The sequence below is a fragment of the Psittacula echo genome (genome assembly GCF_963264785.1).
Source record: "Psittacula echo genome assembly, chromosome: 15".
NCBI lineage: Eukaryota > Metazoa > Chordata > Aves > Psittaciformes > Psittacidae > Psittacula > Psittacula echo.
In genome coordinates this window covers 10,273,184-10,328,469 of record NC_137751.1, presented here as the reverse complement: position 1 = coordinate 10,328,469, position 55,286 = coordinate 10,273,184, and the positions used below count along the sequence as shown (strand labels likewise).

The 55,286-nt window shown below is 51.3% G+C and overlaps 1 protein-coding gene across 1 annotated transcript; it reads left to right on the top strand.

The window, feature by feature from the left end:
* Positions 1-10,224: 10,224 nt before the first annotated feature.
* On the top strand, positions 10,225-51,532 carry GTF2IRD1 (GTF2I repeat domain containing 1; the record flags this gene model as incomplete). The annotated part of the gene is made up of 27 exons (XM_080629990.1): positions 10,225-10,347; positions 12,330-12,471; positions 14,937-15,083; positions 18,601-18,784; positions 19,924-20,216; positions 20,621-20,710; positions 21,619-21,702; positions 22,806-22,989; positions 24,219-24,244; positions 26,658-26,778; positions 30,025-30,062; positions 31,070-31,150; positions 32,852-32,989; positions 33,487-33,546; positions 34,005-34,070; positions 34,683-34,866; positions 36,033-36,091; positions 36,268-36,333; positions 37,159-37,242; positions 37,804-37,987; positions 38,501-38,529; positions 43,611-43,658; positions 47,087-47,164; positions 49,124-49,316; positions 49,809-49,846; positions 50,760-50,896; positions 51,458-51,532. The coding sequence occupies 27 exons, from the start codon at positions 10,225-10,227 to the stop codon at positions 51,530-51,532; spliced, it is 2,952 nt and encodes a 983-aa protein (XP_080486116.1).
* Between the last annotated feature and the right edge of the window lie 3,754 nt (positions 51,533-55,286).

Here is a 55,286-nt window from a genome sequence, read left to right as displayed (position 1 = left end):
TGTCACAGCCTGAGTGCTGTCATTTCCCTGGAGGGAGGAGGTGGCAGCAGCCAGGTCACCTTATCCTGGAGTGACTCTGAGTGGAAGCATGTGGGAGAAGACCTGGCAGTGCTTTAGGGCCGGATCCTGGCCAGCCCAGGGCAGTCCTCGCAGCGTTCCCGAGGGCCAGCCTGGCCCCTTTGAGTCACGGCTCAAATTGCCAGCTATCAGAGCTGCTCCCACCACCTCCACCCATGCCTGCCGCCTTCCCCACCGCATCCCAGATCCTGCTGGGGCCTGAGGCTGCACCCAGCAGCATCAGGGACCCCGCTGGGAAGCTGCATTGCCCTTCCCAGGGGAAGGCACCGATGCACACGGGCAGCTCCCTGCAGCCCAGAGGAGCAAAGGCATCCCTGGGGAATCAGCAATTTGGGACCCATGGGTGTGTAATCACTGTCTCTGGGTGTGGGCTTGTCCCTATCCGTCTGTCTGCCTGTCCTTTGCCTGCTGGCTGTTTGCCACCCAGTGCAGGGCTCATGGTGCTCAGGGCACAGCACTGAAAAAGGCTGAGCCTGTATGAATAGAGAGAAGGGGAAATCGTGTGATGAGCACCCAAGCTATATTAGACACCGGTGAATCTCCCTGTGAGGGCTGTAGGGGTGGTCACACTGGTGGGGACAGCTTGGCTGGAGGTGCATGGCTGGGGACTCCCATCAGCTGCAGAGTTGAGGCTCATGGGATGCGGGAGCAGCGCGGCAGGACACGGCATTGCAGCCCCATGGTGATGCCATGGCCCAGGGATGCCAGAGCCATCCTTGGCCGGACGTGGTGGCTCCTGGCATGTCGGCTCCAGGGAGGGTGATGTCTCTGCCTGGCTGGGTGGGGGCCCCACAGCACCCGGGGCTGTTTGTGTCTGGCAGCCGCAGTGATGCCGAGCCCTGATAGCACCGAGGTAATGGCGGGGTTTGCATGAGGAGCAGCAGGTTTTGGGGATGATGCTGCGGCCAGAGGCTGCACGGGAAGGAAATGGGGATCCCAGCAGCCTCCGTCCTCCCCGGCGGCGCTGCCTGGCTCCCTGGGTGGGTCACACCAGGGTGGGTGCATGCTTGGCTGTACCGATGACTCCTCCATTGCCGGTGGCGAGTCACCTGTCCATGTGGGATGCCCAATTCCAGGCATTCAGGTTGCATGTTGCAAGGTGCAGCCGGCACTGGCTCTTGGCACACATGCTTCCCTCTGTGGGGCTGGAGCGGAGGGCAAGCACCAGGCAACCCAGGACATGCTTTGGCCTTTCCGACTCATCCCGTAAGATAAAATAAGGGAGAAGGGCGCAGGCAGGAGGGGGAGATCAGGGCACAGAATGCTCCTGTCTCCGAGCCTCCTTTCATCCCCATAGAGAGCTATTTTACTTTTGTATTGAGTGAGTTTGTGTGGCAGGCAGCCAGGCCTGGGATTAGCAAATAGCCCATCCTGTAACACAGGGAATAGTTGATACTGAGACACCAGTAGCCAGAGAGAAATATTAGAGATGAAATTAAAATGTAATGAGATTAGGTGGTGGCTCTGTCAGAGACCTCCTTACGCAGAGGTAATTACCTGGCAGAGCAGAGAGTGGGTGATGAGCAGTGGTGGCTGTAGGCTGGGGTCAGCAGGGGGGACATGGATGGGGCCACCACAGCCCTTCCTGGTTGCTTGGGGAGGTTGATGCCGTCAACAGAAGACAAAAGCATTGGGGTTGAGTGTGGAGGAGCAAGACGAGGTGCGCACCAGCATCTGCTCCAGGGTGGATCATCCTCTGCTGAGCCCCCATTGCCCCCAGCCGGGGTGCTGTGTCTTAGTGTATTTGTAGTTTGGGCTTTTTTTTGCTAGATAACCCAGAAATAATAATTATTATTATTAAAAATAGATTATTGTTGATGTTATTATTGTTGTTGTTGTTGTTATTGTTGTTGTTATTGTTGTTATTATTATCTGGAGCAGTGCCCAGTTAGACAGACATGATGGGATGCCAACTAAGGTGACAGCCAGGAGGGGGCATGGAGAAAGTAACCCTCCTACTGGAATATGGGGCCAGTGCTGCAGCACTGCTCTGGCAGGGGGATTGGACTAGATGATCTTTTGAGGTCCCTTCCAATCTCTAACATACTGTGATACTGTGAGCCTGTGATACTGTGATACCTGCAGGCGTTGTGCACCTGGGATTTTTCCATCATTTGAGGGGGGGGAGGAAGGGAAAGAAAAGGGAAAACAGCATGTGCTTGTATGATGTAAAATCCAAGTTGGGCTCTCGGTGACTCGGTGGAAAACAACAGGCTTTTTATGTTGGCTCTTGGGGTAGGAGGAGAGCAGGCTAGAATAAAGATTTACAGTGTTTGGGAGATTAAAGGCCCTTGGTACATTGTTCAAATACCACGAGATTAGTTTCCAAGGAGACGGATACCAGTTGCCATAGGCACCGGGGGGCCAGGAATTAGGATTGCGATTTTTTATCCTGATCACGCAACCAGGAGCTGAATGCTGCTAAAACTCGGGCTTTAAATAACCCCGGCGTTAGCTACGCGCCACCGAACCCAAGGCTGGAAACCGAATCTCCCTTCCTTCCCCCACCCAGCACCCGTGTGGGTGTGCAGAATTGGACCCGGGTGTCGATAGAGGGGACACAGGGCTGGGGATCGAGGTCAGTGCAACCCCAAGACCTGCCTTGCAGGTCATCCTGCAGCTCATTTCATCTTGTTTTTCCTCCAGGCAAGGGATTGCCAACATCTTCTTGCAATCGGCAGCAGTCACGGCAGTGCAGGGGCAGGGGATGTACCGAGGGACAGAATTAGTTGCCTGCTAATTTTGGCTTCCCCTTGCCTGCCCGCTTCTGAGAAGTGCAACCAGAGCCCTGGTGCATGGGATGCCGGATCCGTGCCCTCCCTGCCCGCCTCTCCTTCTAGGAACTGCAAAGCACTGGGTCTGTCCGCACTGTGCAGGATGAGGTGCTGAGCTCCCCACTGCTGGCTGGGTGTCCTGCTGGGGATGGCACCCAAGACCCCATGGCTGGGTGACTTTGGTCACCTCCATCCTCACTGCCCCCAACCATCCGTGCGGTGCTGCCGGGGGCAGGATGTGGCTCATCCGCATCCTCTCGCCATGCACAGTGCTCGTAGCATCCTCCCCTGCAATGGTGGGAACACCCTGATCAACACTTACCCTTTTCTTTTCGCCCCCTTTTCTGTAATTTCTTTAATAAATGAAGAGGCAGTTGCTGGAAGCAGGAGCTTCTGCGCCTGCCTGCTGTGAGATTGCGGCGTGCAAACTTGTCTGGAGCTGAACGCTGCGCGAGCTGCGATCCCCCCCAGCAGCCACCGTGACATGGAAGTGTTTATCCTGGGGGAGATGAGATGCAGCTTCTGAAGGGCGCTCGATCCTGCTCCGTCTCTCTGCACTAGACAGAAGCCTACTATAATTTTACTGTATGATATTTGTGTGTGCGTTTAGGCCAGGCTTAAAATCAAGGCGGCAGCAGAATGCAACCCACTGACTGAGGGGGGAAAGAGAAAGTCCTGCGATGGGCATGCCCCCCCGCGGGAGCCCCCGGTTTGCTCTTTGCTTCTTTCATAAGTGGGACTAAACCACAGCAGGCGCCGGATTATCCAGGAATGTGGAGCTGAGGCGGCGATGCCGGTGGATGTTGTGGTGCCAGCGTGTACGTGAGGAGCTTTTCCAGCAGGTGCCCTGGGTTCTGTTGGTAAAATAAAACAGGGGAGGAGGTGTCTGGTGATGGGAGCTGGTGCTGCCTGGGACTACGCAGCTGGAAGGAGCCGGGGGGGAAAATACAGGGTGTTGGGGAGCTGGCACAGTGGGGATGTGGGTATGAGCGATTGGGTGGCTTGGGCTGTGCTGGAGGCTGTTTGCCCCCGGCTCTGTTGCTTTCAGACTTCTGCAAAAAGGCATCAGCTTAAAAAGTAGCAGAAACCAAAAAATACTGAATATGTGGATGTGGGGAGAGACGTGGCAGTGGTTGTGGGACGGCATTGGGACCAGGTTATGGGGCTGCGGGCACACCAGCACCTGTGGAGGATGCAGCTGTGTCCTCAGCAGATGCTTTTCTGCAGCTGGTGCATCGGTCCCCCAAAACCCAGAGCCCCACACCTGCCCTGGGGAGGTTGTGCTGTGGGGGCACCCGCACATGGGGCAAGGATTAGGAATTTGGGGGCTTTGGGGGGTGTTTAGGCTTTTGGAGGTATTTCTGGGCATTTTATGAGTGCCCTGGACCGCAGTGATTTGCTGTACCATTGGCATCAGTGCCAACCGTGCAGGTCACTGCTAGTGAAGCATCATTAGTGAGGCCCCTGCACGAGTTGTGTGGCTTCAGCCCATGCCAGCTTGGCTGGAAATGATGCAGGCACAGGGTCCGGGGGCTGATGCTGGAGTAGGCATAAGGGATTAGAGGTTAGCCAGCCAACACGGGCGGGTTAAAGCCATCATGCTGCAAGCAAGTTGCCGGCATGGAGCAGGGATCTCCAGCGCTGTGGCCAAAACACAAACACCAGTTATTTGGCAGGCTGTGCTGGGGTGCTCTGAAGCCTGAGATAGCTTCAGTCGCATCCACTGGCTCTGCTGATACAGGTGTTTGCTTAAGTGATTAGAAGAAAACCACAAGTTGAAACTCAAGCCTGGTCCCTATGCCTGGCTTTCACCCCACTGTGGTTTATGTGGTTTCCAGGGCTTTTTGTTCAAGCGGCTCCAGCTCGCTGGGCACCTTGCTTCTGAAAGCTCCCTGCTGAAAAAGGGACCTCAAAAGTCCTCGAGATGGAAAGGGACAGATAAATACCTTCCAGGTCTCTGTCACTGCCTCATTGGTGAGAGAACCCTTAGTGTGGGTCCTGCCCCAAAAGGATGTCCCTAGTGGGGACACAGGGAATGGGCCCCTCACTTGGAGAGGGGATGCTATCCTGGCTCTAGCGAGGGACTTACTTTGTCCCTCTGCCTCCTATCAAGACAACTCCTGATGGATGTTTAATGATAAACAGGGCTAATTTCTTCAATGTCTTCCAGGGCTGGTATAATTGTTAAAAATCCCCTTTAAATGTGCCCTGCTGGAATAAAGGTGATTTCAGATGAAATCACTGCTGTCTCGTCATTGCGTTCAGGTCATCATTCTGTTCACATGCTGGGGGTGCCTTCCCAGTGGTCCTGGGAAAATGCAGGCAGCTGAATGTGGCACCCAGCAATGCTCATTGAGCATTTTGGGTGGCCAAGAAGCCCAAATGCCACCTTCAAGAGTTTTCCCACACCCAGCAGTGCTTTCCCCTGCTCTAATGTACCCCCAGGCTGTGCCCCATCTTCCTGGGAGGACAAATGGCCCCTAATCCATCTCAAATGGACCTTTAGTATAATATATATAATGTACACTCTATGCCTATTGATATGTATATACATACATTACTATTTTGCTGGGATTGGGGCTGGCTCACTTGGGCTTCACCGGCACTACTGAAGTAACAGGCAGAGTTTTCCTGGAAAAATGAATGGGAGGATAATTTCCAGCTACTCCTGTGTGGAGCTGCAGCACCAGCACTATGGTCGGTTTTTTCTGCTTCTTTTTCTTCTTTTTTTCTCCCCAATGTGCTGAACAGTCAAAGCTCTCATTGACTTAAATTCTTGTTCAGATCCCTAAGCTGGGAGCCAGCCCACATAGTTGGAAGCTTTATAGACATCCCAACAGCGATGCTGCGATGTCCATAGCTCAAGAAGGCAGCCGTGGTAGCATCTGTTTGGGGTTCTCTGTGCTGCTCCCCTACTTCTGGCCTCTCCCTTGCTGCAGTCCCATCTCAGTGCTGGTGTGCTCCAGTTTGTCCCCCTTGGTTGTAGTTGGTGATTGAAGGGATGAGCTGTTGCACCCACCCAGCACTCATGGGTTTGGGTTGGGGCACCAGCCGTGGATGCTTTGTCTTGGAGTGGTTTTGAGTGGCCTGATGTCCTCGCCAGGTACTTGTTATAGGAGATGCTTCACGTGATGAATATTGGCAAGGTTACATCTTTAAGATACAGTACACCTACAGGGAAAAAACAAATTGGTTTAAACCAGATATTGGTAGAAAACAGTATTGGTAGCAGTCAGTGTAAAAAGAAGCAGATGCAGGGTGTCCTTGGTCCCTCCTGGGCATGTAGCTGTTTCCATCTCACAGCGTCTCCCACTCTGCACTGGGTTTCGCCCTTTGTGATTCCCAGAAAAGGGGTGGACAGGTCGGATAGGGCTTGGAGCGACCTGCTCTAGTGGAAGACGTCCCTGCCCGTGGCAGGGGGTTGGATCTGGATGAGCTTTAAGGTCCCTTCCAACACAAGTCATTCTATGATAAGACAGCAATGGGGGTCCTTCTTCAAGCTTCGCCATGGCAGTGTGGAAACACCAGCTTGGCTTAAGGAATAAGTTGCTTCTGGTTGTGGCATGGGGCTGGAAATCACTGTAAGTCTTGTAAAGATGAGAAAGAAGGACAAAAGCTGTCCCATCCTTAAGTCAGCACCAGGAGCTTACAGCATCCATCTTTGCCGTGAACCAAGCCCCAGCCTGGCGGGCAATGCCGGCACTGCACTGTGCGAGCTGCTGGCTCACAGAAATACACCTCAATTTCTCTTAATTGAACCTGTTTGTAATTTAAGGGAATTAATAACAGTTTTCTGCTTGGACGTTTCCTTTGGGGGTTGTCATCAGGCTGGAAGATGTTAATTTTGGGGAGAGGTGCTGCCCAGCAGCAGCGTCAGGGTGATGCAGAGGGAATGCTCTTGCTGTGGGTACAGGGTTGGGGGTGATGCTGCCGTGTCTGCAGGGGTTCAGGAGCCTCTGCATGTGCCTGTTGTTTCCTTTGCTAAAGCACAGGTGATTCATGAGCGAAACTCCCCCAGGGCTGAATTTCTGATCTTTCCCAGGATTATAAAGTGAGGTGTTGTAAGAGCTGAGAGACGACGGCATCGTGCGCCGGCACCCCTGTCCCCTGCAGGCCTCATTCAAGGGGGGAGAAATAAGTAATAACAAAATGAAATAATGATTTTATAGCCTCTTTTAGTATGAAGACAAGAAGACCAATCTGCAAACATTTGCTTTGGACCCGTGACAGTGGCGTGGCAGTCCCTGAGTCACCCTGCGCCCCTGGGATGGGGACTCAGTGTGCAGAGGTGGGATGGGGCTGGGGCTGAGCCCACACTGTGTGAAATCAGCCCCTTGGTGGCAGTTCAGCAGGGCAGGTGTGTGGAGCCCTCAGAAGGAGGGAGGGATGCTCTCACCCATCCTTCCCCACTTGCTCCCTGCTGCCAGCCCTAACTGCTATAAGAATGGTTTACCCCAGTTTTCCTACAGATTACTTTCACTTTGGTTAGACAAACAACTTCAAGCCGTATGTCTTAATTTGATTTGAATAAGCCTAGTGCTTGCTGCGAAGTTTTTTTCTTCCCTTTTATTAACCCCTCTTCTAAATCTGCTGTCGCCGCTCTTCATGACCACAAATGATTAGAAGCTTTACAGGAATATGGTGTGTGTGTCCATCCCTTAAAGTCCTCTTGTATGACTTGAGTCATGTTTTCATTGTGATTCTTTTTCTTGTTGACTGATTCTCCCTTTTCTTTATTAAACAATCAGCCAGGTGAGAGGGGTTACTTTTGTCCTGGTCTCCTGCAGAGCAAGGAGCAGGTAGGGAGGGAGTGCAGGGACCCTGCCCCACTTCCCACGGATGTTTGCCTTTGTTTCCCCCTCTGGGGCCAGATCTGGTTCACACTTTGCTTTTCGCAGCCAAGGGAGGAGCATCTCTTCCCAGTACGTGCTGCTTCCTGTGGGAAGCCTGGCTGAGCAGGTTGGTGCAGCTTGAGCTCTCCAAGGGGCTGCCACCAGCCCCACTGAGGCAGGGACGAGCTCTCCAGAACACTGCCAAAAGGCAACAAGAACATCCATGTCAGAGCAGTTATATTTGATAATAATTAGGACACTCAGAAACACATACAGGCACCAAAAAAGGCTGTTTTCCAGGTGAGTGCTTGTGGGGGGTTAAGAAGGGAGCGATGCTCCCTGGATGAGTCCTTTCCTGTCGGCGTTCCCCAGGTGTCCCAGTGTTGTGGTTGTTCAGTGTCCAGGAAGCAGCTCAGGGCCAGTATCAACCCCGCAGGCACCTCACTGGTCCCTGCCCACTGCAGCGAGGTACCTCTTGTTAACACAGCATCGATTTAAAGATGGGATGTTGAGTTCCCTGCACACGCAGCTGCTCAGGAGCTCGCACAGGAAGCGGTTCCTTGTCCGTCCATCCGTCTGCCCATCCACGCACTGCAGGGCTGGAGCAGGGCAGACCATTTCCTGGTGTTTCTGCAACCCTTAATGATGGAGGTGCTGACAGAGCCCTGTCGGGGTGACTATGAATCAGTCGCCATCAGCGTGGGGATGTCTGGGGGGCTGTGCTGGAGGGTGGTAGCACTCAGGCTGCAGGACTGTGTGTTCGGTTTTCCAAGCTGATGCCTAGTTTGGGGTGGTTTTTTCCCTCAGCATCATCCTGGGGGAGAAGAGTTGTCTGTCAGCATCATTAATGTCACCTGCGTGTCAGGGGAATTGGGGTGGCTGTCAGTGTGGTACAAGTGCTGGCACAGCTATGGCATTGCCATCCACAAGCAGTGGCGAGGCATAGCACCGCTTGCCTTCTCTCACCAGCTGGTGATGAAGGAGAAACCAGCCTGGAGGTCTCTTCAAGAGCCGTTTCTGAAAGTCAGTCTTTATTGTTTAGCAAGGAATTGTCTCTACCTCGTCTCCTTGTTACATGCTCACATGAGAGTGAGCTTTTGTGGGGTTGAGGGCACATTCATCAGCCCTCACTCTCCATGTGCTAAGGCACCTGCAGAGATGCCAGCATGGGGGAAACTTGTTATTTTTGACCAAAATCCAGCATTTCCTGGGTTGCGTGAGACAGCTGCTTTGTGTGCAGAGTCCTTCTGCTTGGACACAGGTATGAACCGGGGCAGGAAGGTGACTTTGGGGTTTTGCTGTTGACTTTTAACCTTGGTTTTCAGCAGGGCCCAGCAGCCGCGGTTATCGGCTGAGCCGCAAATCAGGTTACATGCAGGCAGCTTCATTCATATTCCCCGGCTCCTGCCCGTCTGGCCTTGTTAGAGATTCTCCAGCCTCTTTTATCTGCTCGCGAGCACATGATTTACGATCCGGTTCGAGTGGCTCCAGCCAATTTGTCACCCTTTATTCGCAGGATTAAAGCCGGGCGGCGTGACGCTGCCCTGTGGATGGAGGGGTGATAGCTGGGAGGGACCGTGTTGGGTGCTGGGTGGGGGGTGATGCTCTGTCAGGTGTGGGTGCCCCAGCGTGGCAGTGGGGTGATTTATGCAGGGTGAGCCCTTGCCCCAGTTTCCCCTCCAGCATCAACATCACCATGGGTCATGTGTGCACCAGGGCACAGAGACCTGGTGGATTTGCTGCATATGTGGCATACTTCCTTCATTTTGCAGTGAGGGATGGAGATCCTGGGGCTGAGGCCCTTCTTGGATGCGGGGTCCCTTTGAACTGCTCAGTCCTGCTCCCACCAACACGATCCCCCAGGAGCTGCAGGGTGGGATGATTTGGTGACCCTCACCATGAGCTGCCTCTCTCCCTTGGGATCAAAGCAGGGCGCCCTGAGTCTTTGGCCCATTTCAAGGACACCTTTGGGTGCCAGGCTCTCTTCTTGCCCATGGTTTAGCGGGGGAAGGACTAGGACAACCAGCATGGTGTCCTTGGGAGGACACATGCGTCGCCCCCTGCTCTCTGCTGTGCTCAGAGCTCAGGCACAGCCTTGGGCACCCTGTGTCCTCTTCAGTACCACATCCTCCAGGTTGGCATGGTCACAGCCTGCTCCTCCGGGGTGTCCCACCATGCAGTCGGTCCAGGGTGCCCTGTGCGGTGGTGGCATCTCCTCAGGGGTGTCCCGAGGGCAGGGGTGACCTGGCCACTAATGAGACACACATCACCAGCTCCTGAGGGCAGAGATGACCTGCCTGGTGCTGGGACACACAGCGTTGGCTCCAGGGCCATTGCTCTGGCTCTGCAATTACCTGCCTTTAGCAAAGGAGATGTGAGGAACATGGGGCTCAGGCTGCTCCCAGCCTTGGTCCCTTGTGTATCTATGCCGTACCCTATGGCACGTGCCAGTAGTAGGGTTGCACTGGTGAAGCTCAGCGTTGGCTCGCTGTTAGTAACAGTGATGCATATCTCATTTGTTTTTCTGTTTTCAGGTGAATATGGCCCTGGCAGGGAAGCCTTTAGATGTGACTCTCAGCACCTCCAGAGCTGGCCAGTGGAATATGGTTTTTCCTCAGAAAGATGAAATCATCACCAGCTTAGTGTCTGCCTTAGACTCCATGGTAAGAGGCCGGTGGCATCCCTATTCCCCTCCCTCCTTTCACCTCTCTTTAGTGGGCTGGCTGGGAGGAAGGCTGAAGCAGAAGGGCTGTCGAGCTCATCCCATTCCCCTGGGAAAGCCCAGGAAGCTCCTGGAGCCAGGAAATAAAAACCTTCTCCCACCTTGACAGCCATAAGGATCATAAAGTCAGCCCAAGTTAATCTCAGAGGTGTATTGTTTTCCCATTAATATTTATGTTGGTATCAACTGAATGTAGGGTGCTTGGGGTTTTTTTTCCTTGATGTTTTACCAATGTTACCAAGAGCTTTTACACAACAGGAGAACAATGGCTTTTATCTCCGAGAACAAAGAAAATAACTTTCATATCTTTTGACGTAGAATTCCCAGTGGAAACCTTGCCTAAGTCAGCCATGCTTACATAAACAAGATAACTGTCTGGATTAAGTCTTGTGGACCAGAGCTAATCATATTTTTAACTGTGAATGTGATCAAGAAGGGAAAGTGGGTGTGTAGTAACAAATGTCTAATGCAATGCGACGTGCTAAAGAGCCTTGCCTTTTTACAGCCAAGTCATATTTAATGTATTTATCTTGGATGCGTCTTCTCTACGCAGGTAGGGGGTTTTTTCCTCACTAATACTAGTTCCCTTCTCTTTGACCATCACACTAAGGAGCAGGTTCCTCAGAGCTGACGCACGCCAAGCAGCTTTGATGATTTATAAACGTGCCATCCCCTACAGCAAATCGTGTTATCGTAGTTTGGCTTCTTAATGAATATACATTATCCTGCAGTCCTTGTGACGTGCTTACACCCAGGCCAGGGGGCCGGGCTGCTTCCGAAATTCAGCCTTTATCCCAGTGCTTCTCCAGTGCCCTCTGTGCTCACCGAAGCCTGGCTGCCTGAGTGTGTGCTAACCCAACCATGAGGCCACGTGCATGTCGCCAAATGGGCTTAGGGTTTGGATTTGGTCTGCTTCCAAATCTCACATCCCGTAGATTTTGTATTTAGTTTTGGAGTGTTGGGCTTTTTGATCAAAATGCTTCCATTTGCTGCTAGGTTTTTGAGAGGTTTCTTCAAAATACCCATTTTGGGGGTTGTGATTCAATACCTCCTTCTTGAAGAAGGTGAGCAGGAGGTAAAATGACCCAATATAGAGACCAGTTTAAGCCCACACAAGCCAAGCTCACTGGAGATAGCTTAGGGTGGGATTGGTCCATGGGCTCTGCTCTGTGTCCTGCTCTCTCCCTGGCTACCAGCATCCCCCAGCCTCTCCATGGTGGCAGGCAATGTGTCTAACAGAGCTGCTTATGAGAACATCCCCATTTCACCCATTTAAACAGGGACCTGGGAATGGCATCTTCATAGTGTCAGTGCTGTAGCAATTGAAATGTAACTCAGGTTACCAGCACTGTGTAACTATTACAATATAAAAAATAATACTTAAAATGCGTCTAGATACGTATTATGTAGAGCAGGAAGTGCACATTACATAAAATGGATTAATGGAGGAAGTCTTTTCCATCTCTTTAATGTTTTGCATAACTGTACAAGAAGAATCGTTCGACTAATCCAGACTTTGACCATATTAGTGTTCTGCAGCTGAAATAAGATTCCCGTGCTCTTTATTTCGTTAGAGCTGGTGGAAAAATACAGATAGTTGCTGGTTGGTTGGTTGGGTTTGGGGTTTTTTTACAGGAATGTTTTCTTTTAAAGAAATGCTATAAAATATTTACTTTTAGGATAGGAAAAAGTGAAGCAAAATGATGGGTAAATAGCTCTTGGTTTTCCAGCAAAGCACCGCTCAGCTGGAGCTGTAAAGTGTTTAGGGGATGTCATAAACCCCATGACATTCTGACCCAAACCAGAGCATTGCTTTTGATGGGGGCATCTTTTGATGGGAAGATCAAACTCCCACTGGAAAATGGCACAGGGATGCCGAGGGGGGATGCTCCCACAGCTGCTCTGACCCACTGCTTCCCACAGTGCTCGGCGCTCTCCAAGCTGAACGCGGAGGTGGCCTGCATCGCTGTCCATGAGGAGAGCGCCTTCGTGGTGGGCACCGAGAAGGGACGGGTCTTCCTCAGCGCCCGCAAGGAGCTGCAGGCCGACTTCCACAAGTTCTGCAGTGAGTATCCCCACCGGAGCGGGCTTCTCCCATGCCGAGGTTGGTGCTCCAGCTGTGACCCGCACTGTGCACAGAGGGGTCGTGGTTTGGGGCTCTGTCTGCCCATAGGGATGAGAGGTGCTTGAAGTGATGGCAGTCCTGCATGTTGTGATGGTGGCACCCAGCTCTCTGCCCGGTTCTGTGCCTACTGGCTCCCCAAAACCAGCCTGGGAGCTGAGGGGGAGGTGGGAGCTATGCTGCAAATCCTAGGATGGTTTGTGTTGGAAGGGACCTTAAAGCTCATCCAGTTCCAACCCCTGCCACAGGCAGGGACCCCTTCCACTGGAGCAGCTTGCTCCAAGCCCCTGTGTCCAACCTGCCCTTGAACACTGCCAGGGATGGGGCAGCCACAGCTTCTCTGGGCACCCTGCTCCTGACTGGAGACATGCATTTCTTGAGCAGCATCATTCCTGGCTTGCCAACTGCTGCTTTCCCCACTCCATGCAGGAGCTGGGATGGGATCTGGCTTTGGTGGTGCTGGGGGCTGTGCGTGCACATGCATGGTGTTGACAGAAGCCGTGCTGGTGCTTAATCCATTGGAGAGATTGCTCGGGAAGGGCTCACTGTAGTGAAAACATCAGCGCTGTCCATCTGCCAGGGCCGCTGTCTGCTCGGGTTACTCACTGCACGTGTGCGGGGTGAGCCAGCACGGCTTTGCAGGAGCAGCAATGCCCCTCTGTTCTGCCCATGTGGGAGAGCTGTTAGTTATCCTGCATCATGTTTTGCAGGACAGGAGGTGTTGCAAGGATGTTTCCTCCATTCACAGGCGACTCTGCCTCCCTTTCCCACCTCCCATCAGAGGCAGGGAGGTACCCGAGAGGTGAACAGCAGCAAGGTGGCCAACGGGAGGAAGCTCCCTCTTGTATATCAAATGCCAACTGTGTCTCCTTATTGCTCACAATATTGATGAGCATCTGTATATCTCACTTTTAGAAATGCATATACATATAGAGTGGCTGGGGACCTACCGCTGTGCTAGGGCAAGGCACCCGACATTAGACCCTGACTCCCCTCCCTTTTGGTTTCATTTACACCTTTGTCAGAATGAAATGGTCACGTCTGGTTGAAAGCACAAAATCTTAACGCTGGGGTTCAGGCGATGAGACTGATGCTGGAGACTGGGTGAAACGTGATAACTCTGTCTTGAATTATAAATGGCCCAGGCTCAACTCTGCTCCATAAAGCTCTTACGACTGGCACGCAGTGGAAAGCATCCCTGGAAGTGCCTCTGATTTATGGTCTAGCTGCCCCCTTAGAAAGGATCTGAATTAATCTAAAGCAGACATCGCTGGGAGATGTAAGAAGCCTCTTATCTCTCTGGGCGCGCAGACCTCGCTTGAACGCTCTCCTTTATCTGAACCTCTGCCTCAGCCTTTCCTGGTGGAAGGGGGAAGTTGACAGTGATCAGGATTAATGTCAATGGAGGAGAGTTAGTGCCCGGCCAAGAGGGAGAGTCAGTTGGAGGAGGATGTGGATGCAGATGCTTTGCACCACCTTGGTAAAACACCCCAAAATAGTTTTCCAGGGCCCGTTTCCCTGTGCTGTGGGAGGCCTGTGGGGCTATCCAGGGGTTGTGTGGTGTTGGGTGGCTGTCCCCTTTCTTATGTCTAGTTCTGGGGTACTCTGGGTGGCTCTCGCACCCATCCCCATGATGCCCCAGCCATGGGCTGTTTCCACAGGAGGGGTCCACAAGCTCCTACTTGCTTGCCAGGCAGCATCCAGGGCTCATCACCAGCAGGAGCCTGTCGAGGATGATGAAGGAATTAGTCCTTCGCCACCGAAAATCCCTTGTGAATTGCTTTGGATAGAACGGCAGTAATGCACTCGTAGTGTTTAATTTTCTGTGCGTTTAGAGATGCAAGGAAGTCATTGCCGAAGATATGCTTTATTTGAGGTTTAATGGGGGAAATTAGCAGGAAATAGCTGGTATTACCAAGCTACGTGATGCTGAAGGGTAAAAAAGCCTCTGAGAAAGGCGGCTTTTCTTTTCCTGAGAGATTGAAGGCTAAGCAGATTGAAACCAGAGAAAAGAAACGTGCTGCCCAATTAATCACAACAGTTTCAGTGCAGCTAAGTGGGTAAAACCATGGAAGGGGGGGCACACATAGGATCACCAACCCTACAATGGGGTGACTACCTATCCCACCACCTTCCCCTGCACGTCTGGGGCTGTCTGGGGTTGTGGCACTCTCCTAGCTGGGGGACTGGGGTGAGTGGGAGACCTGGGACACCCACGTGCCTGGTGCCAATGGGACCCTGTCTTGCCTGGGGTTTGGTGGGCTGGGATGCATCCAGCCCTGGCTAAACGTGATGTAACCTGGCCAGTGGGTTTGGTTACTTCACAGCCACTCAGAAGCATGAGCAGCATCACCCATGAGCCCTCTTCTCATTGCAGCATCTCCTGTTTTCTCTTCTCCCCCCCACAGGAGTCCAGCAGAGGAAGGAGCAGGACGCAGAGGTGCAGAAGAAGGCAAAGGAGTGCGGGCGAAGCGTGCTCAGGGTCTCCCCGGACCAGGGATCAGACGTGTACCTCCTCAGGAAGATGGTAGAGGAAGTGTTTGATGTGCTTTATAGTAAGAACCTTCACGCTTCCATTTGGGGATTTGGATTGCCCCCGGGGCTCTGCCCGGCGCCGCTGTCGGATGCGGCTTTTGGCCCCAGCCTGGCTCCCTGGCAATGGAGCAGGCGCCTGGCAGCGGCAGTGTGGTGGGACGTGCTCCTGCGTAGGGTTAGCACTGTGTTGAGGTGGGATCTGGCCACTGCTTCTTCACTTCCCAGTGCCCCAAACTGGGCAAAACCAGTCCCTGTGCTGGGGGAAGCAATCTCTGCCATAGCTTGAGTGAGATTTTTCAAGCACACCTTTATGCCTGACGCCGTGTCTGCAGCACCTCTTTCACAAGCGCTGCTGGGGCTCTGCACTCTCTCATCCCTTTCCCTGGCAAGTCTATTTAAAAGGAAAAAAGATGATTTCTGTAGCAGGCAGCCCCAGCTCCAAGAGACGAGCTGGTGCCGTTCCAGCACATGCATCATCCCCAGCAATAAAGCTTCTGCAATTAAAATGTAGATGACCATATGGCTGTTGATATGTAACCCAGTGGGTTGCAGAGCTCCCTCCAGGCCCAATCTGCAGAGGCTCGAGCCACAGCAGCTCCTTCTTCTTACTCGGGAGGTCCTCATGGAGTGGCTATGCTCCCAGGTCATCCCCCAGCAGCACCTCTAGGGCTGTGCTGGCCTGAGTAGGAAAAGCAAAGTGGGGTTGTGAAAATGGGCCCCGATATTCCCCCGTAATGCTCAGTGGATTGCATTAGCCCAGCATGATGCTTTGGGGGAGTTCAGGCTGTGTGGCTGGACCAGCTTTCCTGGGTGAAGCTCCCCATCACGGTTTCGGATTTGGGGTGTGCTACTGAGCCTTTCTGGGGCTGTGCGGGTCTCCTTTAGCCTGAAGCCTAGGTGTTGCCCCTATTTGTGTGCAGGGTTTGGGAATGGGCACTTCCTCACGATGGGAGTGGGATAATGAATGCTCCCACCACTGCCCTGTGCTCTCAGGCAAGATTTGCTGCTGCTGGCTGATGCTCAGCGCTTGCTTCACCAGCGCCTGACACGGGCTTCGCAGATAGAAGAGGGAGATGGCATCCCTTCCCCAGGGACAGACAGTCACTGAGGTTTTCTGAAACCACTTAAAGGGCTTGGAAGCAATATTCCTGTTAATGGGGGTTATCACATCCTCTCTCTACCTTCAAAAGATTGGACCCGAGTGGGAAGGAAAGAGCAATGCAGAAGAGCCAAGGGAATGTGGTAGGGAGGCTGTTTCGGAGGTTTTGCAGGCCTCTTGGGAACATGGGAATTATTCATATATGGCATACCATAAATGTATAACTGCATAGAAAAGCTTGTTCAGGGTGCATCTGTGCTGGTGTAGGAGGCAGGCGGGCCATCTGTTGGGATGAGTTTGTGATGTTCGTTACCTTGTCAAGGTGCACGGATGTACGTGGGGACAATCTGGCCTGGTCCCCAACCCAGGGCGGCCAGCACTGCCATAGCAGGAGGAGGTTGGGCATCCCTGGGCCAGTGCTTTTTGGCCTGGTGTTGGGTGTAATTCTGGCACTGGGTGTGATTCTGCCTTTGCTGCTGATTCAGTAGGATCAGCTGTTTCCATCCCTGAGCTGCTCCATGGCAAAACCCACTGGGTGGATGCTCCCCTTCTCGTGTGCCCACTGGGAAAGAGCCTCTCTTGGTTGAGTGCGAAGAAATACCGGAGGAGATAATAGGTGCCCCAGGGCGATTCTGTTTCCAACAGCGAGAGAACTTTCTGAAATTAGGAGTTATCTTTCTTATGCTTTTGGGGGGGGTTTATCCTTTCAGTCACCTCCCATCAACAGGGACTGGAAACAAAAAATCTTAGCAAATGCTCAGTCAAAAAGCTCGTGTGTTCCCTCCAGAGCCGGGTAATCTCCACACCAACAGGATGACTGATTACTGCTGCCTTCTATTAAACAGGCATTAATGATGATTATTGTCTCTCTTTCGCTAAACCGTGAGCCTGTGCACGGCAGCGCGGGCCTTGGTGAAGGTCACTTTGACAGTAACACATTCCCCATAAAAATATGTTCGGGGAGTTATTGAGTGCTGGGTTGATAAAGAGCCACTGTTGGGCATCAGGAGCATTTTCCCATCACAAAGAGAGGTGATGGAGGGAGGTGGGAAGCTGCTAGAGCTGGTGCCTGGGGGCAGGGAAACCGTCAGCTTGTAGAAAGTGTACTCATGGTGTTGTGGTTCAAAGGTTCGTTTGGAAACTTCTGTTATTGGCTTAATTAAAACAGTCTCCATCCCGCCTATAAGGAACCTTGATGGCTCATGGAAGTTGCGCGTTGTTAGTTATCACGCGTTCCTTCAAAGAACATATTGAAGGAATCACTTTTAATAAGGACTTGCTGACAGCAGCACAAGATTTCCAGGGTTTGAGTAAAATCTTTTGGTGTTCGGTTTTTAAAGAAGAGAGAAGAAAGATTTTAAGGAAAATCAACAATATAAAATCCTACTGCTATTTAAATGTTCCATGATCTCCTCTGCCTGCCCCTCAACCTTGGAAGCAAAGGCGCAGATACATTGCCATGTGGCCAGATGTTCTGCATCTGGACGCTGCTTTGCCAGACAGGTTGCATTCCTTCATGGCTGTTGCTTCTTGCTTCGTGCTTTCAGCACCAGGTTTATTGGTTGCAGTGACTTGGGTTGGTTTCCAAAGTAATTTTTCCACAGAGAGCTGCTTTTGCTATGGTGTCTTGCCTGGAGAGCGCTGTAAGCATCCCCAGTTTGGCCATATGTGGGCTCTTTAGCTGGTTTAGAAAATCTCTGTATAGCTGTGATGCTTGCTGGTTCTCTTCTGCCACTAGGGAAGGGGAAATAGCTTGCTCCCAGCTCCTTGGGGAGATTTTGGTGTCAGAGGTACAACAGAACCATGGGGGGACTCTGTGGCCATTCATCAAGGGGAGTGGGTGAGATGTCTGGGCTGCTGGAGGTGATTGTGCCGATGCGCGTTGATATTCCTGCTGCCTGTGAATAGTGGGATGGAGGGAGACTGCTGGGTTGGGTTTCTTTCCCTTGTCTTTCAAAGTGCGCTGACGCTGCCTGACAGCAACAGCAATCGAAGTACTTTCCATTCTTCCAGGGGGTAGAATAAGACAACCAACTGAAAATAAGGTTCCCAGAGTATCTCACTAAACGTGAGATAAAAATCAGTGCGAGCCCTTCAGCCTCCTTTGACAGCTCTCAGCTCCCTCCTGGCGTGCCAGCAGCCACATCCTTCACTGGTACATGGGGTGGGCTTGTGCCAGGTGACCCCAACTGAGGATTTTACCGTGCAACCCGAAAGATGAGACATCCGCTTATTGGTTTTTGCGAGCTTTTTATTAATTACCTCTTTTAGAAAGGGCTTGCAGGGCCTTGCATGATGAGTGCAGAGGTAGGAACAGGTTTTCTTCTCATAACGTATCTGTTGGTATCTCTTGCTCCTGCATTTACTCCTCCAGCCCGGCTCAGCCATGGCTGGGGTCACAGGGTGTCCGTCGGTGTGTAACTCTGTCCCCTCCTCAGGTGAAGCTGTGGGGAAGAGCAGCGTGGTCCCTTTGCCCTACGAGAGGTTCCTGAAAGAGCCGGGCTCGCTGGCGGTGGCTGGTTTGCCTGAGGGGATCAGCTTCAAGAAACCCATGGAGTACGATGTGAAGTCCCTGATGGCCATCCTGGAGCACAGCCACAGCATCCGCTTCAGGCTAAAAAGGTTATTTTGGGCGTCCCCAAGGGGTGGGAGGGCAGCGAGCCCTTGGCATGGCAGAGATTTTGTGTGGAGCGGGCAGGAGGGTCTTTCCCATGTCCCATCTTCTTCCCCCAGACCCAGAAACCTGGGTCCAGCTGTGCCAAACCCGGCCTTGCATAGAGGTTCATCAGTGTCGGGTGGCTCGAGACCATTTCGGACTTGTTCCTATAATAAGAGCACATAAACGTGCCCATTAACCACAGCACTTTATGTGTCTCTGCCAAAATTTCCGCTGCGGTAAGCTAAGTGCTTTTCTGTCTCCAGAGGGGTTTCCAGTGTAAATGCTGCAAGCTTCTTCTCAGGCTGAAATGGGCTTTTTAACACCAGACAAGGAAGGAGGCAGGGGACCACAGTGGGGCCATCTCCCCATTTTGGCCATGTTTTCACAAGGGATTCATCAGTTTTTGGGTGCTTTCCCCCTGCATTTGCCTGGCTGGCAGCACCTTGGATCCATTCAGAGAAATGCTGAGCGCTACCAAATACCTTCTCTGAAGACTGCACTTGTGGAAAATGAGGCTGAGACAGCTAAAAGTAGGACACAGAATCTGAGCCGTCAGTGAGCTCACGGCCGCCTGTCTCATGTGAAGCATGCGAGCTTCCTCAATCCGAAGCTCATCCCTGGGCTGACTGAGGTCCCCTTGAACATACCCCGCGTCCTGGGGGCTGGGACAGGCAATGGAGTCAAGGAGTCATGATCACATCAATCATTTTACTCCTTAAACTCACCGGGCTGCGGGGCTAGGCAGCTTTGCCTTAGGTAATATAAGCCATAAGACCAACCTGCTCCATTTAAAGAAGACAAAAAAGGTCCAGATGCCTGAAGAAGCTCAAAAGGTTGAATGATGGCTGTAATTTCTTAAACAGAGAGCTTGGCTGTGCAGCGTGTTCCACCCTCCTTATCGTAGAATGGTTTGGGTTGGAAAGGACCTTAAGATCAGCCAGTTCCAACCCCCTGCCATGGGACAGGACACCTCACACTAGACCATGTTGCTCAACCTGGCCTTGTCCTTCCCTCTCTGCACCCTTGCTTGTCCATGCTTATCAGTGCCATGAACCCAAAGGAACCTATTTTTCCCCTCCTTTTCTCCCTTCCATCCCCTCAGGCCGATGGATGAGCCCAGCCGAGACCCAAACCCCAGCGTGGAGTTGAGTTGTACCTCCCTCACCCCCAAGGGTGGACGAGACTCTGGTGCCAACGGCCCCATGGCCAAATCCTGCAGCCAGGACACCGTCACCGTCACCAACTTGTTGTACGGCATCTCGCTGCCCACCCCGATGGCTGTAGACCTAAAGCAAGAGGTGTCATCCGGGCCGAGCGCTGCCGGCGAGGCGCTGCTGCCCAGGCCCGCGGGAGAGCTGAAGGTGCCTTCCTCACAGGAGTACAGCGACTGCTGTGGTAATAGCCTGGAGTTTGCTCTCAGACGAGGGCACCCCCCCGGCGCTGACAGGGTGTTTTGGTGGTCCTCGGATGAAAGTCGGTGGCAAAGCTTTGGCCCTTATGGAGATGAGCGGATCCCAGCCCTTCCCCGGGTGCCTGTGAGGTGCCGATGGCATGCACATCCATTCTTGCCCTGGAATGCCGGGTGCTGCGCCATGAGGCTGGAGGGGGAAATGATCATGGTGGGAGTTCAATCTGGCCATGGCCCCACCGGGTTGTCACAAGCCAGGGTGCATGGAGGAGAGCCAGAAGGGTCAAGTCAGCGTCACCAGCGGGGAACAGCCCGCAGGGTGTTGTTCGGGTGCCCAAAGCATCGGTCGGGGTCTCATCAGCCCTTTCTCCTTGTCTCACCTCTTGTCCAGGACAGAAATCGTCGGTCTCTGGAGGTCCCCTCATCCAGAACGTGCATTCATCCAAGCGCATCCTCTTCTCCATCGTCCACGACAAGACAGGTCCGTGTCCCACTCTGATGTTGGAAGTGACCAGCAGCCACCTCTTAGGGATAGGGTTTACCCTGGCCCGGTCGCTCCCCATGCTCTGCAGGGACCTGGCGGTGCTGGAAATGCTGCCATGGGGGATCTTTTCCCTTTACTTGCTGCAGCATCTCAGCCTTGCAGCCAAGACTTTCTTCCTTGCTTGGCTCCATCCCTGCCATCTTCACGGTGCTTGGTCCCCAGGCACTGCTGGCTGGCTGGGAAATCCCATCCCTGCTTCATGCACAGGGAATTGAGGGCACAGCTTTGGGTGAGGCCATTGAGCCTGAGCTGCAAACAGCAAATACCCACTGAAAGCCTGGAGTTAGTTCAAAGTAAGTGACACCCACCCATCCCAGTGTGATTCTGCAGCAGTGCCGGGGGGGGATCAGCAGTGGGGAGCAGACTGTGCCATTCCCCCACCTCCACCCCACTAAAGGGAAATGCAACCTAAAAATGTTGACATTTTTACATCAAAACCCTTGCCTGCCTGCATCAAAAAGAAGAAAAAACATGGGTGGGGAAGCTGGGAAAGAGTAAGAGATGAGAAAAGCTCCTCTGTGAAATGGCCGTGCCTTTGAAAGGTGCATTTCAGGTTGAGTTTGCTCTGTCCCAGAGGGTCTTTCATTTCAGGGTTGAGAAATTTCATGGGGTCATTCCTTAGGAGCCTGCTTTGTACGTGCATGGCTGCAGGGGAGGTTGCTTGGGGCTGGGGAACCCCAGACCTTCTCTGCCAGCCTGGCAAAATCCACTCAGGAAGAGGAAAAGCATTATTTTTGGAGCAGCAAAGTCTTGTTCCTGCTTCCCAGCGCTTCGCGAGAGAAAAGTGCATCTGCTGTGTACAAACCATATGGAAGTTCCTTATTTCTCGTATTTTGTTTTGATAGATAAGTGGGACAGTTTTATAAAAGAAACTGAAGATATCAACACCCTTAGGGAGTGCGTGCAAATTCTGTTTAACAGCAGATATGGTGAGTAGGAGTTAATATCCCATTATGCATCTGCAGCGCTTGTGGTTTGCATATCATTATGTAGCAATCAGTTTTGTTCCCTAACACAGCAGCAGAAGCCATATGCTAGAGCTCCCTTCTCTTCCCAACACATTCAGCTCAGCAGCTCCCAGGCTCTGGGTGTCTGATGAAGGTTATGTCAATATTTCCATTTGGAGCCCCCCCCCACCGTCAAGGAATTTATAGCTGGGCTGTAAAGCAGCCCTGGTTTGAAGTGTGGAAGGCCAGATCAGAGTGCCCGGGCACCATCGGTGCTTGCAGGCAAGAGGGAGCAGTGGGATGCAGCAGGGAAAAAAGAAGGTTATCGTGATTGCAGCTGCTTTTTTCCCACCTGCATGGCTTATGGGTGGCGATGGTGCTCTTCTTGCCTTTTGGATTAGTTCCTGGGTGTTTGGGCAGCTGTAAGCTTGGGAAATTGCTTGGGAATGGGCTGATGGGCTGGAGTTTGTTGCCTGTACTGTCCCCATCAGGCTGTGTAATTCCTGAGTTATTGATGGGTTATAGATGAGCCTTATAACTTAAAACCTGTGTATGTGCTGTGCAACTTATGGGTTATAGATGGGCTATAGATGAGCTCTGTACCTTATAATCTACATATGTGCTATGCAACTTGTGAGCTCAGGAACCTGCTGCAGTCACAGGGAGGTTGGAGTGGGCCATGGGCCACCGCAGCCCTGGTTTGAACAACACTGGGTGCATTTGGAGGTTTTGGAGGACGCTGTTTGCTGCTGCGCTGTCTCCCTGTTGTCCAGTCTCTTTCTCCATTGTCTCCCCTCTGCCTCGTCCAAGGTCAGGTTGGATGGGGCTTTGAGCAACCTGGTCTAGTGGAAGGTGTCCCTGCCCGAGGTAGGGGGTTAGAACTACATAAGCTTTGAGGTTCCTTCCAACACAAACCGTTCTATGATTCATTCTGTGAACTGCTCCTGGGGCTCCTCTTCTGAGACAGGCAAAGAAGAGGGCAGGAGGCACTCACCTTGCTCGAGTTCAAGCCTTTATACCTCCATTTTATCATCTGTAGAAGGAAAAGTGCGCGTTTAAGTGAAAACCATGGGTTCCCCTTTCAGCCGAAGCCTTGGGGTTAGACCACATGGTCCCCGTCCCGTACCGGAAGATCGCCTGTGACCCCGAGGCGGTGGAGATCATCGGCATCCCGGACAAAATACCCTTCAAAAGGCCTTGCACCTACGGCGTCCCCAAACTCAAGCGGATACTGGAGGAGAGGCACAACATCCATTTTGTCATCAAAAGGTGGGTGGCGAGGAAGGCAGGGAAGAGTGCATGGCCTTGAGGGGGTCGGGGATTTAAGCTGTTCTCTCCATCATCACAGGGTTGGTTTTGACACCCAAACCTCATTTTACTCTCTTTTTATGGGAAAGAGCTAGAGTTGTTCAGTTCTTTTTTTCCCAAAAAACTTCTGTTTTCCATCCCTCTTTCCTTGTTTGTGAGGATGTGGCAGGGCCAGCCATACTGCAGTCACCCGCCGAGCCCCATCACCCTGTTGTAAGTCCATACAGGCATTGCCAGTGCCACGCAAGCATTTCAGGTGGTAATGGGACCTCTGATCACGGCACAGTGGCATTTGGTGGATGGGAGTGGTGCCTCCGGGTGGGAGGAGGAACATCCATATTCACAATGCACAGGGATTCTCCTCCACTGTGTTTTGCGGTGACCACTTATAGGCATGCTGTGTGTATGATGATGAGGATGTGTTGCCTACAAGCAGGGTGTTGTGTCTTAGTGTCTGCATTTGCATTGGAGTAGGAGCAGTGGATGTGCTCCTGGTTACCTCTGTGCTGTGCAACCCCTCTTTGCTTCTCTGTCAGGAAAATCTGCTTTATAACATATTAATTCAGCCCCTGCCTTACAGCACTTGTGTTATTCCCCTGCTAGAGGTGTGAATTCATGGTGCAGAAAAACCCCAGCTAAGCCTCCCACGAGGGCTGAAACACTGACATCAACAGGACTCAGGCATCCTACAAGGAATTAGCTTTTCCAATGTCAGCTGCTGGAGGAGCCACTTTGTCCCTCAGCACTTGGGCTGTGCCAGACTGGATCAGGCACCAGGATATGGCCCTGGCACACTTTGCTCCCATGAGCAAAGCTGTGTGTGGCACTAAAATAGGATATTCAGATGGGTGCCATCAAGTCAATGGTCTGCATCCTGAAGTGAAGGTCCAGCAACAGCTACTTCAGTCCTACTGCCTCTTTTGTTAAAGCCAACCTATAGTGCTGCATTAAATTAAGAGAATGACTTAGAAGCAGATTTAAAGGTGCTTTAGTTAAAAAGCATATGCTGCAAGATTGCTTGGTTGCACAACAGGCTGTAAGGCTTTTTTTAGCTGAAAAATTCATTCCCTTTTTTAGAGAATGAATAAAATTACAATTTTGACTTGGTTTAATGTTGTTCATTAATAAAACCTAAATTTCAGCCATTAGAAGCACCTATTTCTAATCCCTTTTTTCCCCTTTCTTCCTAGGATGTTTGACGAGAGAATTTTTACAGGTATGTCCTCCGCATCCTTTGATTTATTGGCCACCAAACTGAAAGAGTATCCAGGGAAGCCGAGTTGAAATAATATCATCTCTGAGCATCAAAAGTGCAGGACACATGCAATTACACTTGATGAGGAGAAGCCTTGTTTGTGCCCTACACCCAGGCATGCTGAGATTGCCCGGGGTCGGTGCGTGCACAGTGCACCCCTTAGGTAGTGTTTTGAGGGTTAAGGCAAGAATTCCCTGGCTCCCTGTGCCAGGCGGAGCTGGCAGCTACAGGCAGCATGCAGCACGTTTCTGTGCTTGCAGGAGGAACTAAAATCACTGCTCACTGGTAAATCATTCTCTATTTTTTTGGCTGGGAAGTGCTAGCATCATCCAGCCACTGACTGTTTCTAACAGAGAAACAACACAAATCCAGTGACAAAACCCCAGGGAGGGAGTTTCTTTGGCTTTCTTTGCCCTGTGTTTTTTGCTCCTTTTGGTTTGTGCTGGAGAAGCCAGGCCAAGTGCTTCTTGGCAAATAAAAAGAGACAGGAACTGATGCCCCCATCCCACCACTTTGATACCTGTCTGAAGCATGGCACTGTACCTGAATTTGTGCCCTCCCAGCCCCGCTCCCAGATTGCCTGGGCTTGGCTGGCAAGTAAAGACGTGTTTTGGGTGGCTGTTTGGGGTTTTTCCCCCAAGCCACCAACCCCACACATTGGCAGCTTTCCAGACACCTCCTCAAATATCTCCACCAGCCACATTAACCTCTGTGGCCCCATGGCTGCCCCAAACCCAAAGATGCTCCTTGGGGATGATGCCCCAGAGCCACCCAAAGGGGACCTCCAGCATCATGCCTCCATAGGGGGGATTTCTTTGTGCCTCCATTCCCATTAATGACTTTTTTTCCTGAAGAAAAGGGTTTCTTTCAGCTCTCCTCCAAGGGATGAAGTGCTGAACTGTGTTTTGGGATGCTTGGGTTTTCCTTGTAAATCCATCATGGTTGCATGGTATCCATGGGCAGGCATCGCATACATCGGTGCTGCAAGCTTGGGGGTTACATGGCAGGGAGGTGCAGATGGAAATGAGGAGATGAGGAAGCAAACCCAGCAGGACTGGGGTGGGTGGTGGTTCCCCCTCCCCTGCATGGTCCCTGCAGGGCTACCAGAAGCAAAACACATTAAACCTGTGTTTTTGTGATTCGTGTCAGCAAATCTGACTGTGCAGGGGGAAAAAAAAGCATCTGCTGAGTCAGGAGGTGCCATTTCTGCAAAGACACTGTTTTCTGAGCAGAGCTGTATTTTAAGTTGCCAACTGCAAAGTATCCCAAAGCTTCCCTGTACAGTTTTGCTCACCCTTTAATTAAAATACCCACCACTGCTAGGAAACCTATTTTTGCTACTCCCCTGGGTAGCAGCTTCAGGCAGGCTGCGCTGCTGCAAGAACAAGATTTGGTCCATAGAAAGCACAAATTAAAAGGAGTCTTTTGGACTTTTGGTAGATAAATAGTGTCTTTAAGACTCTATATTGGTGCTGCTCCCCTTGCCAGAGCCCTGCCCTTCCTTGCAGGCTGGAGCTGAAAGGAAAAAGGCTTCATGTTCCCATGGATGGGATGTTTTCTAGGAGGGTGGGGATATCACGATGGCGCTTTGAGACCAGTGAAGGGCCTTTGGCAGCAGCTATTTTAACAAGACACCGATGTGGTTTCTGCAGCCTCGTGGTGTAATTTCATTCCCTCCTTCCTCCAGCACTAATCCTTCAGCTCTTTGCTCACCTTCCCTGCCCGATTTTATTTCCTACCCTGCCTTCAGATCACTCTTTTCATCTCCAAGGTCATTACTGAGGCTGCATTTCGGCTCCTTTCAGGCTGCTGAGGAACAGGGAAGGGAGAGGGGCTGTTTTTCATGGTGACAGGATGCTTTTGTCCCTCTCTGTGTTGCTCCAGCAGAGATTCCTCCCACTGCATGTGGGTTGGGGGTACAGAACAAGGCTGCTTGTGTCACCACTGCTCTGGGCTTTGCCGAGTTCCTGCCAGTACTGCACATCCCCTCCCTTGGGACAGGGCTCTCCCCACTCTGGGGCTTGCTCCTGCACCACTGGTCCATGACCCTCGGCCCTGCCTGGGTTTCCCAGCCTCAACGCATCCTGTTCTGGCAGCCACCCCTTTCCAGAGATGCTCCATCCCTAGCAGGGCTTCCCAGCATGCCCTGACATATACAGAGGTTTAAACAAGCATTTTGCTATTATTATAATGTGTAAACCCAGTGAAAGCTGCACCCTTCTCTTTGCAAGCAGATGAAAACCTGTCCCCCACCCTGACCTCAGCTCTGGGCTTGGGAGGGGGAAACAAGCGGAGGTGGAAAAGCTGCATCGTTTGCATCTCTGGTTGCTAATTCTGGGTCTTGCTTTTCCTTCCAACCCGCACCCGGCACCAGGAAGCAAATTTACCAAAGATCCAACCAAGCAGGAGCCCTCCAGCCCCCCCGGGGAGATCTCCCCTGAGCCGCACCGTGGGGCTGTGCTGGACCTGGTGGGGACCTCCCAGGCCAACAGCAGGTAAGAGACGCTCCCTCCCCAGCCACTGCAAAGTGACATCCCCCGAAGGGTTGTTTTGGTGCCATTAATGCACACAGGAGGTTATTGCTTTGTGCATTGGTTGGGGAGGGTGTGATGGGTGCAATTCAGTAAGCTGCAGTCAGGGAGGTGGTGTAGGTGGGTGGGTAAAAGGGGATTTGCTTTCCTGCCTCTTTAAAACCCCACTGTGGTGGTACAGCTGGCCAGCACAGGAGGAGGCCGAGCATCCCTGGCCTTTTGCAAGCCAAATTTGGAATCACTGATTTTCATAAATCATAGGGTTGGGATGGAAGAAAGCTCCTCCAGCTCCAACCCCTGCCACGGGCAGGGACCCCTTCCACTAGAGCAGCTTGCTCCAAGCCCCTGTGTCCAACCTGGCCTTGAACACTGCCAGGGATGGGGCAGCCACAGCTTCTCTGGGCACCCTGGGCCAGCGCCTCAGCACCATCACAGTTTTTGTACAAAACTTATTTTGTACAAAACTGATGGAATTGGGGCTGTGCCCATGCAGGCTGGGATGATCTGCAGGGGTGATGTCCAGTGCTAGAGCATGGCCTGAAGATTCACCCTCAGCCAGCATCATAACACAGCATCCTGTTGCTGCTTCCCTGCGCCATTGCACATGAGAGCTGTTGGTGTCATACGAGCCATGCTGTGTTCGAGCTCTGCCAAAGGAGGTGACTCCTCACGTGTGTGGCTTCACCTCAGTGGTGAAGTGGTGAAGAAGAGTCAACCACGGGCATGCGAAGGATGTTGAGGTCATGGATGGCTGGGTTGGCTTGCCTGGACCAGGTCTCTGTGGCTGATGTTTTGCTCTGTGTATTAGTATCATACATGGGTTGAAATGGTCAGTGTTCAGCACCCCCAAACACTGTGCTGTGAAGCAGGGCCTTACAGCACAGAGGCAGGCGGGTGGTGGCTACTTTGAGTGTCTCTGAGAGACCAGGGCTGGCTGAGTGACTCCAGCCCCTTTCATCAGCTGCAAGCTCAGTGCACTGCGTGATTCAGCCCCTTCCAACCATTTAAAATGGGTTGGAGGAATCACACCCTACACATGCCTGTTTCTCTTCCCAATAACGAAGGGACTGGACGAAAGCCTCATCCGGAGATGTCTGCAATGGGAACTTGGCTGGACTGGGTCCCAGCCTGAGTTGCTTCCCTGGTGTGACAGGGAATTAAACCCACATCTCCAGAATCCTCAGCTAAAGCTTAGCCACAAAACCATCCTTCAGCCACTTTTTTGCTCTCTGCACCTTGCTGAATTGCTCCATGTCTGGAGGCATTTAGACTCAGGGAGCAGCAGAGCATCCCCTGCACACCGGGTACCAGGGGAAACAGTGATGCTTCAGATACCACTGGCCTCTAAGCACACTGCAGGGCTGAAATCTGGCCTGAGGCTCCTCATTTTCCCCTTCATTTGTTAACATTTGCAATTAGGACACTTTTAATTTTTGCAACAGAAGATCCCACTGTGCAGTTGAATTGGTGTGACTGGAAACAAGAAGGTGATAGGACAGGATATTAGGGATGCTGAGCTGGTTTCTGCAAAGCAATAGCTAGATAACAAGCTGGGAGCGTGCTGGTGGGGTGGGAGCCACTGCAGCGCTCCAAGGGTGACCAGAGGCTTGTGATTCCCATACAGCCCTCACTGATGCTGCACTGTCCCCATCTCACCTGCTGCACTCCAGCCCTGGGCCAGGTACTGGTTGCATGGAGCAGTAAAACCACTGTAGAAAACCCTGTGGGGGAAAACCAGTGTTTCTAGGGGTGGCTTGGATTTTCCTCCCCATGGTAGTGCTGTGATGTGGATGTGCTGGGCTGGGCTAACCGTTTCCATTGGTGTAACCCTGGCACAACCTGAAGAGTCCCTTTAGAATTTACCCTAGTTGTGTGTATAGATGCCTTGTTCCTGATTTACTCTGTATGTGCACATTGACTTGGCCCATGGACCCCGAGGTTCGTGTGCACTTCTGGTTACAAAGGGAATCATGGATCAAGGGTGGTGCACAGCTTGCTTTGTCTTCCGCAGGGGTAAACTCAACTCTCCCGATGCACTGATAACACCTACCTGCAGGAAAATAGAGCTGGCTATTCAAATCCCACTTTGGTCTTCCTGCAAATGAGAAACCTCTGTTCCCTGGCAGGAGCGGAGCATTTCCATAGCAGTGGTCCACCCAGGTCAGAGTCCAGTTCAGGGCCAGAGGGGTAACACACTCCCCAGGGAAACTCCTCCCAAGTTTCCCTAGTGAAAGGTTGACTCTGATGTGATGTGGGAGAGTTTAAAACCCTTCCCAAGGCTCCCAGGTAATATACACAGTACTTCCTAGACCCGAAATCCTTTTTACCCATACCACATTTAGAAGAGCATTACAAGAGCACTCCTGGCTTCCTTTGTGTTGCCTCTAGTTTGTTCTGCTGACGCTGCTGAGTGGATTTAGGTGAGAGAAGTGCTTTTGAGCATCTCCCCTGAGCCAGCAGGGATGTGGCGCTGGCTCAGAAGGATTTTCCTTCCCCCCGAAGGACCAGCATCATGGAGGAGGGTGTTTTTCCAGTGCTGTTCCTTAGTGCCAAAGAGCCGTGGTTGTTCTTGTTTAAGAGAGAGACAGAAAGCAAGCGTGTCCTGAGAATGCAAAGTAATCTCATTTGGATGCTGAACACCTTGTGTAAATTCCTAGGCATGTGAAGTTAACTGCAGACGTCAGTTTGGGATAGTGCCCAGTTTTCAGGGGAGAAAAGCTTTGAGCAGAATAAATATTTACCAAATCAATTGACTTTTTTCCTTCTTCCCTATTTGCTTTAGCTCCATGAGTAACCACATTGTAATGATGCTTTATGCACTCCTCTCTGCTGCAAAGGGATGGAGTCAACCAGGTTTCGGGCTTAAAACCCCTCTTGCTTTCAGGAGCTCTCTGCTGCAGTTACATCCATCAGTGTCTAGAGGCAGGGCTGTGACCAGCAGCGGTGCAGCACCAGGAAGGGTTTGGGAGCAGGGCTTATTTGCAGAGAAACCTGCAGGCTGTGGCTCTTCCTTGCAGTCACAGATGCTGTGCAACTGCTGGGGCCGTGGGTGCAGTGTTCCCAGGGACCCCTCCACAGCCCTTGCCTGGCATCACAGGGGTTGCAGTGTTTCTCCCTCCTGCCAGGACCACTCCTGTGCTTGCCACTGGGTTTGAAGCTCTCTCTTTGGCTGCTCCATGACCACTTCTCTTGTCTGCCTTTCCCTTCCAGGTCCGAGAAGTGTAGTGTGTCTGAAAGCTGTGAACCAGGTGAGGGAGAATTCATTTTCTCTTGCAAAATAGTGGTATGGGGGGGAGGGCAAAGAGAAAGCTGCCTGCAGAGTAATTTGGATGTGCGGCACCAGTTACCTGTCTGCACCATGGCATAGTTCTCTATAAGGACTTTATTCCCATTTGATAGACGCAGAGATGAAGGCTCTTACCCTGTGACCTTTCAGGTGGGTCCCAGAAGTGAAATAATGAGACTTGAGCGTGTTATTGAATGCAAAGCTAAGGGAAGTCTTTAGTCTCTGTGTTCCCTTCTCCCTGAAAGCCACCGCAATTTGGTCACGAGAAGTCAGTGGTGTCAGTGTTCTGAGCCCTGCAAGTGAGAAGGAAATGCTTTTCCCCAGGTTTAGGTGCTTGGTCCAAGCATTGAAATGCCACACGGAGCCTCCCTATCCTGCCTACCCAAGCTGCAAGCTGTGACTCAGCCCCTTGTGGTGGATCAGTCCTATTCCAAGTGGGGAGATTGATCTGGAGATAAGAGGCAGCTGGGCTGAGCACCACATGGAGCATCCTCCTGGGGCAGCTGGGTTCAAACCATGCTGAATTCTGCTAGGGTTCAGCTGGTCATGTCCCGATGGGATGTGGCTGCAGTCAGCCCTCCCAGAGAACAGGTTTGCCAGTGGGCATGTCCCAGGCAAAAGTTTGGGAGCATTAAATATGCCTGGAGTGCCCACTGGAGATGGCTCCTCCTGCATCCCCATGAAAGCTTCTTGGTGACCCAGTTCATTTTAAGTGAAGAAAGCCAAGAAATGAGCACATAATGAGGGCTGGCAGCTGGTTTGAGGGCACCAACAGAGCCCATGCCCACAGGTGCCCTTTGGGTACCTCCATGCCATTAGCTTGATGCCACTGGGCTACTTAGCCAAAGCCTTGTTGCTGCTAGCACTGCAGTGGCAGCTGGTCGTGGTTTCTCTTCCCACACTGGTGGGCAGACGTGGCACATTGCTGGTTCCTGCTGGTGATTGCCTTCCATTGCCTTTCCCTGGTAGGTACCTCAGGAGAGCTGGGTGGGATCAGGCAGATCAAAATCGAGCCAGACGAGCTGGACATCATCCAGATCACAGTGCCAGGTAGGTTCTGGGCACTGGCTGTGTGCTCTGGCCTCTGTGCAGGCAGGGCTACCACATTGTCTCAGCATTTTGCTTTGAGAAGAGGTGTTTGCAGGGTATCTCCCAGCACAGAAGGTCCCCCCATGCCCATGTAATGATCTTCCTTCACCGAAAGTCATTTTTAGGGGCGTATTGGGAATGAGGTGGTTTCCTGGGGGCAGTAGAGGATGTTTTAGGGTTCTTTGTTGTTTCTCTCTCTCCTTCGTTGCTTTTCTATCTTGCCTTTCCCCTGGAGAAAGTGAGCCTGGTTTGCTGCTTTCCTTCACGCACGGGCTTGGAGGATCCCAGGTATCGAGCGCGGGATGTTTTTGATGAGGTCCTTAAGTTAGAAAAAACAGCCTGGTTGGGAAGAGGTCATAAGAACAAGTTTAATCTTAAGCACGTGTTGAAAACATGTTGGAATTGGTGGCACTGACAAGTACCCCTAGAGGGGTCGGTGGTGATGGAGATGAGCAGCAGGGTGCTTGAGGGGCAGCTGGGGAGTCATTTTCCACTTGCCTGACCTGGACAGCACAGCAAATGGTAGGATGATCCTCAGAGTTTGATGAGTGGCTGGTTAGCAGTGTGCTTTACAAACATGAATTAATAATCTCACCAGAATGAGGGCAGCCACAGGACTCCCAGTGTGCCCAAGGGCAAGCGATGCTGGGGTCAGCGGTGATGCCCAGCCCCGCTGCACCGGTGCCATCTCTGTTGCACCCAAACTCTCACAGTCCCCTTAATGCAGTGATATTTGGGAGTCACTCCAGGTTTATTGTAGAACGGACTTAACCTACAGTTAATATAGAGGAAAGAGAAGGAACAAAATATAGTGGTAGATCAAACACTTTAATTTTCAACTTGGCAGCTAACGGAAGAGAAGAAAGCTAATACGTGGTGAGCTGGCGGGCTGTGTGAGGAGGAGGAGGTGTTACCGCTTTGGTGCCGGGTAGATCATGCTTCAAGTCCAGAGTCTACCTTTTCTTCCCTTGTTTGAAGATGGAGTTCAATCAGAGGGAGTACAGCTGAGGGCAGGGAGGAGGATTAATAGAAAAGAGGTGCTCACCTACAGGGAGAAATTGATGAAATTTGGATTATTTATCCTGGGAGGTGCTGATTAAGAAGTGACCTGATTGAAGTATTTAAACAAGCTGGAGGTTTATTTAAAGCTGACTTTGGAGAGCTCTTTGACGGTGTTGGAGAGCCCAGCATTAGGGGAGGTGGGTTTAAATGAAGAGGGCACGCAGATTACGTAAGGGAAACCCAAGGAGGTATGATTTTGTGGAGGAGGGCAGCATTAGTGGAATGGTTTTCCCCACTGGAGTAGCCAAGTCACACAGCATTAACTTTTTAAGCCAAGATTGAGTGTCTTGCTGGAATGAAGCCAAGTAAATAGTTTTGAACTATTTTTGCTCTTCACCTTCCCCAGAGGTTAGGAAGAGATTTTTCCTCCTTTGGGCTGAGAGGTTGGGTGTGTTTCAGGGACAGGCTCTGGTTGGTCCCAGAGAGGAAGAAGGCAAATGCACTCCCGAAGCTGCTCCTGATGTGGGGCCATAGTGTGGGGGGCTCTTGGGAGCAGGGGGCCCTTCGCTCAGCCCTTGCTGATGGGCCCAGACCCTCTGAACCCTGTTGTGGGGATGGTCTTCCCCCAAATAAAAGCTGCCCATGGGGTTTTGTCTGCAGACCGATCGCCTGGCTCGGATGAGATGCACGACCCGGTGCCCACGCACGTGCCCTCGGAGGAGCCCAGCTACATCCTAGAAACAGTGGCAGGTACCAGAAATGAAGATGTAGGAGATCCCGTGCATGGGGACACAAGAGGTAGTGCATGTGTCCAAAATGAGTAAAACCGTTTATGAGCCAAGGTGATGGAATGGACCCACTTCCACTGTCATGGCCTCAATCAGCCCAGCTGAGAGCTCCAGTAGACAACCTGGTGGCTTTTCTGGCACCACTGCTCCATCCCAGGCCCTCTCCATCCCCAGCATGCTGCAAACCCCAGCTCTTCCGCCCAGCTCATGACTGCGATTTACCTGGGGGAATGGTGCCAGCACTGTGCCTGCCTTTGCTCCTGCTGGGTGCTGGATCTCTCCCAGGAAGCCCACACTCAAGGGCAAGCATACCTCTAGGATGTAGGCGATGGGTTTATCCTGCTTATGCAGCTCCTGACGTGTTGCTACCAGCCCGAGCCTGTCCTGGGGGGAATGCTCAGAGCTTAGGGAGCAGAAAGGGCAGTTGGATGAGTGCAGGGGACCTGGAGAACTCCTGCTCGTGGCTGGTCCGGTTTTGCTGTCGCTAACCCTCCTGTTCCTCATTAGGGACAGAAAAGGGGCCCAGCGAGGAGTCGCGACATGAAGAAAAGCAGATGGAGGGATCAGGTGCGTGAAAGTTGAACCCTGAGCATTGCCCATCATAGCAAGTTTCGGAAGGACGGATGAACACAGAAGTATTTTGGGTTGGGTTTTGCGGGTTTCCTACATCATCGGCAAAGCATTCAGCCTCTGAAAAGCTCAGCACAGAAGGGCGCTGCTGCGTTGCTGGGCTCAGTCCTCCCCACTCTTGCCCAGATTTAGTTTTCCCCCTATTTTTTTGCCTCCTTGCTGTTATCACACCACTGTGGCAGGAACAATGCTGCCTTTCTTTGCCCAGGGATGAGCTTGGAGGCAGCTGCCAGTGATTGGCACTGATTTGGGAGGCATGAAGAGTGTGCAGCCGGCTCTGACAGAGCTGAGGGGCTGTTCACCTGTGCTGTGCATTGCTTGCCCCAAAGGAAACTGCTTTCTCAAAGCATTTCTCTCCTTTTCTTTTTTCTTCTTTTCTCCTTTCTCTATTTCAGATGGTATAGGAGATGTTTTAAGTCATTTGAGGAAACAAGTTGAGATCTTGTTCAACACAAGATACGGTAAGATGGCCATCAACACACACACATCATGCTGAGCACCGGCCTCAGCCATAGGGAGCTCCTAATTGCTCAGAAATGTCACCTGCCATTTCCAAACCAGCAGCTGAGTAGAGGTGCAATCTAATTTGTTCATTTGCTGTCTGCTGGGCTTACAAATGCATTTGAAACCTCCCTGGGCCTTGTTATTGCAACTCTTGCCCCTTGGTTTCTTTGATGCCTTTTCACTGGCTGTAGCCCAGGTATTGCTGCTGTGGCCTTCAGCCCCCAGGCATGTTCCTTTCCTTCATCTAGCAGAGGGACATCCATGAGGTCTGGATGGGGGGTCCCATTGCCTTGTGGAGAGGTGCTCGCAAGCTTTATGGAAAGCCCCCTTATTTGTGCCACCGAAAGGCAGGCTGTGTTAATACAGCAAATTCTAAAGCCAGCTTCAGGTGGCTGCCTGGCTCTATCCTTCATCTTGTGTCCATCAGGGTCAGGGACATCTCCACCAGCCACAGAGTAACAACAAACTCCCCAGAAACCAGTTCAACCTTCCAACTTACACAACATGTCACTGCTGCTTTGACCCAATGTGGAGGTCCAGCAAACTAATGACATTCTATCCCCATGCAGCGAAAGCCATAGGAATATCAGAGCCGGTCAAAGTTCCCTACTCCAAGTTCCTGATGTACCCTGAGGACCTTTTTGTCGTGGGCTTGCCAGAGGGCATCTTGCTGCGGCGCCCCAACTGCTTTGGGATTGCGAAGCTGAAGAAGATCCTGCAAGCGAGCAACAACATCCAGTTTGTCATTAAAAGGTAAGGCAGGTGGAGTGGCCATCCCATGGAGAGGATGTTCCTGCTTGGAGCTCCTGCTGCTGTGCAGTGTCCTGGGGAGCATCCATCACTTCGTCACCTTCAATGAATTTGTTTGATTAGAAGCCACCAAGGACTGTTGCCTTGTTGGATCATCCCTGAGAGGCAGTGGTGGCGTTGTCATCTCTCCCTTGGTGTCTTTTGGGCTTTTAACCCACTTTTGCAAAGGCTTGGCCACAGCAGCAGGAAACATCCAGGGTAGGTGAAGGAACCAGAGCTTTTAACCTTCAAAGAGCCCAGGTATGGGGCAAGAAGAGGCACTGGGAGCCCCAAAGGGTTTTCCTATAGGAAATGGCTCCAGCTGAGGTCCAAATGTGCACATGGGATGCTGTGGGCATCAGGGAGGATGCTCTCCTTGTGCTGGGGAGCAGAGGGTGTCATAGGAGCTGGGGGAAGACTCTGAGAAGCCAAGACCAACCTAACACAACGGCCTTGCCCTCAAAGAGGGAGCGGGTCCAGCAGAGATGGATTTAAAAATGTCTTTAGGTGTTCGGGGGGGTTTCTCACCCAAATGCTGGCTCCGGCTCCCTTGCAGAGGAGAGAGCGGGCACAACCAGTGTGGGGGGTGCCTGAAACAGAAGATGAGCGTTGAGAGCTTGGAGGTTTTGTGGTGTCAGACCAGCAGCTGCCAGGCCGTCCCGACCACTCTTTGGAGTTTCTCCCATCCCAGACCCAGTTCTCTGTGATGCAGCTTCAGCAGAGCTTGTAATGAGCCCTGGTACCGCCTCACTGTGCACTTTTAGCATTAAATACCCAAGTGACAATTTTGAGGGCGGTTGTATGTTGAAAGGAGCTGTGCTCAGCTTCTCCCATCCCCAGAAAGCATGGACCACGGCTCCTCAAGGTCTGTAGCTGCTCACTCAAGCTGCTCAGCCATCTCCAGCTTAATCTCATCCCAGGGAGCGTTGTATCAGCTCACTAAAGAGTCTGTGGCATAAAATTACATCCAAAGTTCCCCTGCTGCATTGCAGGAGCTTTAAAATTGCATGAGGCAGGCAGGGGCCGTGGTTTGTGGCTGTGGGAGCGTTATCCCCGGGGATGCTGGAGCAGCGGGGTGCCCCTGGCTGCGGAGCTCACTCACATGCCCTCTGCTTTTCCCTGTTGTCCAGACCGGAGCTGCTGGCGGAGGGTGTGAAGGAGCCGGCGTCGGACAGCCCGGCAGCCAAAGGTAGGCTGCGAGACGCCCGGCAGCCGGGCCGTTAAGGACTAGGTAGGAGAGGAGTGAGAGCGTTTCCCTTCTCTTGCCTTCCCTCCCCACCTCGGTTTTTGGCTGGAAACCCCTGTCCTGTGCATCCCATGTGGCGGCACCGTGAGCCCTAATTTCTCTTCTGTCCCCTGTAACAGCCACCGGCGAGAGGGACTCAAGCGAGGTGCTGCTGGAGGATGCTGTGAAGAGGCAGGGCTTTCAAGGTGAGGGCATGGAGGCATCTGGGGAGGGGGGGAGGCAGAGCCCTCATGGTTGTAGGGGCTGCATAGAGCAAAGAGATGGAAAGGGGTGGCTATGGGGTGTTGAGGCTTAGTGCATTGGCAGAGGAGCAAGGCAAGGATGGGAGGGAGGAGAAGAGGAGAAAGGAGAGGAGGAGATGATGGGGTGAGAGGGTAGGAAGGACAGGCAACCAGAAGACAGGGCAGGCAGGCCCATAGGTCCAAGGAAGAAGCTCAGTGATGGTGCCCTAATTAACCAGCTTTGCTTATCTCGCCGTCTGACCTTGGGAGACACATAATTAAGTTTCCAAGCCTCGGGGTTTGCCTTTTCTGGGGCTTTTTCCACCTGGGTGATGTTTGTATAAACACTGATCCCGCCACGGTAGCTCCACTGAGGGGAGAAGCGATGGTGAGAAGCCCGTGGGCTGGGGAGCAAGCACTGCCCTGCTCGAATATCGCCTTTCCTTGGGCCGTCATGGCCCACAAGGGCTTGCAGGGAGGGACAGGGGCTTTTCACAGGCTTTGGCTTTTCAGAGAGGCTTTGGAGTGTGATTTATTTTAACACCAGTAATTATCACAACCGAATCTTCGATTTCATGTGGCTTTTATTCTTAGCAAACAGGCAGGGGAAAAAAAACCCAACCATATTTCTGTTTAGATTATTTTTAAGGACTTTGAATGGCCCACTCCAGAGATTAGCTAATTGCAAGATAAGGACTTTCCTATAATTAGAAAATGGCATTACTTAAAAGTCACAGAGTGCCTTTTAATTTACCAGCAGAAGTCCATAATTGTTTCTTTATTTTACAGAAAATTATGATGCCAGGCTTTCCAGAATAGACATCGCTAACACGCTGCGGGAGCAAGTCCAGGACCTGTTCAATAAGAAATATGGTGAGAAACTGGGGGGGGAGGAAGTTGTTCATATTCTCCTCTTATTCCCTTCTAGTATTTTCTCCCCATCCCTCCTCTCTCCTCTCAATTCCTCCTTGCCTGATGCTTTCTCTCACCTCCCCATTGAGTGGCTGCACCTCAGAGGGATTGGTGGGTCTGGGAATTAGTGCTCTTTGCTGCAAGTGCTTGGGGGAGTCCATGACAGAGAGCACTGGAGGACAAGCAGATGACGCTTCTCCTGTCCTTAGGGCATCTACCCGGGCTCTGCAGGGCACTCCACAGCCTGCCTGCCCCAGCATCTTGATCAAGCAGGGCAGGGAAATGCTGTTATCCCCATTTTCCAGGCATAGGTGAGACTTGCGCGTTTCTCACGTACCCACAAGACCAATTACTTGGAAGGAAATGTGTAGCCTCCATCCTGCAGCCAGACCTCAGAGAAGGAACGTGCCTACAGAGTTATCTCCAAATAACGTCCCGAAGCACTGGGATGGAGCCAGAGCAGGAGTAGAAAAGGCATCCCACATGTTTACTGCTTGCTTACTGCTCACTTCTCCCTTGCAGGTGAGGCCTTGGGGATTAAATACCCCGTGCAAGTGCCATACAAGCGGATCAAGAGCAATCCGGGGTCAGTGATTATAGAGGGGCTGCCCCCCGGGATCCCCTTCAGGAAGCCGTGCACCTTCGGCTCGCAGAACCTGGAGAGGATATTGGCTGTCGCCGATAAAATCAAGTTCACCGTGACAAGGTACGTGGTGCGAGGTGTCAGACACACTGCCAAGCAGGAGGGGGAGAGGAGGGAACAGCACCCCCAGCATTGCCAGCCCACGGGGATAGGGCTGTACACACAATAAATACCTCCAGCCCCTAAGACAGCAGCTAATGGTTTGCCAAAAACCAACTGCCCATTTGTGGCAGGGTCTTGTGGGTTTTGCAGCCAAAGGGGATGGACACAAGTTTGAAGGGAAAAGCACTTGGTCAGTGTTGGGGAAAAAACTGGTTTTAAGAGTGGCTCCATCAGCCTCTCACTGGGCCACGCTGCCTGTCTTCGTGCCCACCAGGCACGTGCTGCCCTGTGCATGCCCATAAGGACCCTGTCCCTGCAGAGCTCCTGATGGTTCTGCACCAGTCACGGCACAGCGTGCAAAGGACAGGCTGATCCCTGACCTTCCCCGTGCCACAGAAGGATGCTCGGTCCGGGTGTGCTGGCTTCCAAGTGGCTTTTCATTTTAAAACTCCTTTTTTCCTTATTTTTTCACAGGCCTTTTCAAGGACTCATCCCCAAACCTGGTAAGAGATGATGCCTTTTTGTTTAAGCAATGCATACGATAACTGTTTAGTGGTGGTCAGGGAGTCGTGAGCTGAGGCTGGTGAACAATAATTCAGCTGGAGGAAGGTTGACCTCACTTTCCTGGCCTTCCCACTTTAGTTTTGTTGGTGTTTACTGACGTTCCCCTGACTGAAACAGCATCACCCCTCGGTACTGCTGCTGTTCCCTTGAACTGACAGCATTTTTCAGGAGCTAATCTAGGGCAGGGATCTGTGTGCTGTAGTGAGGAAAGCACCTGCTTTCTTAAGCATCTTCTTAAAATAAATTAATGTTGCAGTGAGCTGGCGGGTTCAGTGGCAAGGGAGAGTCGTAGGAAGGAGGTGGTTAACCACAAGGTCTGCATTGAGCTGCAGCAGTATGGCAGTGTAATCCCTCTCCAGCTTGTGGGCATCCCATGTGGAGATACACCAGGAGCAACATGGAGAGGGGAGGATGGGGTTTGCTCCGTACCCAGCTGCGGAAACCACCCCCCGGAGACGTGTCCTTCCCTGTGCCTTGCTGCAGTAGCTCTGTCTCTCGCTTCTAGGCTGCCCAGCAAAGAGAACTGCCATCAGAAATGTGGGTAAAAGCCTGCCTCGGTTCTAAATGTCTGTAATTACAACTGTTGGAAGAGCACAGATGGATGCAAAAAATGTTGTCACTTTTATTGATAGCTTCCCATTTCCTTGGCCAGCTTCCATGCGGATGGCACAATTTAGGGAAGACAAATATGACAGAGAGGAAAACATTTATATGCCCTTACTTGGAACAGCAAAAAGGTGTTAGACACCCGAGCGGGCCGTAACAAAAGGCAAAGCTGTCTGAGAGATTCAGTCCAGGGCACGGTCCATGTGTTGACCCCCTGCATCCCTGTGTATGGCCCAGCCAAGACGATGGGGAGGTCTCCTGAGACCTCTGTGGATTTTGGCCTGAGATTTCCTGTCTCTTGGTCCTAAGCAGCAAGGTGCTGACTTGCACTGGCAAGGCCTTAAAAGAGCCCTCAGAAATGCAGAACTCTGCTTTTCAGTGGAATTACATGGCTATAACACCGGAGCAAGCTGGGGATGTATCCGCTCCTCCAGCCGCATCTTGTCTTCTCGTCCCTCCGCTGTGATCGGTATAATTACGTTAAGAGACGCTGATCTGACACAAATCACACCATTAACAAAGGAGCACATCAGAAGGCAAATACTTCAACCTGCCAGCTGGCTGGGAAGCGCAGCCTGATAAATAGAGATGTAGAGGAAATTGATTTTCTTTTTACCTCCTTCTCCAGCTGAATGCTCCCACCACAGCCTGGGCCATGCTAGCGCAAACACACAGACATATTTTATTCTGTGTATGTGGTACCTGAGAGAGCTCAGGAGGAGGATGTTGCAGCATCCCTGCTGGGCTGAGTGCTTTATGCCCTCTCCTTCCACAGGGGTTTTAAATGGGAGCACTCACAGGTGACTGCTTGACATCTCAATTTGTTATAGACGTATTTCATATATTTGCCAAATCCTCAGAGACAATTCCAGGACTTATAATTATTTTCTACCACCAGAATGTCTCCTCAAGAAAAAAGCTGTTTGTATTTTGCCCCCCCAAAAAAACCCCCATTGACAGCAATTAACCTCTCATCTGCTTTTCCATCCCAGTACAGCGGAGTGGATAGTGGCAGCGCAGTGGTACATTCACTGCCTTGGCTTTGATCGCTTTTCATCTGCCTTAACAAAATTAATGATTTTCAAATGGCCACAGATCATTAAAAATTTAAATTTAAGAGTGTTCTTTTTACCTCAGACTTGTGTAGTAAAGTCTTGCCGTGTAAAACGAAGAGCAGCAGCAGAAGTGCGTGCTTGGCATTAAGGCAAAATCAATGAAAATCACTGTTCGCAGAGGAGCGTTCAAATGAAAGCAGTAGTTACTCCCAAGCAGGCTGGCATTGCAAAGGTGTCTAAAAGCTGGAAAGCCCAGGAGATGACTATCCATACAAGGGAAGTTACGGGGTTTGTGGATTATTTTGGCCAAAAATTGCATGAAAAGCACACAGTGTAAGGGAAAAGGGAAATTTAATATCGCTTTGATGTGATTTTAGTTGCCTTTAGGTTAAATTATGGGGTTTCATTTGCTTTAAACAAGTTGTGCACCTCCTGCATTGCAAAGAGCATCCCACATAACTGCAGGACTGCAGAGGACCGGCCTCCTCCTCCCCCTTTCTGGGGACACCCGTTTTGTAAGCGTGACACAAACAGCTAAAAGGATTTCAGTATAATCTGTGCACCTCACATGCTTTTTTCTCAAGGTAATCGCAATTTCTCCCTTGGGATGATATCTCCCCTCAGTGGGTTGCAATGGCCGGGGGTGAGGCTGCTAGCACAGAGGTGGATGGGGGTCTGCAGGGATGCTGTTTGCAGAAGAAGGTATTTTTTGGGGCAGGGAATGAGACTGGATTTTGGTAAACTAAAGCTAGTGGTGCTCCCCAGTGCCTGGAGGAGGTCGGTGGCTGCAACCCCCTTGTGTAATACAGATTTGAAGCCTTCCAAAGGTGGGACGATGGCACTGGGTCACCAGTGCCTCTGCCAGAACTTCACTGGTGTCTCCCCAGGGGCTTTAACCCAGGATCACAGCCCTCCTGGCCCCCAGAGAGCTTCCTTTTGATTCCCAGTTTCTTTTCTCCCCATCGCTGGCCTCTGCTTTGCAGAAGAGACCTTCAAAACCCCTTTCTGGAAGCAGAATGATCTTGCAGCATTAAACCAGAAGTAAGCGAGCAGGGGTGAAGCTGCAGCGCTATAAACACAGAACTTTTCTTCTTTCCTGAGGCACAGAGATACAAAACAGGCTTAATTTGAGCCTTTGGAAAAGAAAAAAAGTAAAATCAAGCATAAGTAATGTAGCACACACACCAAAAAATCTTGCTGTATATTAATTTTTATGTGCTTTGATTGAAAATGTACACCAGCTCCATCTGTCCTATTCCCCAAGCTCCCTACCACCCTGATAGATTATTTCCCATACTCCAATTAATAAAGTAGGGCAGGCAGTGTTCTTTAATTAAGAAAACCACACATCCAGGCATCCTTTTTAGATGTGTATTTTTTTTTCATCACAAGAGCACAATCCTCAAGACTTTGATGAGATGTGCCTTGCCTTAGGAGCTCCTCGCAAGACAAAAACAGAGGGAAGTGTTTGGTGGGGTGGTGATGGAAGTTGGGTGCATCTTGCTCCATCACCGGGTTGGTTTTTGAAGTCACTGCTCCCCTCCCTTCATCCCCGAGCCCCAATGTTTAACTCCTATGGGAGCAGCCAGGTTATTTTTCCTTCTGATCCACCTTCCTGTTAATGGGGTGAATGAATTCTTTAGTGTACAGCTGGTCAGTGTTTTCTAGTCTGAAGGTGAAGATTCGAGCAGGTAACGTGAATGGCTTCAAAGCCTGTTTAGAAGCATTTTGTGATTCCAAATACCTTTTTCTTTGCTTATTTTTTGTCTCCTTTTCCCTTTCGTTTGCATGAGTAGCATCCGATGAGAACACAAGACCATTGCTCCAGCTCATCCCACCCCTCGTGTTTGCTTTGCTCTTGCTTCCACCCCGCTCCCTGCCAGCCTCATATCCTGCTGTGTTCTTCAGAGACCCCAAGTCCCCCCATTTTTCAGGGTTCTCAACACATAGCAAGCTGGGTAGCGCTCCATCCGGGCTGTGGTCCAACATGAGGGATGCACTCACTCCATACATCACATCGTGGCTGTGAGCCTACTGGTGCCTCCCATGGTTCAGGCTGAGCAGCACGTGTGGGTTCCCAGGAGAAGAAATGTTGGTTATCTTTCTTAAGCAGCACGATTTCATAATGGCACCTTGAAACCTTCACCTTTGAGTTGCCGCTAACCAAATGAAAAGCTGGGCTGCCCTTCCTCAAATGTTTGGTTCATGTTGGAAAGATGCTGCTGCGTGCTTCTGTTCCTTGCTGCCTGCCCATGCTTCTGCCTGCCTGCAATCTGCCTGTGCTCCCACCATGCTCATGCCTGCGTTCCTGCTTGATGGGAGCTCTGCCAAGGCCTTGTTCCTTCTAGGCTTGGACTCTACCTTGGCTTTGCTAGCATGACCCACCTGCATCTCTTCCCCTTTTCACTGCTTATTAACCTGAACATTTTGCGCAGTGGGTGCTGCCCATAGGGTGTCACACAGCGATGTGGGGGACCAGGCGATGTGCAGCATCACTTATTTTCTGTCTGGGTCCTGCTGCAGCCACTTAGAGCAGGATTTGTGTGCCTACCGTGCAGGGTCTGGCTCAGCACCCCAGCTCACCATGGGCTGCATAAAACTTCAGTGCCTGCAGCTGCCCCATGCAAATCCCTGTTTGCAGCAAGAGCAAGAAGCAGCAAGAGCCTGCTGAGTCCCTTTCTTCACCCCGGTGCTGTCACCCACAGCCCCCATCCTCCTCGCCAGCTTTGTCATAATGAGCCACTTCACTCCTCCTTTTGCCCATGATGCAAATCCTTGTCCTAGCCCCATTTCTGCTGCTTTTCCCCAGGAAATTCATTTCTTTTTGATATCACATCTCTTTAGAGTCAGTGGCGAGCACCAGACTCTCCTTAGGGATCTCTTTATCTCCCATTTTCCCCCATTGCTGCAGATCTGACACAATTTCCCTGTTTGCTTTTCATCTGCTTTAACCTCAGATAGTTTTCCTCCTCAGGCACTGGTGTGGCTGCACAGCACAGCCACTGCTGCTTTGGCAGGGACCGCAAATGCTGCAATTCCCTGGGCACGTGTGGACCTCAATCTGCTCAGGTGTAAAGTGTTGCTTGAGGGATGCTTGTGGGCTCGGGCGCATCCCAAGACAGGTCCCTGGTGCAGGTGGAGAGCCCAGCCTGCCCTTTCAGCTCACCAGGCAGTTACTTAGCTACTGAAAGCATCTCTGTACCAAGGGGCCTCGGGACTGGAGGAATTTACACTCTTAGGGACAGTGTCATCCTGGGTTTTGCTTTTGTTTGTGACCACAAACCCAAGCTGCAGCACTCATGGCTCTCTTTTTCTTTCTCTCTCCTTTTTTTTTTGTGTTCTTTTAACTTGCACTGTAGCCCCTAGACGGATAACATCCTTGGAAAAAGCCTACGCTGCCTTGAATGGTACGTAGCTCAGTTGATGCATCGTAGATGGTAGCAGACAAGAAATGCACTTGCGTTTTAATATGGGAATGAAAGTGTCTTAAACCCCCAAATTTCAGGTATTGTTTTTTCCTCTCTGCTCTGTTTCCCTGTGATACCAAGAACTGAGTGATGCAGGATTTGTTTAACAGTATTTTATTGTTGTTATTAATCCCTTCTGCATTGCTAAGCTGTAGTCCCTGGGCATCGGTGCTGGTGCTGCTCCAGCCAAGCCAACCTGCCACATTATCCTCAGTTTATCCATGAATCTGATCAATTAATTTGTTAAAAGATCCCCTTGCCATTCACAAGGAGAGCTTGCAAAGATTTGGGTTGGAGGTTTTTTGCTTGCTTTAGTACCTACCCTGGGCCAGGGGTAAAGCATAGCTCACTGCCTCTACCTGTGTAAGGGCACATCATAGCTCTGGCAGATCCAGCCTTAGTCCCATCAGCTGGGATTCTGGCCGTGTGTCTAGATGGTAATTGCCTGCTCCTGCAAGTTTATAGCTTTGCTTTGAAAACATGCATATGCTGAGCTAATTCTAGCTGTATTTAATCCTGAGTTACTGTGGAATAGCCTCAGCAAAGTCAGCAGATTTGTTCTGGATTTACACAGGGATGTAATTGAAGTGCACCCATTGAAGCTGAAGGGGGGAAGAGGTGTGTATTTATCCCCTTCAGATTCAGGGCCAGATCCTGACCGCTGTAAGCAGCCTTGACATGACTGGGATTGCCCAAAGACGGGACCTAAGCCGCTTTCCCAGTTGAGATGTGTTGGGCAGTGGCTGTTTTCCTGATGAAATGGGCTGCGTGCTGGGTGTTGGGATAGCAGAAGGCTGTTACTCAGCTTGTTGGCCAGGTGGAGGATATGCATGGCCTCGAGCAGCACCCCGGGATGCTGGTGGTGGCACGAGGAGGAGGAAGGCTCCATCAGGTACCCTGCCCAGCCATGCCATGGCTTCACCACTGAGGTCAGGGCGCTGTATGTGGCATCATGAACCCAGACAGAACTGTTGTTTATCCATGGGATACCTTGCATTTGGTTTTGTTGTGGTTTTATAAAGTCACTAGAAGAATAGGTGGTGGTTTGGATCCTGTTGTCCAATAGCAACAGACACCTAAACCCTATTTTGAATAACTACTAAATGTGACTTGGTATTTCTATAAGAAATGTTGAGCTCTAACAAGTCATAGAATCATGGAATGGTTTGTGTTGGAAGAGACCTTAGAGCTCATCCAGCTCCAACCCCTGCCATGGGCAGGGACCCCTTCCACTAGAGCAGCTTGCTCCAAGCCCCTGTGTCCAACCTGGCCTTGAGCACTGCCAGGGATGGGGCAGCCACAGCTTCTCTGGGCACCCTGGGCCAATGCCTCATAGGGAAGAATTTCCTAAGTTCTAATCTAAATCTACCCTGCTATTGGAGTCCTACTGGAAATGAGCAAACGGTGCTTTAAAAATGGGACCACTAGTGTGTAAGTGCCTGTGGAGTGTAGGGGCCCTTGCTTCAGGCAAGTAGGATTGGAGAACAAATAAGTCCATCAACTGGCTACTTTGTAAAATTATATATGTATATGTGAATAATAACACAGAGCTGAAGCAGCAGCATGCATAAACCTGCTTATGGGAAGGACTCAGCACATTCCAGGGGCGCCAGTGGCTTCCCTGAGTCGATTACTTCCCAAAGCAAGATGAAGTCAAAGTGGATAGAGATCCCTCTTGCCTGGAGCCGCCTGGGGATGAAGGGGCAGGTCCCCAGGAAGCGGTGCCACCAGCCGGATCCTCTCTGGCTTCTCTGTTGTGCATGCTCAGTTCCATGTTTTTCTTGGGTTGGTTTGTGTCCTTGGATGGGAATTAGGGAGTTCTGCCCACCACAAGGTGGAAAAAACACCCCCTTGGGATCTCATTTCTTGCACTCGGGTCTCTCGGGGCATGAGCAGAAAGGAAAGAGCTGCTGCATTTTGCAGCCCCAGAGAACTAAACGAGTGAGAACACAGACTGTTGGTGTTTCTTTGTCTGCTACCATCTACACATCCACATGGGTGTGTATCCACAGCCCAGAAACTGAGCATCAATGACAAGGAAGTCACAGAGGGAGCCCGCAGGGTTTGCCCCGCTGGCTTGCCATGGCCTCGTGAGCAGCACCACAAGGCAAGGTCTTGGTTCTTGAAACCAGGGCTCCCTGGCAACATTTATGTGATTTTGATTCTGTTTTGTTTATTTATTGCTCCGTCCCATTCAAGCGGCTTTGTTGCCATTTCTGGTTTTGAAGCGCAGCTTGGCCCTGAGGTTCTTTTTCAGACACTTCTCCTTTTTCCTTTTCCTAGTTATATCCGGATAAAATTACTGTTGTGCAGGTGGAGAAGAGGCATTTTTGAGGCCGTACCCTGCAGTAGCAGGGTGTGGAGACTGAAGGGTACCAGCTTCTCTGCAGCACCCTTAGTGGCGGGGTGGCAAGGCCAGATGTGACTTCTGCTGGGCTCTGTGCAGGCAGGGACTCACGTCAGGTTTTCAGCTTGTATTTAAAACAAAACTGCAAGCCATGTGTTTGCTTAGACCCAAAATCATGTGATTGCTCAAAATCAAATCAAGTAGCTGCAGACTCAGGGCAGAGGATGCTCAGATCCTTCATGCTGAGGTTTGCAGGGCTGACCTTGGTGCTGTAAATAACCATCCTTGATTTCCATCCATGCCAGCCTGGGTGAAAATGCCTGCTTTGAGTGGGGTGAGGCTTGTGGTGGTGATCCCTTCTTGCTGGGAGGACACCCCACTGTGCCAGCCCTGTGCTGTGCACTCTGGGCAGCTTGGGGCTGGGGGGGTGACCCCAGAAAGGGGCAGATAGGGTTCATTCAGTTAGCGCTTTTATGCCTGCAGGGGTCAGGAAGCATCAAAGGGGGCCAGTACTACCCCCAGTAATTTTTCCTGGAGCCCCCCGAGGATGCTGAATAGCCAGGAGAAATATCTCCAGACACATAGGCACATCATTTGAAATGAGAGAACAGAGGAGAAACTGTTCGGCACGATGAGGATAATTAAAAAAGCTAGTAAAGCCAAGCTGATTATATGGCATATTATAAAACAATGCTGTACTTAGGATCCCAGCTATAAAAGTGCTATCTCATTCCTTGATATCACTTGTGGGAGCATTTGTGGCACTGAGGGCCTAAGTCTCCGTTGCTTTGCATATTTTGCAGTCATTTACAGCACCGCAAAGTGGATGTAAAATGCTCTCAGCCATGGCAGCACGTGGCAAGCGCAGATTTGGCAGCATTTTATAGCTCTAAAAGGTGCAGCCACCTCTGAGGTATCCCCAGACTGGGGCAGAGAGCAGAGACATGGTCATGGGATGGGGCTTCCAGGGGCTCACAAAGAAACGGGGTATGGTATTCCTTATCCTTTTTCTGCTTTGCAGATGAGGACGATGCCAACAGGCTCGGAGAGAAGGTGATTCTCCGGGAGCAAGTGAAAGAGCTTTTCAATGAAAAATACGGTGAGTCTCCCTTCTCACGCATCACCAAACCGGTCTGGTTTTGCTGACAGCAGCCAGAGTTAAAATTAATTTGACTGAAGACCTCTATTTATAGCCTGGGCGCACGGCAGCCTGCTGCAGCGCAGGTTTCATCCCACTGCTTCACGTTACAGCCTGTCCCTAGGGACGTTCCGTGTCTTGCTCCCAACAGGTGGGACCGTGACCTTCCTGTTGACAGCTCATCCTTGGCGAGGGGAGGGAGGATGGGAAAACGCAGCCGAGGAGCAGGATTTGTGGAGCCTGGTGTCAGTCCTGATGCTGTCCTGAGCCACGGTGTGTGCTGGGAGCAAGGCTGGAGCCGCAGTGAGCATGGCTGGGGAAAAGATTGCTGGAGCCGCAGTAGGAAAGGAGGTCAGGAGACTGGAGAAGATTTGAAAATGCTGTTTGCAGGCCCCTTGTGCTGCCGAGCAAACTCCTGCTCCCTCCCATCGCTGGGAACAGGCACAGTGGGAATAGCAGCTGCATGGAGCCAGCCGCAGGATGCATGGCCCCGAGTGGTGTCACCATTTCATCCCTGTGGTACCACTGCTCGTGGCTGTCCCCTCGCTGCTGTTTGTTAAGTGCTGGGGGTTATTTCTCAACCTGTGACTCCCCAGGGCTGTGGAGCTGGGCCATGGCAGCTCAGTGGCACCCCAGTGCTTCAGCGTGGTGTCTTGCCTCCCTCCCCAGAATAACTGCCTGAAGGAGAAAGAAAATAGCTGAACTGACAGCAAAGCAGCAGCGAATGCCATTTCCCTCCTTTCTCAAGTCTCTCCTTGTCAAGGCTACTCGCCCTGCCCACAAACTCTGTTTATTTCAGGGTGCTACTCACTACGTGGGCTATGTGCTGCCTTGGGGGCACAGCTGCCTTGCTGCAGGTACCAGCATACAGGTGCAGCTTCCTGGGGAAGGTGCTGCTCATGCTTTAAGCATCCCCATTCACCCTGGCTTAGCAGCACTCACCACACGTGGGGGCAGAGCCCACAGCAGATACCTGCGCTCCCATGGTCCTGGCACCGTTTATGGAGCAGAAGATGTCAGGTGGGCTCCAGGGGTGAACTCCCTGCAAGGAAAGCCAGAAATGCGGCTGAGGAGCAGCTCAGGTTTGGGGGCTGCAGAGATGCGAGGTAAGAGCAGGCTCTTACAATCAGCACTGTACAGAAGGGATGTTTGGTGCTCCCCACCACGCAGAACTAAAGGAGTACCCAGAGAGGTGGGCAGTAAGCTTAAATAGTGCAGAAGAAAGTAGTTTTAATGCAGCAAGGAATGGCTTCCCCATCCCTGGCAGTGCTCAAGGCCAGGTTGGACACAGGGGCTTGGAGAAAGCTGCTCCAGTGGAAGGTGTCCCTGCCTGTGGCAGGAGATTGGAACAGGGTGAGCTTTAAGGTCCCTTCCAACCCAAACCATTCTGTGATTCTGTATTGTGGTATTTCACTGCCATAGGATATTGTGGAGGCCAAAGTGATTAAAAAATGGGCAGGAGGGATGTGATGTGATGGTGAGCAATGGATCTGATCTCCACCCCAGTGACCCCAAATGTGTTGCCAGCTGGAGGCAAGAAGAGATGCACAAATCTGTCTCATTTGCCCTCTCTCCTGGGCTGTCTCCCACGCTGCTGCTGCTGGCTCTGCTATAGGCTGGTGGAAGCACGGTGATGGATGTGCTCTGCATGGAGAAAAAATGGGTGTCCAAGTGCTGGTGCTGTAAAACAGCCCACACCTGAGGCTCTTTGCAGGATCCTAAGTGGAGACTAATGGAGCATGCAGTAAGTTGGGCAGGCAGATGTGAAACAGCTGGGTAGGATGTGGCTGCAGCAAAGGTCAAGCATCACCGCAGCTATGGCTTCCCAGAGTCCTCCCAAGGCTCTTGGTCCTTCAGTTGTTTGGATCCGAAGCCCTGTGGGGTAAAGCTGGCATGTTATCCTCTGCTCTGCCATTACAGGAGAGGCTCTGGGCTTGAACCGGCCTGTCATGGTGCCCTATAAACTCATCAGGGACAGTCCTGACGCTGTGGAGGTTACCGGGTTGCCAGACGATATCCCTTTCAGAAACCCCAATACCTATGACATCCATCGGCTGGAGAAGATCCTGAAGGCACGGGAGAGCATCCGGATGGTGATTATAAACCAGCTCCAGTAAGTTCCCCCAGCTCTGCAACCGGGGAAGGTTTCTGTTTGTTAAACATTGCCCTTGCTTTTCCAGCCATGAGTGGGGTAAGTCACCACGGGGCCACCGGAGCACGGCCATGCCACCCAGTACCCACGGGCAACCTGCTCCTTTCCCTGCTCCATCCCCTGCTCCATGCCCAGCATCCACTGTCCTGTGCCACAGGGAGGTGCTTGGCCACGGGTGGGCACAGCAAAGCGTTAGTGGGGCCAGTTTATCCCCTTGTTCTTGTGCAGTTTGAGGTGATGATGTTGAGAAGGGGCACAGATGGGGGCAGATAGTGGGATGGCTCAGAGACCCAGCTGAGTTATTCCAGGTTTCTTCCCTCTGGGGAGCAGTGGAGAGGCTCCATGTCCCCCCTCTGCACAGGGCGTGTTGGAGGAGGCAGCTCCGGGTTGGGGTCTGGGCATAGAGGAGAAACAACAGCGTCAACTCGCTCTCACCCCTTATCTCTTACACAGGCCATTTGCTGAAATCTGCACCGAGGCCAAACAAACAGGTAAGGGGAGGGCTAAGGAGTAACCGTGGCTTTCCCTGCCCTGTGGCAAAGAATGTAAGGGCAAAACAGTTATGGGGAGGTGAACCTCCCACATCCCCAGGGGAGGCGGGGGAAAAGATCCTGTCTGGGAAAAGAACAGGCAGGCCCAGCATCTGTTCCGGAGCAAACCATCCTTTAGACAATTCCTCTTCTATGAGCTGTGGGGAGACGGGGTTGTTAGACTGCAAACTTCCAGCACATTCTGCAGGATTTGATTATCCCTTTCCCATTAGCAATTTACTCGCCATGAGCAATTTATTCACTAGTTAAAGCCCTTAATTTGAGCCATCATTTAGCAGTTGAGCTTCTAAGAAAACAAGGTTTCTGTGATCGCTGGGAATGAGTTTGTCTCTGTCCTATCCTCCCCAATAAATCTCAGCCAGTTTTAATCAAAAGTGTCAGAATTAGCAACCCCAGAGATAATTAGGATCTTACTAGTTTTATGAAAATAGGTGGCTAGAGAAGGGAGAGCTGGCAAAGCAGAGCATGCCTACAACGTGATGTAAAAAGAGGTGGACGAGACAGTTTATATATGCAGATATATACGGGCATATCATATATGCAGATATATACAGGCATATGATCACAGCTGGCACCTTCATGGCCCCAAAGCACTCAGCACAGGCCCAAGTCTGTCAGACACCAGGCTCCGTAACTGCTGGAGTTTGGGATTCACTTGTGTTGTGGATTTTCTTTGCCCTTCGTGAGCTCTGTGCCAGGTCATGGAGGCTCAGTCTGTGTCACTGACAGTGGCACAACAGATCAATGCAGGGGGGATGTTCAGTGGCAGACAAGACTGGAGCAGTGGGATGGGTCCCGCATTTAGGGACCACTTGCAGGGCTCAGATACCTCACGCCTTCCCTCTCCTTGCAGAGAAAGACACCAGCGTTCCCAAAAGGAAGCGGAAGAGGATCTCCGAAGGGAACTCGGTATCTTCTTCTTCCTCCTCTTCCTCTTCCTCCTCTTCCAATATGGAGTCTACAACATCAACAAATCAGATCTCACTTGTGGTAAAGCCTTCCAAATATTAGGGGGGTTACTGCCTACCTATCTTTCTGCTTCAGGATGCTGCTCTCTGCTCTCCTGGAACTGTCACCACCACCCTCCACCTGACAAACACTATTAAGTGTGATGTAAAATAGCACAACCAGGTTTGGTGAAGGAGGGGACGCACCTTTGGGGCTGCCTTTGCCTGCTGGGTTTGGCTGGGAGAGGTCAGCAGAGCAAAGCACCCACCACCCCTCAGGGCTCTCCCACATCAACCCTGTGAAACCAGGAAATGCAATAGGGGCGTGCATCAGTTGCTCCCCTCAGGGCTTGGCTTCGGTTGTGGATGATACCAAATGCTTTTAAAAAATAAGAGTAACTTTTACAAAAGAGAGCTATAAAGTTAGAAGGTTTTGTTGTCAGCTTTGCTGGTGGTGTTTCGGTTTGGGGTTGGTTCTTTTCTCTAATTTGGAAAGTGGGAGCAACAGCCCATGTCGGAACATGTCAGAGATTTGATGTATGCATGGTTTCGTGTTGTGTCCTAACAGAGACTTTTGCCTTCTTTTTCTCTCCCTCTCTTTCAGCAATGGCCCATGAACATGTACATGTTAGACTATGGTGGTCTAAACGTCCAGATCCCAGGACCTATTAACTATTAGACCTCAATACCGAATAAGAACCTCAAATGAAAGAATAAATAAATAAATGTAATTTATGTAAAAAGTGTATATTCCGATATGTATCAATGCCTTTTAGTTTTTCCAATGATTTTTACACTATATTCCTGCCATCAAGGCCTTTTTAAATAAAAATAAAAAGTGTTGCCTTGCTCTTAAAAGTACTTATTTTATTATGTATATTATTGATAAATAGCATTTATAAGTAAGAGTAAGTGCAGGAGGGCACCCCTGGACAGCCCTTGCTGTGCTTTGGCTGCTCAGTAAAACCCTTAGTGTCAACACTGCTTGAAACCAAGAGGTTTGAAATGTTTTAATGCTTCATCTCATTTAGATCAAAGGCATGAAACTTCACCTACAGAGCTGCTGGAGGAGTGGTACCAAACTGCAGCAGTGACAGATGGAACTAGCCCTTGTGAGCATCAGAGACCCGTGCACCGGAGTCATGCTGGCTCTGGAGCAGAAGCAGGTTTGAATTAAGCAGGAAGGAGGTTTCAGGCTCCCCAAGGAGCGAGATCCCCCTTAAGACCTCTCATGTCTGGCCTGCTGCCACCCGAGACTTGGAAAGGCACAGAAGCGATTTTGGTTGCCTGAGTTTAACCGGCTTCTGAACTAGGAAAATGTTTCCACCTGATGAAGTTCTTCACTATTTATGATTTTCATAGAATCAGGGAATGGTTTGTGTTAGAAGAGACCTTAAAGCTCATCCAGTTCCAACCCCTGCCACAGACAGGGACACCTTCCACTAGAGCAGCTTGCTCCAAGCCCCTGTGTCCAACCTGGCCTTGAACACTGCCAGGGATGGGGCAGCCACAGCTTCTCTGGGCACCCTGGGCCAGCGCCTCAGCACCCTCACAGGAAAGAGTTTCTGCCTAATATCTAATCTAAATCTCCCCTCTGTCAGTTTAAAGAGGCTTTGATGCCTTTGGGATGGTGAGAAACACCTGCAGTAAGTACAAACTGTTCCTGCTGATGCTCCACAGGTTCCGTATACTGGAGCAAGAGCTGTGAGCATCCAGGGGACCCCATGGCTCCTCTGTATGCTTGGGCACTCCATATAAAAAGCAACCCAGTAAACTAAGGGGTATTTTAAATCCCTGCAATTTTAATTCCATTCCACTCCTGGAGTTTGGCAGCAGAAGCTAATGGTGCCAACCATTATTATTAACCACCACACTTACTTAACTTGTGCTTTGTGCCTGCTGAGAGCCGTGCAGGGGCAAGACGTGGCAGGAGGTGATGCAGGTACGAGGGCAAAATAAGAAGCCAACAAGGAAAGATGCTGGCTTGTGTGTAGGTAAACGCAGCCCAGCATGAGCCGCCAGTGAAGTGGGATGCCCTGGGGCTTGTAGCTTTGTTACCCTCCCGAGCAGCAGTGCAGCAGTGTGGTGTCACTGCAGGGTGACCACTGCTGGGCATCCCTCTGGCCTGCAGGACCTGTCATAACCTTTTCACAGGGCAAACCTGTCCTGAAAGCAGTGGCCATGGTCTGCTGGAGGGTGGATGGTAGCAGACACAGGATCAAAGTCACTCGCGGCAGCTTTTCTGAGTGCAGTGCGCTGCTTTATTTGTTTTATGGGTTTTTGGTCTGCTCAGATCGTTGTCTTCTCAGGCAATGGGAGGGTTTTTATGGTGAGTAGGAGCGTTTCAAGGCAGCTGCAGTTTTATTTCCTGGCTCTGAACTTGCACTTTCTGTGGAGTTAGATGTAGATGATCACATGAGATAATAAAAGCCTAAACAAATGTAGAAGCGGGCACAAAGGCGGCAGCTGAAAGAAGGGCAAAGATCTGTATCTGTGACCCCAATTAGAAACACTGTTTGACATCTGAGTGCTTGGCATCAAAATCTGATGCCTTTCATGTTTCTGCCTGATGCTCAAACCTGTGGCATCTGCCATTAGAGACATGATCCGAGGTAAAAATCCTATTTTCTCTTCCCAAGCACCTGAAAGGGGCTTATTCACAGATCAAACCCCACCAAGCAGGCATCTCCTAAGAGGGCACACTCATTATATTTTGACTTGACTCCGGTTTTTTTTGCTGTTAAAGAACTGAAGGTCTGACACCGTTGCACTGACGGCAGCGGCATAGCTCAGTAATGAGTGGAGATGTCTGAGGCTGCCCTGGGTCTGCTGCCGGCCCTGGCATCCCATGAAGGGTGTAGGTCTGGAGCACTGTACCCTGCACGAGGCCTAATTACTGCTGCTGAGAGGCAGGGTGAAGGCAGGTGATGGAGATAAATCAGAGCATGAGAGCTGTGCTGCAGACTAATGATTTAGTTCAGAGCTGAATGCAGTCATACAGGCTGCAAATGAAGGGAGGGATCTTTCCCCACTCTGCCTCCCCCCTCTTTCTCAGCCGGCATCACTGGTTAGAAAGATGGGCAGGAGAAGGCTGGCTGTGCTACTACAGCATGGTCTGAGCCAAAGCTCCAGGCTCAGGTTTTCCTCCTAAGTTTCCCGATCCATTCACTGGAGCTCTGCATCCCCCAGGTCCCGCTAGCTAAGGGACAGTTTGTGGCTGCCTGGCACCTCCAGTATATCCCCAGGTTGGGTTTTGAGGCTGCTGGGTTCTCATAACAGATACATCTTTGGGAAAGAATAGTGGCAATTCCTGTTATAATTTCAAGGAGTTTCAGGGTCACAACATCCACTTTTCCAGGGCTGGGGTGGGAAACTCCTGCTCTCAGTGCCTGTGTTTGCTTGTGACCCTTCCCACTCTGGAATAATGACAGATATTGCTTTATTACTGTTTTCCCTCAGCTGTAATTCTCACCGCTTGCCTAATCTTGATCCTGCAGTTGCAGGGTATTTTTATACCCAGTTTTTGTCTATAATGTGATTATCTGCTGAATAGTATCTGTTCCATTACAATTACACAAGTGAAGATGCAGATCTTAACGCTTGAGCCACGTTTCTCATTTATTACTTTTCAAAGACTTGGGGGAGAAGGGGGGGGTTGTTGTTTATGTGTTTACAAATCCAATAACAATCCTCATTAAGAGTTGCAAAACATGAAGCCATTTTGATCCCAGGCAGCTGGCAGCTAAATGAAGTTTAATTAAAGAATGAGAGCTTTGATTCCAATCGTTTTTAAAAAATATAGTGCACCGAGATGCTGGAGAACAGCATAAACAGCATCTGTGCTTTTATTCGGAAGCATTTGCAAGGAAACACTTTGCAAACCCTTTCGGAGCAGTCACAGGTTGCGGGCTGCGGCTCAACGGGCCAGCACAGCAGGCTAGGTGAGTGTAGAAACCTCCTTTCCCTGGTGCTATGGCAAGGCTAGGAAACTAATCATAGAATCCCAGACGGGTTTGTGTTGGAAGGGACCTTAAAGCTCATCCATTTCCAACCCCCTGCCATGGGTACACCTTCCACTAGAGCAGCTTGCTCCAAGCCCCTGTGTCCAGCCTGGCCTTGAACACTGCCAGGGATGGGGCAGCCACAGCTTCTCTGGGCACCCTGGGCCAGCGCCTCAGCACCCTCACAGGGAAGAGCTTCTGCCTAAGAGCTCATCTCAGTCTCCCCTCTGGCAGGTTAAAGCCATTCCCCCTTGTCCCTACATGTCCTTGTCGAAAGCCCCTCTCCAGCTTCGTGTAGCCGAGCGTGAGGTCTTGCTTCCTTCCTTGTTTGGTTTTTATTTTTAAGAGTTCAGCTGCTGCCAAAGACTTGATTTGAGATACAGTTGGGTTTCAGGCTGTTTCCAGCAGTCATTACACCCTCCGTGCAGTAAC